Below are 72,089 nucleotides of genomic sequence, written 5' to 3' on the forward strand. Positions count from 1 at the left end.
TATTTGGGTATCCAAAGAGGAGATGAAATGATGTGGATACTATGTCTACTCAATGAGAAACTCTCTGAAAATACAAGCTTTTCCTTTGTGAAAGGACATCCAGAAATCTGGTTTTAGACATATGAATAAATTATAGATAGATAGATAGTAAAAGAAAGAAAGAAAGAAAGAAAGAAAGAAAACCTCCATAGAAAACCAACACACACAAAACAGATAATCACGTCAAAAAATGGGCAGAGGATATGAACAGACACTTCTCCAAAGAAGACATACAAATGGCTAACAGACACATGAAAAAACGTTCATCATCATCAGCCATCAGGGAGATTCAAATCAAAACCACCCTGAGATACCACCTTACATCAGTTAGAATGGCCAAAATTAACAAGACAGTAAACAACAAGTGTTGGAGAGGATATGGAGAAAGGGAACCCTCTTACACTGTTGGTGGGAATGCAGGTTGGTGCAGCCACTTTGGAAAACATTGTGGGGATTCCTTAAGAAATGAAAAATAAAGATTCCTTACAACCCTGCAATTGCACTACTGGGTATTTACCCCAAAGATACAGACATAGTGAAAAAAAGGACCATCTGTATCTCAATATTCAATGGCAGCAATGGCCGTAGTCACCAAATTGTGGGAAGAACCAAGAGGCCCTTCAATGGACGAATAGATAAGGAAAATGTGGTCCATATATACAATGGGGTATTACGCCTCCATCAGAAAGGATGAATAACTGACATTTGTATCAACATAGACAGGACTGGAAGAGAGTATGCTGAGTGAAATAAGTCAAGCAGAGAGAGTCAATTATCATATGGTTTCACTTACTTGTGGAGCATAAGGAATAACATGGAAGACATTAGGAGAAGGAAAGGAAAAGTAAATTGGGGGATATCGGAGGGGGAGACAAACCATGAGAGACTGTGGACTCTGAGAAACAAACTGAAGGTTTTGGAGAGGAGGCTGGTGGGGGGTTGGGTGAGCCTGGTGGTGGATATTGTGGAGGGCAAGTATTATATGGAGCACTGGGTGTGGTGCATAAACAATGAATTTTGGAAATTGAAATTAAATTAAATTAAAAAAAAAAACAAGAAAGATCCCTGTGACTAAACTATACACATTGATACAGATACAGATATAGATAGATCTAAACAATGAGGTTTAAGCAGAGTTTCAGAAACCCAACACAGAAAATTGCTGCAATAAACCATTTAAATGTGAGTATAAGCTTGAAGTCTCTCTCTCTCTCTTTTTCTTCTCCTATGCAAGCTATTACTCCCAGTCATAAATCAGGTCCTGGAACTAAGGTAGATTTCAGCAGAATACTTTTTTGTAGTTAAAAAAAAAAAATCAAAACAAACAAACAAAAAAACCTCTGCAAATTGGAAAGTCAAGCCTCCTGTGTTTAAAAGTACAAAAGGTTTTATTTTTTCATCATTAAAAGAATAAAGTACATATGTGGAAATCTGGGCTTTTGGGAACTTGAACACTGTTTCTCCAACCGAAGACATAGCAATGAATTCCAAGTTGAAGAAATTATTTCAGACAAAAGTAGCCACTATAATAATATTTAATTACTCTCAAGGAAAAAAAAATACTTAAGTTGGCTGTAGAATTTGAACATGAAGTTATAAAATACAGGGAGATGAATCTTCCTGCCTTCTGGGACATTTCTGTCTGCCAGACATGTTAAAATCCTGGATTCAAAATGTATAATCGAAAATGTTTCATCGGAAAGGGTTTTTTTTTAATATATAAAATTAAAAAGTCAAATCAAACAGCAAAACTTTCTGGTTAAAAGATTAAAAAGATTATTGGATGTTCTCTAAGTATGCTTTTGGATGACTTCTGAAATACAGTTATAGGACAGGAAAATACTGAAGCTTGGAAAGAGTAGGTTTGGTTCTTTTCAGGCAGCGTGCATACAGGTGTGGAGAGGGAAAGGTTAACAGGTCTGGTTTTCATCAGGACTCCCTTCCAGTGCTGGGTTGTGGTGGGCAGGGGAGGTGACCCGGGTGTGGTCATTCCAAGCAGAGTATCAGGGAAATCACCACACTAGTTAAAAAATGTATGTATTTGTTACTTTGCTATAGGATTTTCTGATACATTCACTCTCTTTATTTATCACCTTACAATTCAATGAATCCAAGAAATAGTATTCCTAGGCTTTAAAGGAAGAGTTTAAGATGCAGGGTTGTTTTGAGGTGATATCCTTTTTTATAAATGTTCACAGCACCCTGACTGTTTCCTTTATGGTGTTTACCACAGTCATGATTAATACTGTTTGTCTCCATGCCTGGGCTGTGAACTTCCTGAGAACAGAGATCTTTGGCCCCCTTGCTTATCAGGAACTATCGGGCACCCAGCCTAATGCCTGGCACAGGTGTGCTCAAAAAAGATCTGACAACTGAATACATGTATGAGTAACATATTCCCAAATCTCACAGGAAATAATGGACACAACCAAGATTTGAAACTGTCTTTTACTGGAAATTCCTTGTTATTTCCACTTTATCAGTATTAAGTGCAAATATGTGTCTTCCTATCAGCCTTTTAGGGCTCTGAAACTGGAGCTCCCAGTAAGTAAATGAAAGCCAGACAACATGGGAAGATGCAATTAAAGAGGACATTCTTGCACAAAGTCACTAGAAATTTCAGATTATCCTCACAGGGTTTTGGCCCCTGGGTTTGGAGCTCACGATCCTTTGCACAAAAGAGGGCACCTAAACCCTTCATAGCACTTTTTCCCCCTCGCTGGCAGTGTGTGAAAATAAGTATTTGCATTTGTCCCAACTGTGTCCTGAGAATGACCTGATTCGGAAACAAGTTTGCATGTCTTAAATACAAGGTATTCTCAGCCATCCCAGATGGAACCAGTTTAGCGGCAGGGAGCTGAGCTGATGTCCTGGAGAGTGTGATGTCACTGGCCAGGAGGCCCTTTCAGGCAACAGAACCATGCCTGAGGGTTCCAACCCAAATGCATTCTGCGGAGAACTGAACCCAACAGACTGTGCTGCTGCCTTTTTGGCAAAATTAACTCGATTTGGGGGTGGGGGGGGGTAATCGGGTTTAAGTGAATGAACCAGCAGACAGAACGAAGACTGCCTCCTTTTCTCGTGTCTTCAGGGATCTCGGTGCTCCCTCTCTCCGCACGTCCTCATCTCAGTGCCCAGGGGTTCACTGCTAGCCTCTAGAGTCCTTTCCCACTGCCTCTCATCCCTCCCTGCGGTGGCTTCAGCTCACTCTTCAATGACGGTGAAATACTCTGCCTTGTACTTCTTTGTCTTCCTCAGAAAGGGTAGTGAACGTTCTATAGGTAGAAAATAACATCTTGATTATTCCTCAGGTAAGGTAGCCTCATATCTCAAAGCCTTATGGTTTAAAGAGGCATATTTAAGGGCCTCGGCTCGAGATTTACTCTGTGAAAATTCAAATCCCACGCATCCCCCTTAGAGCGCTACCCCTCTACCTGAAGCTTATTGGCTTGTAACATTTGCAAAAGTGATGATCATAATAATATCTAGCTTAGACTGTCGCTAGGAGGATTAAACCAAATACAGCGCAGAGCACAGCACCTGAAATTTAATGAGTTTAATCGATGCGGGCGCCCGGCGTGGCTCAATTGGTTGAGCAACTGCCTTCCGCTCAGGTCATGGTCCTGGAATTCCCCATCCAGTCCCTCATTGGGCTCTGGGGAGTCTGTGGGGAGTCTGCTTCTCCCTCTGACCTTCTCCCCTTTTGTGCTCTCTCTCACTCTCGTTCTCTCTCCAATAAACAAAATCTTAAAAAAAAAAAAAAAGTTTAATTGGTGCTAGATTTTTATTAATGACTCTTGTTAACGTTTTAGAAGTATTAAAAAGAATTTTGAATTGGTATTAAAATATTTAAATCGTGATTATTTAACCTATCATGCTGATTACTTCTCAAGCTCTGTATAGCTTCACGGTGCACAGTGGGGTTCTACAGTCAGGCTGCCGGAGTGGAACGCGGGATCTGCGGTATACCAGCTCCGTGACTGGAGCGGTTTCTGTTATCGTTTTCCTTACATTTGTGTCTGAAAAACGCGGGTTATAAGAGCGCCTCCCTAGCGAAGGTGCGAGACTTAACAATCAGTATACACCATAACACTTAACACAGAGCATTGGCATGCGGAGCAAGATCCACATGTGCGCTAGGACTGCCGCTGGGAGCGCTGGGGCGGCTGGGAGCGCTGGGGCCGCTGGGAGCGCTGGGAGCGCTGGGGCGGCTGGGAGCGCTGGGGGCTGGGGCGGCTGGGAGCGCTGGGGCGGCTGGGAGCGCTGGGAGCGCTGGGGCCGCTGGGAGCGCTGGGAGCGCTGGGGCGGCTGGGAGCGCTGGGGCGGCTGGGAGCGCTGGGAGCGCTGGGGCCGCTGGGAGCGCTGGGAGCGCTGGGGCGGCTGGGAGCGCTGGGGCGGCTGGGAGCGCTGGGAGCGCTGGGGCCGCTGGGAGCGCTGGGGCCGCTGGGAGCGCTGGGGCGGCTGGGAGCGCTGGGGCGGCTGGGAGCGCTGGGGCCGCTTCCGCTCCTTCCACCGCCTCCTCCATTGCTATTACTACTGTTAAAGTGGGGTCTTCCATCTTTTCTCAAAATACTTTGACTCTGTTGGGTCTGGGCCAGACCTACCTCTTCAATGAGAAATATTCTTTTTTTTTTTTAATTTTTAATTTTTTAATTTTTTATAAACATATATTTTTATCCCCAGGGGTACAGGTCTGTGAATCACTAGGTTTACACACTTCACAGCACTCACCAAAGCACATACCCTCCCCCATGTCCATAACCCCACCCCCCTTCTCCCATCCCGCCTCCCCCCAGCAACCCTCAGTTTGTTTTGTGAGATTAAGAGTCACTTTTGGTTTGTCTCCCTCCCAATCCCATCTAGCTAAAGGAGCAATGTTTTTCAAACAACCTTGCAATATTCAGTTTCTGGACACACACTGGTGTGCCAGGCAGGGCTTTCAGACCTATCACGGTTGCTCCCTAAATTCGAAGAACAGCAAGGGCGATGAACAGAGCCAACAGTACCCTCAGAGGAACTGAACACTCTCTAGCTTCTAAAGCATCTCTTAATCCCCTGGAGGGCTACCAGCATGGCCCTGTGGGGAGTTACCTTCTGGCTCTGACTTTTCCTAAGTCTTGGCAGAGAAAGCTGTCCTCGCCAGGTACCCTGACCACAGGCATTTAGCAGCTTCTGTTTTCACTGAATCATGGGACACAAACGGAACCTGGAGAGGCAGCGCCTTCAAAGGGAGGACATGACAGGCACCACCGATCTCAACTAGGAGAATGGCTTCGGTTGGAATCCGGACTCCTCTAATGATCATCTCTTGAATATTAGGTGAGTCCGTTAACTTCTCTTAGAACCAATTTCCTGATCTGTAAAACTATTTAATATGTACCACTCGGAATTGCAAAAATTCGAGAAGTTTAATCACTTCTTCTTCTATCTATTGGGGATGTTGCTTCTAAATGGACTTCTTCTAACCCTGCTCTGCTCATCTGTATTTTCAGCCAAGACCTCTACTCACCCTTATTCTACCCTCACCTCTCACCAGCCCTCTAATTGTTCATTTTTAACTTTGGATAAGAAGCAGGATAAGCTTATTCTATTGCAAACAAACTCTGTTATCTAGGCACCATTGAAATGTAAAAGTAAAGGGTACCATTGTTGCCCACCGCAACTGTGTAAACCTTTTTTATTCTCCTTAATCCCCCATCTCACAATTCTCAGTCTTGGCCCATTACTACATCTCTTAGTCTGCTTTGTGATATATAATTATTTCTGTGTAATTTTCCACAAACACATTTTAGCTGTCCCAAAAGGGAAAAACTCATTTTATCTGACCCATAGAACTATACTTTGAAATCATTATACAGTGCTTCTAACCATGAATTTTTCTGCTGAAAAGCTGGTGGTAAGTAGTTGAAGGCTACAGTTAAGTCTATGAAAACTTAGTCTGCAGATAAAAGATTAAATAGCAAGCAGGTTTGGCATTATTCATGGGCTCATTGGCTAGGATTTAGAATAAGAATGGACTTTCTCCTCATATGAAAGCCATTTACTTTCTTCTTTTACCCACAGAAATAGTGGATTCCTTTAGCTAGGGAAGGAACTCTAGAGAAAAATGAAAAGGGATATTTCAAAGTGTATATAGTTTAATATCATACAATGGCATGTGAGTATCATCATTTAAGACAGAATTTAATGTTGAATACTGTATAAATCCATCTCCTGGAGACTATTATATGATTTTTTTATTTTCCACAAAATTGAAATTATGACTCCTGATAGCCTGAGATACTCCCTTCAGGGCATTACCAATAATGGGGTTTGGTTTGGTAGAAAGCCTTTGTGCATGTCTCATTCTTTTATTTCAGCTTTTCTTATAAAGGAACCTGCCCAGTTCTCTCTTCTTACATGTGGAAAAAAATCTGTGTTGTTCGTTAATACATACAGAAGGTGTGGTGTTTTGGGTCCTGAGCAGACAAGCCTAATGCTTGACATTCACTACCGTAAATGCTGGCATGCTAAGATGATCTTTAGCACTATAAATGTTGGTTATGTCAAGCCTAGTCTCAGCATCTAGCATAACTGGTCTCTTTCTGCTCTGGGATCACTGCAGATATTGCTTCTAGAGCTGTCTTTTAAAATCAAAGATCATGTCACCATGTCACTTAAAATCTTTTATTAGCACCAAAAGTGTAGAGCACATATCCATCAGCATGGCACCCACAAGCCTTCTAAGCACCTGCTGACCCATCTTTACCTTTCCAGCTTCTTCTCTCCCAGGCTCCACTTCAAATGTGCCATCCCAGCTTAACAGGATATTTGTGATTCTCTGAATGCACCATGTCCTTTGGTCTTTTCACCTTGGTCACCATATGTTCCCCCTTGATCACATACCCACCACCATCTACCTCCTTCTGATCAGTACTTCACTGTGGTTCAATTAAGGAACAGCTTTTACCTTGAAGAGAAAGCACCTCTTCTCTGAATCCTTTTTTTGATTCTTCAATCCTGAAGTAGATTATGTGCTTACCTCTCTTCTCTCCTTCATGCTACCCTAGTGCTTTAGAGCTTTGTATCTAGCTCTAGTATAGCACATTACACATTGTACTTTAATTATTTGTCTGCCCTACTTCCTGACTTGTCTCTTACAAATTTGAGTAGAAGTCTGTGCCTAGTCATCACTGTCTTTGAATGAGAGACCAAGCTGCAGTGAGTAGTCATTCAAAAACTACTTGATGAATGAATGGTCTATATTTTCACCAACAAGGCTAAGAAATTAGGGATGTTTGTATAAAACTGGAGCAACCTGACATATAAAGCAGAAAATGAATAAAAACAAATGCTCCAAGGACAATCAACTACTCCACTGAAAGAGGACTGTCAATTAATGATTCATCGTCACTGGGAATTATTTTCAAGCTTTATGAATGTTTGAAAACAATGACAGTTCTTTTATAGATACAAATTAATATTTCTATTTAGTAAAACTTCAAGAACGTTGTATATAAAATATATCTCAATAAAGTTGTTAAAAAAATAAAGACTTCAAGAACAAAAACAGTCTTTTAGAAGCCTACAGCATATCATAAACTACATGGGACTATGCTAGAAACATTAACATGAACAACGACTTGCTCCATTTGTGAAAGCTTGGAACTGGCCTCCAACAAGAAAAACAAACAAACAAATCAGAAACAAACTGCTTAAAGGCAGGTATATCAGTTGCTTATTTGTTATTATTGACTTTAATTAAGCAGAGAGCCAAGTGTTTTCAGCATAGGAGGCACTGCAGTATTATATCTAGGACCTTAGACTCCAGAGTCAACCTACCCAGTTCAAAATGCAGCTCCGCCACCCTGAGATCTTCGATGAGGCAGTCAGCCATCCAATTCAGGTATACAAGCTAATGTAGACCTCATTTTCCACATCAGACTCAACTTCCTCATCAGTAAAATGAGACAGTAATAGTACACACCTCACAGGGTTGATGTGACGATTAAATTGGAAAACCCACCTAAAAAAACTTAGCAAGCAGTGAATTTTCAGTAAATATCAGATGTTGTTATAATTTTCCCAGTTAAAAGAGGAAAGATGATGAGTTTACTTAAACAAAGAAAGATGTAGAATGGCTCAATACACTAAAATGTATTATAGTGCAATAGTGCCAACACATCTGAGACATGGATTCTCAGAACCTGGTTAAAATTTTCATTCTTAAAGAAGGGTGGGGAGGAAAGGAATAGAATTCCTCTAGAACTTCAGGATGACTTAGCTAATTGCCCCCCTATGGTACAGAAGGAACCACAAAGAGAAGCTGTAGAGTGAATGCAGAACTGACCTTGCATTAGCTCCGGCAATAGTTGCTCCTACATGGGTACTTTCTTTCTGTTATCTAGGAAAGGGGGGAGGTTGTGGTGATTGCCAGAGGCAGGGCTAGAAGGGAAAAATGGGTGAAGATGATCAAAAGATCCAACTTCCAGTTATAAAAAAAAAATCCCAAGAATCACATTAGTGGACAGCATGCAGACTAGAGGTAATAAGACTGTATCATATATTTGAAGGTTACAGAGAGAGATCTTAAATTTCTCATCATACCCACAGAAGTATAACTATGTGTGGTAATGGATGTTAATCTAGACTTATGGTAGCGATTTTTACAATATATACAAATACTAACTCAATATACTGTTATATCTGAAAACTAATACAATGTTATATGTTGATTATATTTCAGTTTTTAAAATTTTGGAAGATAAGAACTAGAAAGGAAGTTAGATTTCTAACAACATTAACAGTAACAACCACAAAACCTTTGTCTATTGCAGATATCATATAAGTTGATTCTTCCCAAGTACTGGAAAATTCAGGAGTCTGAGGCATTTACATTTCCCAAGTGGAGATTTGATGTTTGTCTTTTTTTTTTTTTTTAATAATAGGCACTTGACTATACTATTCTTTCTACTTTTGTGTATGTTTGATAATTTGTATATTTTTTAAAATCAGTGTGAAATGTGAATAGCACCACAACTGAATGTTTTTTAATACAAAAGTGTTTCTACTTCTGGACTTTGCTTGAAGTCATATGGAATGGCCTGAGTTGGATTTTCCTTTTATAAAATCTTCCTTTCTGTTTTGAGCTTGGGTGGTAGATCTTTTTATTTTAATTTCACTTTGGCAGCTAGTTCTTGCACTTCGGTTAGGTTTCCTTTGTCTATTTGTTGCTCGTCTCTTGCCAATTTTATTATTGTTGTTGCTGCTGCTTCTGTGAAGTTGGAACCCCCAAGGTCTAAGCACTGCCATCATGGAATTTTAAAACTCTTCTTCATAGACGCTGATTCTGAAAAGACCTCACCTCCCCTGCAGACCACTTCTGGAGGTTTTGAAGCTAAAGGTATGGGCGACTTCATACATGAGGACCTAAAAAACTGTCTCAAGCTCTTTCTCCCATAAGAATAGGAGTTGTTGAAAGGTGAAGCCCTACGAAATGATCAATACTGGATCCAAATTATAAGGCCAAAGAGCAAAGAGCAAACTGAGAATCTATGGCAGGACTCCAGGAGCTTGCACAAAAATCCAGAAAGAGAAGAGTCTTAGCAAAAATAATCAGGGATGAGTGAGTGGAGAGAGGCAAAAGGTATGAAGCACACAATGATTCATGTGTTTTCCTTCATTTTTTTCACAAGTGGGATTGAATTCCTTGATTTCCCTAGCTTGCTGCCATAGTTAGCTCAAAACCCTCTCTGAGGTTTACCTGCAGAGGTAAACCTTAATTCCCTGACACATTCGAATTAAAGTAAGACAAAATTAGAGCAAAAACCAAAACCTGATAAAAAAAATAAGTAAATAATTCGAATTTCCTTGGACAATAGAGTAGAACAGAGAATCATCTCTATTTACACAATTGTCTTTATAGACTTAGAGAAAGAGTAGTATTTGAGTAAAAACTCAGTGGTAGAATAGGCCATAAGTATACCGTGCATAGAGAATGTAGTGAGCAAAGAGAAACAACTTCTTTGCTTCTATAGGTGTGATCGAATCTTCTTTGTGAAACCTAACTCTACCAGGAGATGGGGAGGAGGCAGATTTTAAATGTATCAAATAATGGGATCCCAGTATGTTTCCACTTAGTCTCTTGAATGACTCAGTGCTTTTCAGTTTTGTAGATCTTTCTTTCCTTCTCCTTGCTTATCTTCAAGATGTCATCTGTGTATGGGGGAGTGACAGCTCAGAGCTTGATAGACTTTGTGGGGGCTTCAGATCTGAAGACTGTCAGAAGGTCTCCCTGGCTTCTACCATGAGTTGCCATTTGGATCAAGTTGCTGGACTGTAATCTGCTGAGATACGCCTGGTTTCTGGTGACTGTTAACTTTGAACTCACATCTAAAGTCTGTGTTTGCCACGTCTGGAAGTGAAGTCCCTGTAAAACCTCGTTGCTTCAGCTGGAGCACTTGGCTGGTCCACCAGGCTCTTGGTACTTGTGTCACCTGGGGCACTGAGCCTCGCTGTTCAGCCTCAGTAGTAGAAGTGGCATCAGTCCTGCTTTCCTGAAATCCAGTCATTTCTATTATCATTTTACTTTCTTTTCTCTCCCTCTCTCTTTTCTTCTTTAAATTAGTTACCTCAGAGAGTACCACATCATTGTGATTTTTTTTTGTTTGCTAAATGTATGTACCCTATGTGGGTATGTGTCATGTTTTGGGAAAGGACGGTGTGCTGGAGTATAATGAACTCACCACAGCTGAATTCAGATTCCTGTCCTCACATGTTCCTTTGATGAAATCATTGGCCTCACCAAGCCTCTATTTCCTCATCCTAAAAATGAAGATAACAGTATTTATATGACAAGGTAGTCTTCCTCTCTTTCTTCCTCTCTTCCTTCCTTCCTTCCTTCCTTCCTTCCTTCCTTTCTTTCAGGGGGGCTTGAACTCATGACCCCGACATCAAGAGTCACATGCTTTACCAACTGAGCCAGCCAGGAGCCCCTCCTCTTCCTCCAATCTTTCCATCTCAATAAATGGCAATTCCTTCCTGCAAATATTGAAGGTGAAAACATTTAAATGGTCCTGGTTTTTCTCTTACTTTCTTACTACATCCAAATCCTTGAAAAATCCAGTCACTCTACTAACTGTAGAATGTGACCACTCCTCATCCTCTTCACCTTTAGCACCCAAGGAAAAATAACCCATCACTTCCTAGATTAGGTAATAGTAGTTGCTGCTTCAGAATATCTCAATGGTTTAACATCAGAGAAATTTGCCTTACACTCTTGATCAATAGTCAGCTATTGTCATCTCTTTCAGCAGCGAGCTTGGGAACACCCACTTTCATCCCTGTGGCCCTGCACCTTCCACACTGGCATCAAAGCTGCAAAAGCAAAAGAGCACGGAGGTAGCACATGGGAGATTTGGGAGCCAGGCCGGGAAGTGGTGTACCTCACTTTACTCACATTCCAGAAGTCAGAAAGCAGTTTGGAAGTCAGACCTTACTGCAAAGGAGCTGGGAAAAAGTCTAGCTGTGTGCTTTGGGAAACAGAAAATGGGTTTGGGAAATAGCTAGGCCATCTCTACCACTCTCAACTTAGACATTAATTGCAAGCACTCTCTAATTGGCTTTCCCATTTTTATCTCTGCGCTCTCCCAGTTCTTTTCCTCAACATGTCAACGTAATGATCATCTCCCACTTTTGAGCTAAACACTTTTGGCTTTTCATCTCTTGTGTATATTCCAAAGTCCTTATCCTGACCTCAAGTCTTTATATGATCTGCCTCTCTCCCACTTTCTTGATTCCCTTCTTAGTCTTCTCTGTGCATGCTCACTCTGCCACAGCCGCACTGGCAGCCACAGTCTCCCTCAAATATGCCAAGCACATGGCATTTCCTCTTTCCTCTGCCCAGAACTCTCTTGCCCCTAAATACTCTCAGAGTTTACCGTCATCTTGCCTTCAGATCTATGTTCAAACTCCAGCTTATTGGGCAGCTTTTGTTAGCCAATCCAAAGAGACTCTCTCTCCACTCCCTTTTGTATTCCACTTAAAATATTATATATTTGTTTCTATGCTTACTGTCTCTCTTCCAAGATTAGAGCATCTTCTCTCTTAGGAGGAAGAAATTTCGTTTTATCCCCTGCCCCTTGGTCCTAAGATAGTTCACAGAGCAGGGACTTAACGGATATTCTTTTAAACTATTGAAAAAATGAATGAATTAGTAAATTAATTAATTGTTCAGCACACAGCCTGGCAAGAAGTAATCCATAAATGGTAGCATTGCTGCAATACCAAGTTTTTTTTCCTTAGGTTGAAAGGGATGTTCATTTTTTTTCTGTTTTATTCATAGTCAGGTTTTTATGCTTTTCAAAAAAAAATGTATATATACAAAATTAATTTCTTCCTCAGGTCTTCATCACCCTTAACATGAGTTTCTCTATTCTTTCAACTCCTCATCTGTGCACTTTTGCTCCAGTACACTGATTTGTCCTACGTCTATTGAATGAGGTGGGAGTGAGATCATAAGTAGAGAGGAAAGGAGGGGAATAATTTATAGTTCAACATACTGCTAAAAGTGAAGAACAAACTCAATGACCACATCTTTTTTTTCTTTTTTTCTTTTTTTTAAGATTTTATTTATTTATTTGACAGACAGAGATTACAAGTAGGCAGAGGGGCAGGCAGAGAGGGGAGGAAGCAGGCTCCCTGCTGAGCAGAGAGCCTGATGTGGGGCTCGATCCCAGGACCCTGGGATCATGACCTGAGCTGAAGGCAGAGGCTTTAACCCACTGAACCATCCAGGTGCCCCCCAATGACCACATCTTAAGCTGAAAAGGAATAATGAGATGTGAAAATCATAATCAAATATAACCATTTCTGCTTAATTAGGTGAATTTAAATTGTAGGTATAGTCAACGCCTCAGTTTATTAAACTAAAGCAATGACAATCTCTTTGACTAGAAATAAGATGAGTAAATATAACTCTTCTTTTTCTTTTAAAGTATATAGAAAAAAAAAACAAGCATTTGCAAAATATCTTGGACTTTTTTTTTTTAGCACAGTATTCCACCTGATTTAGTTTGTATGTATATAGGGAAAAAGAAATCACGTGCTGAAAATAGCCTAATCAGGGGTCAAAGGTAGCCTAAACGCTAAAAAAGATTTTAAAATGTGGCTTTCCGTTAGCTTAGAAATGAGCTCTAACACTCTCTATGTCTTCAGAAATAATACCTTTTATTCCTTCAGTAAATAAAAAGTGGGATAGTAAAGGATAATTTAAGGCTACTCAAAAGATTCAGTGTCTGGTTTTGTTAACTTCTCAACTCATTGCTAGTATATAATGAAAAATTACTAGATGCCACTGAATTCTTGACAGGTTAAAAAAAAAAAAAACATTCTGGGGACACCTGGTTGGCTCAGCTGTTTAAGTATCTGCTCTCAGCTCAGGTCATGATCTCAGAGTCCTGGGATCAAGTCCTGCAACTGACTCCTTGCTCATCAGGGAGCCTGCTTCTCCCTCTGTCTGCCACTCCCCCTGCTTGTGCATACGCTCACTCTCTCTGTCTCTGACAAATAAATAAATAAAATTAAAATTAAAAATACATTCTGAAGAAATTGTGATATTAAGACTTAAAATTCATAATTATAAGCATAATTCATGTTATGCTTGCTTTCTTCAGCAAGACCAAAATCCACTCAAGTCAGTGAGGTTTTGTTTGCACGTGTAGAGTGTGTGGGTGGGGGTGAGGGGCAGTTGAGAAAACTTTTGCAAAGTCCACTGTTATACTAATGAACACATATTGTAAGGCAGGATATAAATAACACTGATTTTCAAAACACTTATACCTGCTACTTCTAGTGCAGAGTACTTTCAAAGGGAGAGGCTGTATGTTTAAAAACCACAATTACCTTCTTAGATGACTTGTGGACCAGATATGCTATTGGTCCATCAACTGTCCCCGGACAGTGATAATAGGAACTACTCACCCCACTCAGTGGTCCTCTTCAGTTGCTCCAACTAAATGGTGATCAAGTCAAGCCCCACCTAACAGATGAATCTAGGTCACAGCCGGGTTGAACTTTAAGAGCACCATTTTAGGGGGAGTCAAGTGTAAGATATGCAAGAAATTATAATCACCCAAAAGGAATTTTATTAATAAGTTATTAATAAGAGAGTTATTAATAGGCTAGGAATAAAGGTCAGGCTGCAGTCATAGGGACAAGTTGGAAAGCAAACTTGGGTTTAGGGACTGTTTGACTTGGAGATCCCGGAGTCAGGAAGGATGCAGGGCAGCAAAGGATGAGAAAGATAATGAAAATGAGGAGGGAAAGGAGGAACAATGGGGCGAGTGAACTTGAACATATGGTGAACACAAGAACTTGCTAAACATTGGCCTCCAGGTGTGGCCTTCTGCATCACTGGCATTGGAATCCTGGAGGAGGGGAGGTTTCTGGACATACATTCCCAGGTCCCACCCCAGACCTCCTGAATCACATTGCTGGAAGTGGAGCCTCAGAATTTAGATTTTTAGGGTATCTTGGGCACACTTACATTTGCATGCTAAATTCCTTACCTATCCTGTTCAGTTTACTCCTCCAACAGCTCTGTGAAGCTTGTGTACTATTATTATCCCCTCTTCAAACAGGAAATGGATTCAGAGAAGCTGACCAACTCAAGGCACAAAGTTTATGCCTGGCAAAGCCAGAATGCAAACTCAGACATTCTGATTCTGGATTCTGTCATTGTTAATCATTATAGGCCAGGGGTGCTCAAACCTTTTGTGTAGAATGGCCAGATAATTATAATTTATGGTATTGTCTGCTCTGTGGTCTCTGCCGCAACTACTCAAATCTGCCATAGACAATACATATACAAGTGGACATGGCTGGATGTGCCAATAAAACTTTATAAAAACAGGTGCCCATCTGATGACCCCTGCTCTCACCTCAGAATTGCCTTTCGAGGTATAGTATTCAGAATAGAGTAGTAGCATTTTGGGAGCTTATTAGAAATGCAGAAGCTCATTCTGCCCCAGACTTGCTGAATTAGAATCTGCATTTAACAAGGTCTGCAGGTGATTTTTATGCACTTTAAAGTATGAAACCCCTACTCTAGGGCATTTTCAAAGGACTTCCCCCAAAACTGTCTTTATTGCTTTTTCTCTCCCTCCTTTCAAGTGCATGACCTCAGCTTCTGAGAGTGAGTTCTGATTGCCTTCCCCAAAATAGTTAGAAGTAAATAATAAGAATCTTTAACCAGGGACTAACTCTTTCAACTGAATACCAGTCAGTTACTCTTACTACTTCTGGTACTGTCTTTGTTCTTTGAAACACATAAATACTCAGTGTTCATCTCCAAAAAGTGGGAAGACAGTGAGAATGGGATTGCATTTAACTATTTATTTGGTATAATCTTGGAGAAAAGTTGCAGGGGTAGTATAAAGTACTGTCCTGGGGCATCTGTGGTGCTCAGTTGGTTAAGCAACTCAGGTCATGATCTCAGGGTCCTGGGATCAAGCCTCACTTTAGGCTCCCTGCTTGGCCACGAGTCAGCTTCTCCCTCTCCGTCTGCTGCTCCCCCAGCTTACGCACTCCTGCTCTCTCTCTGTCAGATAAATAAATACAATCTTAAAAAAAATAATAATGATAAAGTACCCTATCCCCAGATTAATCAATTTTTACATTTTGACATCATTATTATATATCTGTCTAGATAGAGGGAAAGATAGATTGATAGATAATTTTTTTTCTTTCTCAAACGATTTGAGAGTAGATTGCAGAAATAATGTCTCTATCTCTGAATACGTCAGTATGGATTTTCTTAAGAATAAGATAGTTCTTTAACGTAACTACAGTCCTTTTATCAAAATCAGAAAATTTAATATTAATACACTCCTGTTATCTAATCCACAGCCTATACTCAGATTCTGTCAACTGTCTTATCCAGAATCATGCATTGTAATTAATTGTCTTGTCTCTCTTTAGTCTCTTTTAGTCTGAAAGTCTTCATGTTTCTTCACCTTGATATTTTTGAAAGGTACACGCCAGTTATTTTGTAGAATGCGCTTCATTTTGACCTGTCTGATGTTCCCTCATAATTACATAGAAGGTATGCATTTTTAGCAGGAATATCACCAAGGTAACATCATGATCCTCTCGGCCTATCACGCCAGGATGCACATGATGTCACTTTCTCCCAACATCTGTGATATTAGTTTTGGTCACTTAGTTAAGGTGGTCCTTGCCAGGGTTATCTACTGTAGAGTTACTATTTTTTGATTTGGAATTAACAAGTTATTTATGGGAAGATTCTTTGAAAGAATATAAATACCCTGTGCTTCATCAAATTTTTACCACTAGCTTTAGCGTTCATGGATGGTTTTCTAATCCTGACATTCCTTCTATATGTAGTAGTTGGCATTCTGTAAGAAAGAGCTGTCTATTTTGCCCATTGTCTTATTTAGCTGTTAAGTTACATCGTTATGAAATCATGGATTCTCTGAGACAATATTTATATCAGTCAAAGCGATATTTGTATCAGTACCCTGAGTCTGAGAAGCACTATTTGGATGAAAAAAGAGATGTCCGGAAGAGGCTAATTAGCTTACCCTAGGTCAGAGAATTATTGAAGGACTAAAGCCTTCTCTCCAAACCTAGTATTTTCTTCATATCAATAACTTCCAAATCTGGAGACTGAATACCTATTGAATCATCTAAAGGGGAATCACCCGGGAAACCCTATAAAACGCTGCAAATGTGATCCCCATTGAATCTGATTTGCTAGGTCTTATAGAAGGCCTGCCAATTTGTACTGAAAGGCAAAATAAAACAAAATAAACAAAAAAATTAGAGTCCTTCCTATCTGTTTATCTCCATGCTTTTTAAGAGAAAAATATATATTATGATATTATGTCTTCAAATCAAAGATAACATGTATTTTAAGAAACTCCATCAGCTTAATAATGGTTTTTAAGGCAAAATAAGAATCAATGCCACATTGAAGATACACGTTAAGTGTATATATTACATACATTTTGGTTTCAGAAAGATGGAAATATGAAAAATATGAATTTTATATTTGTGTAAAAAAGAATATAAGATCTTTGCGGATAACATGACTTTATATGTGTAAAATAATTAGATGACTATTCTGCTTCATAGCACTTACATTAGTTGCAGTTGGTTATTTGCTATGTTAGGCGGTGATGACTCCTCTGATGCTAGATCATCTCTCAGGGACTCTCCATGTTTAGTTTGCACCCACATGAGTTGTCCACAGCCAGTGTTCACCAAATTGCTTGATTACCACAATGTCCATACATCTAAGCAGGATTTCTCAATCACTAGTGGCATTAGGGACCATGTTATTTTTTGTCGCTGGGGACTTTGCTGTGCATTTTAGGATATGGAAGAGCAGCTCTATCCCCTAGATGTCAGTACCATCACCCACCCAAGCAGTGACAAGCAAAAATGTTTCCATGCGGAATTGATGCTGAAGGGCAAAATCACCCTGGATTGAGAGCCATTTGTATTGCATTGAATAGGGACCCCTCAAAAGGCAATTTCACCGGAACTGACCTACCTGTAAATGTGACCTTATTTAGGAAAAGGTTCTTTATGGATGTCATTAAGTCTCTTCAAATGATACAATCCTGGATATATGTGGAACCTGAATCCAATGACCAGTGGCTTTATAAGTGAGAGGCAAAGGAGTTTGGGGAGATAAAGAGACTCAGAGAGGTCCTAAACGCAGCGGCAGAAAATGGAGTCTGCTGCCACAAGCCAAGGACACCTCAGCGCCCAGTAGGAAGAGGCAAGGAAAGATTTTTCTTTAAGAATTTGGAGAATGGGGCGCCTGGATGGCTCCGTTGCTTAAGCATCTTCCTTAGACCCAGGTCATGATCTCAGGGTCCTGGGATGAGCCTGCTTGGGCCTTCTTGCTGAGCAGAGAGCCTGCTTCTCCCTTTCTTTCTGCCTGCCTCTCTGCCTACTTGTGCTCCCTCTCTATCTCCCTGACAAAAAAATAAAATCTTTAAAAGAAAGAATTTGGAGAAAGTATGGCTCTGCCGATGCCTTGATTTTGGACTTCAGGCCACCAGAACTTTGAGAGAATAAATTTCTGGTTTTAAGCCAAAAAGTTTATCGTTATTTATCATTGCAGCCCTAGAAAACGAATGCACCACTGGTCTAAGGGAAAAAGAAGCTTTAATTCATTTTATGTGCATGTTTATTTAGCTGTAATTGTTACTTAATCCAGATTAAAGACATAAAATTTGCACTAGTAACAAAGGGTGTTGATGAGACTGATATCAAGGTATTTGAAATATCAAGTAAGAACTGACCAATCAAGCTTTGCAAAAATTAGGGATTCATTTAAACTTTAGGAAAAAAATTGGAAATAGGTGTTTAGACTTTAACCACTCTTCTTTTTTCCCTTTATTATTCTTTTTGCTTCTCTCCACATAATGGTGTGCTCCCGGTAACAGGACTGAGGCCACTGATAGTCCCCAAGGCTTACACCTGGCAAGTCCCACTGGCAACGAGAGCCTGACTTCTCTGCCCTCAATTCAGTTTTTAAATTCTGGGAAGAGAAAACATTGACCTTACGTTGGTCAGATGCTCATTCTTAGAACAATCAACTTTGGCAGGGACAGGGTGTGCTTGTGTAAAAGCTTTGTATTCCTTAATACAATGCCATGGATGGGATTAGAAGGACAATAGTTTCTAGCCGAAAGAAAAGATTTTGAGCATCTAAACCCACAAATATCAAAGATTGTACATAAATCAACATGATTAGCTTTAAAGTGTAATTTTCACATCAGGTATGTATTTTGGAAAGCATGATGGCAAACAAGTTAATATTTCCTCTACTCTGAACTTAGTCATTTGGCTAACTGTATGGATAGACACAATGGTATGTGTGTATATATATATATATAGAGAGAGAGAGAGAGAGATATAGATATATGAAATGGTATATATATGAAAAATCCCACAACAGAACTTTTTAGGAGTGAATGTCCTAAATTTGGGACCCAAACAACACCTGTTAGGAATCATTCAGATGTTCTCAAAAGAGGCCTATTTCCAAATTGATTAGAATGATCCAGATTGATTAGAATGGTAGAATGTCATCTTATTTTGACTGAGATATAAAATAAGGTAGGGTGAAATTTTAAAATCTCCCATTTCTCTTTTTTTCATTAGTCCATTAGTGCTTAAAGGCCCTGAACTTACTGCCTGATAACTTGTAGTAGTACCTCGAGTTCTTCCCCAGCCTCTGCTGACTATGCAGGTCTTTTGTCTGGTGCCCTTCTGGATTACAGAGATTACTGGATATGTTTCCTCTGATCAGTCTGTCTAGGAATTTAAAATGCACCATTCTATAGTGGAGGTTATGGCCTCCACACATGGAATTTGGCACCTTGTTTGGACAGTAGAAGTGAGACTATACTTGCTAACATCTTACTGTCACTTTCTGCTGCAAGGACTATTTTCCTTGCAGTAGACTGTGGCTGAAGACTTTTCCCCACATCATATAAGTCAGCAAATAAGTCTGAGATTAAGGGAGTAAAAAAGAGTGACATTTTAGAAATATGTTGTGAGGATGTTTAACATGGTTGACTCCTCTATTGCATAAAGAACCCTCTACTCAATATTCAGTTACTACAGTGATGGATTGGAAGACACACTGCTGAATCGGAGTGGAAGACACCTGCTTTGGGACCCAGGGACTTACCCTTCCAGATGCTGGGAACAGTGGATGCTGACTCTCACACTTGAGTGCCTCTTCCAAGACTGCCCTTGGCTGAAGAGTACTGCCTGGCCTGGGGATTATATTCAGTCTGGGAGTACGCTGCAACCCAGGATTCCTCGTAAACACAGGGGCACCTAGGCCCAGCCACCTTGTCTCCGTGGGGTAACTTTGAAGGCCAACCTAGCTCAAGAGCTCTGTCTGTGGGGGAATGCACTGAGGCCTTGGTGACAGCTCCAGCCAGGGCCACACTCTCCCTCTGCCCCCTCCTGCTGCACACTCACCGACACAGGTATCGTTCCCATAAGCCCACCCCCACCCCACCCAATTAACTACTACATCTCTGCCTCTGGACCTTGACCCCAACCAAAGACAGTAGGTCCTGTCAGAAACCTTGAAGCTGGAAGCATTGGATTGGAAACAATGGAGAACATAATTCTGGTAAAGAATGGTTGCTCAAAAGGGATTCTACGCTAATGCTCTAGCTACTTCCTGGTGGTGAATGGGTGAATACTGGAAATCCTGCACCATCTCGGGTTCTCTAAAAGGGAAATAAACTGCAAAGGAAGGATAAAAAGGAGGAAAGTGGGTGAGAAGCAAGGGAAAAGAAAAAAAATGAGCCGAATAAACCGAGTCGGCTTTGTAGTTTCACACTGTTGAGAGTTCTTCTTGAGTATTGGGATAGCTATTTTCAGAGTAGAGGTACCATTCATTGGCTACCTATGATAATCTTGCTGCTTTACACATGCCATCTCCAAGTCTGAAAACAGCACTGCAGGGGAGCTAATATTATCAGAGAGGTTAAGCAATTTACCCAAAGGCACAAAGCTGGTAAAAGAAAACAGGAATTTAAAACAACCCTTGGCCTAAATCCTGCTTTCTTTTCTCTAGGTCAGGTGCTACCTCTCTTCCCAGCGTGGAACACAGACCCTATCCAGGAAAAAAGTTTAACTTTCTTTTGAAGGATAGCTGCTGTATTACTTGGGACTCTTTTCTCAGCAAGGGACAGAGACTCATTTCAAACCAGCTGAAACACAGAGGATAATGTATTATGAATGAGGATACTGAGATGTTTCATGGAAACTAAGAAAACATTACTTGAACTCAGAAAAAAATTGGAACCAAGGACAACAAAAGTGTTAGGATTCACTTTCTCTTTGCCACATGTGGAAAACATTACAGCCAACATCTCTTGAATTTTATAGCTCTGAATAGTAAGATCAGCCTATTTTGGGGGAGACCAAAAAAAAAAATCCCACTTCATTAGCCAATCCTGAACCAATCACCCCTGACCTAGGATCAGAGTTATAATACAATACGTTTGTTTTTACTATACCCTATGGATGGGAGCATCAAGAAGAGAGTGAAGATTTTAGAAGGAGGAAGAGGGGCAGGGATGTCACTAAATATCACTATAGATTTAGCATGTATACTTGCAATTTACAACTTGATGAATGTGTACACTGAGCAGTTTTCAATTTTCTTTAGATATCTCTCAAACACATTACTACAAAATTTGGCAGTTCAGTGAAAGAGGGCAGGCAGGGTTAGCTGGGAAAGCAGCCTCCACGTTGTACCTGTATTATTACAGAATTGTGTTATTGGCATTGGGAGCTCCAAAAGAAAGGGGATTGAAAAGACAGAGCAGGAAGTAAAGTCTGGTCCATTTTGGAAGCTAAAACTTTCCTCACCGAAGCAGGAAATTAATTTCTTCCTGATGATGATGGCTGCGGAGATTGATCAGAAAGAATAGGCAATGAAAAGGTTTTAAGGTACATTTTTCTGACGGCATTGTTTGGGCAGTCCTTTGAGAAACAGAGTATAGAGTGTGTGCCTTCTGTGGAAGTGAGTTAATAATCAGATATATACTTATTAACATATGCCTCAAAATGTTTCCCCTCCACACTGGTCAGAGAGGGGGCCCCCTGATAGAGCCAGGGTTTCTCTCCAGGCCCTTCTTAAAGACCTAGTGGCAGACCCACCTTCAAAGTACACAAAAGGACAAAAGGGCCTTTCATTCTACTCTCCCTGGAAGAACTTGAGTTTGAAAATGGCTATTTGTTCCCTCTGAGACATATATGTCTGATAATATGCACGGGCATGCATAATTGACTGCCTGCATTATGTATGAATTAGACCCCACTCTTGTTTGGCAACAGCTGGAGGGGGTTTCTTCCTCCTCCAGATGCCAGCTGCAATAGGGCCCCTCCCCCTCTTCAGCATGTGCCTGTGCCACACACACCATCCCTCCCGCCCCCGGCCCCCGCACACCCTCCCCTGCCGACACACACAAACATGGGCACCAGGAACAATTATCCTAATTTACCAGAACCCAAGGACCAGAACCCAAAAACACCAGCCAGAGCAATGTGTTTTTGTTTGAGTTGATTTTCTTTTATTAAAATTTGTTTTTCTTCCACATTGCACTGCTGCCCTGCTACGAATGGAACAAAGACTCTAGCCAAACAAGCGCCCTAGTCATCACCTTGGTTCATGCTCACAGCCAAAGGCTTCTAAAAGCCTGTGTTTTCAAGCTGTTGGCTGGATGGTCTCCCTGGGGAAATGCTTGCCACTTTTAAAGATGTGTTGAGCCAAGAGAAACTAGGATAAAGGGACCATTGGGTAGTTTTTCTTGTTGTTGTTTCTTTGTTTGTAATCCATTATCACCAAGTTCCTGATCTCTTTTGCTGAGAACAAGGCATTGCAGGGGGGATTTAAAAAAAAAAAGTTATAAATATGATACAACTTATCATAGTTGAAGTTGAAGTACCATCTAAATAGCATTGTTTTTAGGACGAAAGCTGCAAAACCCAGATAAGTATCTGGTCATTTGCAAAATATTTTAATGAAATGAATATTAAAACATTGGGGGATTGGAGGGTCTGAGTCATTGCCTAAATTTTGCAATTCCCCCTGGATGTTCGCCATCCTACAACATAGCTTGTATGTCAAAGAAAGAAACATTATATGTTAGAAAATGTTATGGGGAGTGATGTAAGTTTGCTTCACTCTATTTAACAGAAGGGAATGTGTTTGTAGGCCCATAAACAACTTAATCTATGGGCTGAAAATATCCTGCCAAAAGTGACCCCTGCTACCTTCGCTCCCCCAAGAAAGCCTCCTAGAATAAGTTCCTCTTGAAATGTTTCCCAAAGAGAGGAGCCTTTGTGTGGTGGCCTCCTGAAGACTCAGATGAAAACATAATAATCTGTGATCAACGTGGCTGCCTAGTGGAGAAAGCAGTATGAAAGGTCTAATGACCATTTTCTTGCTGAAATGTCCTCTATAGCAGAGGTCAATCATCCAGTCACTTTCTCCATCAAACAGCTCGAAAGAATAAGGACATACAGGTAATCACCAAATTTCTGAGGTCAAAGCATTTATGCAGTGAGGTCTTTCAGTACCATTAACCGTGAAAATATCCAATATCAAAATAATTCTGAATTTCAAAACCAATTTGAGTTTTAATCTGAGTATTCAGGGTATTCACCCTTGATATTGATGCATCCAACCACCAGTTCCCCTCAAATTGGCCAAATTGATGGGGTCAGTGACGTTAAATAAAAGACCACAATGTACTGTCACTATTATTTGTATGACTGTTTTTTGCTTTTCTCATTATTCCCTCAGTACAGAGCTTTGAGACAGGGCCTTGGGATCTATCACAAAATGTGGAAGCTTCTAGCTCTTATTGCCCACTGCTCTCCTCCCTCACAATAGGAGAGGGTGAGGATGTTGGAGAGATACAAGAGGAAAGAGGAGTATCTTGCATAAAGTGGAACATGAGATGGCTCTCATCAACATGGTGTTGAGCCAGACCATCCTTGGAATTAAAACAACACGTGTTTTAATTTTTAGCTTCACTAACTTTTATCTTTTAACAGTTTTCTCTTTGAGCCTCATTCCTAGCACAGATAATAGCATCTTCCTTTCAGAGTATTAAATGTGATGCTAGAAGAGGGAGTGCCTAGCTTGGTGTTCCATAAATCTAGGTTACTCATTTCTGCTATTCAATTCTCTGCTGACACTGTCCTGAACCCTAGCTTATTTATCTAAGACCCTATACCTAGCTCTAGGGTCTACACTAAGTTTTTATACTTCTAGATGGATCAATCCCTCAGAACCATGCAGCCATTTTAAGAATCAACCCCGGGGTTGGGGGCGGGGCGTGGCCTGCGTGGCTCAGTTGTTTAAGCATCGGAATCTTGATTTCAGCTCAGGTCATGATCTCAGGTTCCTGGGATGGAGTGCCACATCAGGCTCAGGATTCAGTGGGAAGTCAGCTTCTCTCCCTCTCCCTCTACCCCTCCCCACACTCAAGCACATGCTCTCTCTCTCTCTCTCTCTCTCAGATAAATAAATCTTAAAAAAAAAAACCAGAAAACACTATCGGTTGCCGCCACCCCACCCCATAGCCACATCCTCCTTCCTTCTTGCCAGTACAACTCCAATTTGTTCAGATATCTGATAATGAAGTAGTCAAGAAAAAGAGTCTTCCCCAAAGTTCCAGGGATTGGTTCAACTGGACTACGGTTAATCCATTCCCCTTTGCTAGTGAATGGCTGAAGGATGGCCCTGAGACCCAGTTCTGACCAATCAGATGTAAGAGGAAATCTGGTAAGTAGTACGGGAAATATTTTTCTTCCCCTGCAGAGAGAGAAATATTTTTCTTCTCCAGAGAGAGAGAAATAAATGAGGGCAACAGAACTGCCTTTTCTCCTCCTCTCCCCCGATTTTCTGCTCCGCCCTTAGATTTTGCCATGTGAGGATTTAGTGTTTGGATCTGAGCACCACAATATATTGCCACCCACTGTGAGGGTAATACCGATGGAAGACACAAAGAAGCAGCCCCATAACCCTTGACGTGATTGAGCTATTAAATTAAACAACCTTGCAACTACCAGACTCAAGAATTCTCATTTTGTGGGATGATAAATCTCATTTAATTAGGTTTTCCATTTCTTACAGCTGGAAGCATCATAACTGACACACATCCTGCATTCTGTGCTCTTCTTGTGTTGGTTGCTGACCAACAAGGCCTCCCTAGACCGAATGGTGCTGTGGCATTCCAGTCTATATCTAACCCAGCTGTACTTTGTTCACTCTTTCAAGATGCCTGGGAAACTGCTTTGGTCGCCTTATAAACTTGAATCACACAGTCACTCAAACAACTCCTGGTTAGGTTTATGATTAACTCCTTTTCATTCTTCAAAATACTTGATATTCTCTTTTAGGAATCTGTTGTGTTTTAGAGGACTTGGAGAAATTATTCTTAATTCTCTTTTCAGTAAATCCTCCATAGTCTGGTCTATTTGTCCAGTTGTGTAGGTGACATATCAAGACTAAGGGATACTTTAAATTTGGCAAAATATGTAGCATAAAGCAATAAAATTTATCTCCAGTTAAAGAAGAAATTAGGGGAGGGACTCATCAAAAATATTGGCATCCAACTTAATGAATACTCTTGGGTTTCTATGAATTCCGGTATCACGTTATCTGTGATTAATTAAACATGGTGGTAAAATTTTTGGCAGTTACTTATTTTGATCACCAGAATGTGAGGAAAGTAATTCTGTAACTTCCAAGACCGGCCCGTGGAGATCTAGGGCTTTTACCTTCACACTTGAAATGTTCTAATTTGGAAACTCAGCTTTAATATTGTAAGAAACACAAGTCATATGAGGGACAATACGAAGGAGAACCTAAGTGCTTCTATAGATAGTCCCAGATGAGAACCCAGTCAGTAGTACATACCAACTGCTAATCATGAGACTAAGTTATCTTGGATATTCCTGTTCAGTGAAGCCTCTGGATGAGTACAGTCCTAGCTGATACCACATTGGAGCAGAGAACCACCCTGCTGAGACCAGTCACTGCACAGAATATAACAAATGGTAGCTGTTATATGAAGCTGCTAAATTTTGGAGTGGTTTTGTTCCATAGTGATAGATTGCTGGACCTCTATCCAAGCCTACTGAACGAGTTTCCAGTGATGTCCCCCATCAACTAACTGTCACAAGAGAGAGAGAGGGGAGGGAGTAAACCCTGATTGTAGAACTAGCCCATTTCCATGGTGTCAATACCCCCCACCCCACCACCCCCGCCATTGGCTGATTTCAAGTTCCACCGTCATGTCAGCTGGCTGACGTAATTCCTGAAACTTTAACAGTCAGCTCTCCCAAGCCAGGACAAATCAGCACAAGCCAGTTCGACTCTGTCACTGACATCATCCTGAAATAAATACTTGTTTTATCATTTTGATGACCCAGACCTTCTCTGCCACGTAATTCAAAAAACGTGATGTATCCCATTTGCATAGTGCTTTATGTTTTATAAACCATCTATCTTACATATCGTCTATTTTAATTCTCACAAGAACCAAGAGAGATTGTTATTATATCACTTTAACAAAATAGGGATGCTGAAGCTTAAAGAATAATTACCAAACGGGCACTCAGATCTTTTCTCTCCAGAGTCAGGATTCTTTGGAACTGCACAAATTTGACAGGATAGATCTCCCCAATTCTACTCACCATTATAACCCTTTCCCTCCACATTTGTAATACTGAATGTATAATGCCTTTGAATACAAAGGGATAAAAAGCTACAATTCATTGCGTATATTGTATGAAGGTCTTTCTGGATAACCATCCAAGGACCAGTTAAATTCATTTATTAGTCTTCTTGGAGCCAGCTTCTTATCCATTTTCAAGCTCAAAACATATTGTATTCTGAGCCTATGCTTTGAAGAAATCTAGTAATAAAGAGAGTTGTCTGTGGGAGGTCTATTCCTTGTTGTTTCCAAATAATCATTAAGTGGACATATGGTGAATTGAATCCATACCAACATTTCTGAACCTATTCAATTTTTTTTTAGAACAGTGAACTAGAGGGTAACCAATTTGTAAGCATTTTCAGAACTTTCCCACTGAAGTTAGGTTTTAATTATCCCAATTCTCATCATATGAATTAAGAGTTGAGTATAAAAGAAAATAGATCTTCACAAAAAGATAGCCAAATCCAACATGTCAGGTACAGGGTTTGTGATGATATATGCTGCTCTGAATTTAAATGCTTTCAACGGTGGTCTAGCATTGAAAATCACAGTTTTCAGGGCACCGGGGTGGCTCAGTTGGTTAAGCCCCCCACCTTTGATTAAGGCTCAGGTCATGATCTCAGGGTCATGGGATTGAGCCCTGTGTCTGACTCGCACTCAGCAGGGAGTCGATTTGGGATTTCTCTTCCTCCCACAGTTTTCCTGTGGCTTTGCCAGCATTTGCAAATCACAAACATGACTTATGGAAAACAATTTATTTCAGTGGCAGGGCTCTCCCCTGCCTATAATTCAATGATATATTTAGAACATCTTTTTGTAGCAGAAGGTATGTGAGGAGAGAGGGGGATTGGTAGGAAAGAAGGCGGGGACTAGAGTCTAACTTTCCTGAGGAACCAAGTCACAAAGGTGAGTTGTGCCTGTTTACATTGACTTCCTCAGCATTTCAAAGCCTATGTATCAAGGGGGGAATTTTCACCATCTTGATAACATTAGTTTCAGTAAATACTATTCCCTGTGTGCCCCAGAGGAAAAGATCAAATTACCCCAACAAACTTAGACAGTTGAAAGATTTTAGTAATTTTCCCATCTTATTTTCTCTCTATTTCTGTCTCTGTCTGTCTCTGTCTGTTTCACATACAGTATAAATTGTTCTTAAGGACAGTTATAATGTGATAAAATTAGGTTATACTTCAATAGTAAATGATTATTCAAATCTTTTGGAGACATACTATTCTAGTGTATACAATACTAGAATCTTCTTCTTTGTGTTTCTGGAGAAGGGAAAAGGGCTTCTAAAAAAGCCATGAGTTCCAGCCTTTAATGGACTTTAAAAAATACCAGGCTTTAGGGTAGTAAGTTGATGCCATTAGGAAAATTCAATAATATTCTTATTTTCCTATTATCATAGAGGCATCTGCTGGGGAGAAATAACAAGATGAAGTTTTCTTTCCTACATATCAGCACCATTCTGAGAGCTTTTGGAAAACGATTTCTGCCTTAAAGAACAAGTATAAAGCTACGGGTCAAGGGCAGATTGGGTCCCGTGTAACCAGACATACCGACTTTTGCCTGCCTAATCTTGAAGAGGAAAGTTGGCACTTGCTTCTCCCATACGAGTTCTGACCTGACAAGGCAATATAATCTTCTCAAATAAGGTCACAATGGCTAGAAAACATTAGCTCTTTGCTACTGAGCTAATTTTCAGAGCCAAAGGGCCTGTTTACTTTCTTTCGACAAACTTCCTCAACCTTCCCTTCATTCTTGGAAAATTAAAAAATAAACAAATGACCTTGGAGAGGCTCTGAAACTTTTCCAAATTAAGAACATCTTTCTGATTTTGTTTTCTGATTTGCAGAGCCCACCGTAAGTTATGAATGCCTATCTTTTAAGAATATTATCCCAACCTCAACAGAATTCCCTGTTTTTATCTCTTTTCCTGGGGATCAGGTTTTAGAAAACAGAATAAATTAATGGCAGATACCAATAAAAGTTCTGTGTTCCTTCGGGATCCCAGTTTCCATAAAGTCCTCTTGGTGGAGGAATTAAACCCACCTCCAAATCAACTGTGGTGGGAGGGACCTATCAGTCCAAAAAAAAAAAAAAAAAAAAAAAAAAATCCCTGCTAAGGGCATTTCTTTAACATGTTTGGAATTGTAAGAGGGAGAGGATTTTCTCTTCAAACTCCAGCCTGGCATCTCTTGGAGCTGATGAATTCTGCACGTCCCTGGGATTTGCAGGAGTTTACAGAACAAGATTATACACACTAGTGATGTATTTACTGCAAGGACGAGCCGGGTGTAGCTATTGCTTCAAACCAGAAATGTGTAGAAGGACTCTAACCATGAAATACTTAAGGTCATTAATTCAACGCAGCATCCTTGTGTACTTGGGAAATGAAGCCAATCAATTTTGCTTTTCTTTTTTGTTGTTGTTGGCTTAATGTAATTTAGTCAAAGAGAATGAAAACTGGTACCTGACTTTATTACTTTCTCGTGTAAAGTCGGGGCAAAGAAAAAACCAGTGCCCAGAGAGAGGGATTTTACGCAGTTAACTGATCTGCAAAGAATGACATGAAGGCAAAGCTCTCGGGTTGTGTAAAAATGGAAGGCTGGGGTTTTCCTGTCCTTTTAGGATTAAGCTGCAAATGTCATTTAACATCGAATGGCTCTAGAAATGATATCACATTGACTTTCTCAAGTGACTTCCCCAGATTTTTTTTTTTTCCCTCCCAGTTCCTAAATAATTATGCTGAGGGCCCCGTGGATGGAATAGTTAGCAAAGCAGACAGCGCCCTTGTGGAGTCCATAACCTTGTTAGGAAAAGGACATTAAAAGAAGAAGTGGAAGGACAGGCATAATAAGAGAGTTACAAGCCTTCCTAATGCTAGCGCAAAGTCCTCCAAGAGAGCACACTTACCTGCCTCATGTTTACGTATTTACTTGTCTGCTTTCTCTATCAATCAGCCTGTGAGATTTGTGATTGAAGCAGAGTGTTATTTAAACTATTTTTTTCAAAAACCTCTGTTTTATCATTAGGTTCCCAGGGCCTTGCACAGTGCATGGCCCAAGGAAGACACTTAAGGATCTTTGCTAGTCGTGTTGGTTGAGTAAAAGGACAGCTGCCGGCAATACTCATGTAACCCTTACAGAAATCACATGAGCTAAATCTGGAGGGTATTCATGCCCTCTTTTTAGTGATAGGAAAACAGGAAAAATTAAATGGTTTGTTCAGACTCTCTCAGTTAGTCAGAAAGGACTAAAACAAGTTTTTGGACTCTGAAACCGATGGTCTCTCACCAAACAACACTGCCTCTGGGAAAACACAAGTAATGTGAAGGCTGAGAATCGTCCTGATGAAACGAAAGGTCTATATGTGCTTGTTTGTCTGTCCATAAAGGGGGGAAGAAAACAAGGAGGAAAACTTCAGTTATGCCTAAATTAAAATGCATCCAATTCACCCTGAAATGAAAATGCTACGGGATAAAAGCCAAAAACTTTCTTAGCTTCTTGTATCTCCAGCGACCTATATTTAAGCAGATGTATTTCTTTTTAAAGAACTCTCCTATTCAAGCTTTTGAAAAGGAAGATTTGCCTTTTAATGGGAGATCTTCATTCCATCATGAAGATAAAATACAACTTCACAAGTTTGGTTGTTTATCCTCAATTTTAGCAGAATTTTTCCCTAACCTGCTACTTCTAGCAATAAAAAATAAATTCGAGGCCACACATACTGGAAGTGGGGGTGACTTAGCTTGGGCTTGCCATGACGAAGTACCACAGACTAGGTGGCTTAAACAGCAGAAATTTCATTTCTCACAGTTCTGGAGATGGGGAAGTCCAAGATCAAGGTGTTGGCTGGTTGAGCGTTTTCTTCCTGGTTTGCAAATAGCTTCTTTCTTGCTGGGCCTTCACTTGGCAGAGGAAAAAACTGTCTCTCTCTTTTCCCTCTTCTTGTAAAGCCACTAATCCCATCAGGAGGGTCTTATCCTCCTGACCCCACTCTGATCTTAGTCACCTCCCAAAGGCCCTGTTGCCAAATATTATCACGGTGAGGGATATGGCTTTAACAGATAAATTCTGGGACACATAAGCATTCTGTTCATAACAGAAAGTGTAACTAGAAGCTACTTTTAAGAAATGAAACTAATTCCATCACACACACACACACACACACATACACACATATTAAGCCACACTTTGAACCTTTGACAGGAGGACCAGGCATAAGTTATGTCCAATCTTGAGGCACTGTATCTAAATAATAAAAGTCAAAGTGAAAATCCACAACAGAAGAACAAATAAACTATTTAGGAATGGTTCATGCATTTGCCATTATTGCTAAAGAAATCAGAGATAGTGAGAGAGAAATATTATCAGCAAGAAAGTCCAGCAGTGCCGTAACTGGTCCAGAAAAGCCTTTTGATTTTAACTTGAGATCTTAGAGCTGTAAGAGCTGAAACATCCTTGTTTGAAAAGGGCATGATGTTCATGGAATCCATTTATTTGAAATCTAAAAGTAGTCTATTGACAATGGCTTCAGATTTATTACCACAGTGGAAGAAAATGAGCATATTTTTTATTTTGCTATGTTCTATCTAATGAGCAGAAACAAAACAGAAAGGATGAATTGTAAGGCCGTTATATTTCAGTCCTTGTGAAAGAAATGTTGATGACCAATATAACCACCAGCTACTCAAAAAGTTGTCTTGATTCATTGTAATACTAAGAATAAAAATTTGCACATAGTGTGTATTTAGTTTGATTTGTGTCCTGCCTACTTGCAGATAGAATGTGTGGTGGTAAAAAATCAATCACTATATTTCTTAACCCATGTTGGATTGCAAGGTCCAGAAAACCCCGCTACAATGGTTTAGGCACAAAAGGGAATTTATCGGCCCCGGTAGTGGGAGTCCTGAGGTAGAACACACATCTAACACAACTGGTTCCAAAGATTTCAAGAAGTCTTCGGTTTCCCTGTCTTCACATCTCAGGTCTGCTTTGCTTTGGGTTGGTTCCTTTGCCAGGCACTGTTTCCTGTGGAGCAAAATGGCAGCCAGAAGCCCTAGTTTTTCATCCCATATTCTTGGGCGTTCTAGTGGAAGATTAGCACCCGCTTCACAGTCATGTTAGTGAAAGCATTTAAATGTGCTTTGATAGGCCAGACTTATGTTATATCATTAATTGTGGTTGGAGCAACAGAGTACAGTGGCCTGGCCTGTGTTATGGTCCCACCCTTGGCTCTAAAAGACCGGGATTAATCCCCTCTAACCCACATGGACTGAGAATGGGGAAAAGGAAGGAACCAAGAAATAGTGACATTCTATTACCACAAAAGGGGGTAAATAGACTTCAGGCTGTTGAACACTACAGATGTATACCACATCCACAGTACAATAAAACTGAATCACTGACAAATACTGAAAAGTAAAAGTCTCATATAAAGGTCATAGTATTCTCTCAGGGTATGGAGGGAAGGAAGCAGGGATGGTATGTCACAGAAAACTAGACTGAGAACACTACAGTGATCAAGTGTAATACTTTGTTCTGAGTTTTCTGGAAGTTGGGGCAAGGAGAGACACTCAGTGATCATGTGACTCTCCTAATCTAATGAGAAGAAGCTCCCAGCTTGTTGGTTGATACAGATTCTTTCCTGGCTCTGAATTCTGAGGATAATTTGTTTCCAGAGCCTTCAAATAAGAAATACTCAACAACATAATGAGGTACCATGTTTTCATGGTAAGCAAGATGTCAAATAGAGCAAGATTCCGTTTTGCTCAAGGAAAGCAAGGACAGAATTACACTAGAGCTGTCAAGTCAATTATTCAAGAGGCTAGTGTGACAACAGGGTCCAACTATGTAACTTGATGAAGGACTCAGAGGTAGAAAACCTGCAGTGAAATGTTGGCTCTACCACTTAGGAGCTCAGCCCCCTTAGCTAAGTCCCTCTCATCCTCTAAGCCTGCATTTTAATAATAAAGAAGGGGTAATAATATCTATATTTTTTACTATATATGATAATTAAATTAAGTAACATAGGAAAGTCCTTTTAACTCTTAAACTTATATTTCTAGATATATAAAGTATTTTTATCAGGCCAACAATACTCTAGAATCTTCTTGATAAAGTCAGGTGACATTATATATATTTTATAATTGATTACATAAAATGTTCAGTACTAAAAGGCTATTTTCAGTTTTCATGGAAGCTCTAATAAAAGCCTTTTTTACTGACCCTCTTTCATTATTTTGCTCTGAAACTTCCTATGTTTCAAATAAGTGAGGTGTCACCAACAAAAGAAACAGTTTTTGTGAAGTATTTTGAGGTAGTGACCATAACCCTGAATAAATCTTTGTAGACATTATTATTGCCAATACATTCGTTCCTCCCACCTTACCTCTACCAATCGCTACAATTTATTGAGCATTTAGTATTGGCCAGACACGAAATGAGACATTTTTGCATACATTGAAAACAAAATCCCTGGAGTATGAATGAGGAGAAGGGTTTTTTTTTTTTCAAACACCCCTCACAAGTGATAAAATATTAGCCTAACCACTCCTCTCTGACTCTGTGTCTCTAGGCGGAGAAGGATATGACTACACATCGTAAAGGCTTCCTTCCAGACTTCAGCTCTTACTTTGCCAGGTTTTGTTTAACGGTGAAAAGGTTGCTTCTCATATTTGTGGTATACTACTATAAGCACTGTTACCCTGGTTCTGAATTGGTACTTCTTTTTTTTTTTAAGATTTTATTTATTTGAGAGAGAGCACAAGCAGTAGGAGCAGCAGAGGGAAACGAGAAAGCCAGTTCCCCTCACTGAGCAGGGAGCCCAACATGGGGCTCGATCCCAGCACCCTGAGACCTTGAGATCATGACCTGAGTGGAAGGCAGACACTTAACTGATCGAGACAACCAGGCATCTAGTACTTTTTTCAATAGTGTTCTCTTTGGCAGTTTAATAGATGCATTGCCATTTTTTCCTCCAACGAAACTTCCAGAAGAGAGAGCATGTCTTCAACAATTAATGGAAATTTGTGGGATATGTTTTCCTTGTGCATAATAGTAAAGGCCCAATAAGTTTGTGTTACTGTCTTAAACTAGTTACTGTCTTAAACTAGTGTCCTTGCTTTCCTTAAAATATCATTCCAAGGGAAAATTCATTTCTTTTATTTCTTTTCTAATTTTAATTAATTATTTTAATTATTTTTAATTAACTATATTCAATTAGTTTAATAAAATTAAAATTTTATTTAATATATCGAGGTATAATGAATACAACATTATTTCTTAAGTTCCCTAATAGTTCATCAGTTTTCAACAGTTAAGATCATAGTTAATATACTAAAATGGCATCTAGCAGTAGCTTTCAGCTTTGAATACATGTTATAAACACTGGGGGGCTTTAAAAAATATCATTGCCTGAGGGGCGCCTGGGTGGCTCAGTTGATTAAGCAACTGCCTTTGGCTCAGGTCACTATCCCAATGTCCTGGGATCAAGACCTGTGTCAGGCTCCTCGCTCAGCAGGGACCCTGCTTCTCCCTTTCCTTCTTCCTCTCCCTCTCCCTCTGTCTACTACTACGCTTGCTTGTGCTCTCCCTGTGTCAAATAAAGAAATAAAATCTTAAAAAAAAAAAAAAAATCAATGTCTGAATCCCACCACTACAGATTCTGGAAAAATTGGCCCAGGGAGCAGCCTGGAAACTGGGATTTTTTTTTTTTTCCTAAAGCTCTCCCAGATAATTCTAACACGTAGTCAAAATTGAGATTTACTGGCCGATCTGGTATTATCAGTGAGGCAGGGTATCACACACTTGAAGATAAGATGTTTCAATCAGTATGAGGTGGTGGATGAATTATTGGAAAAAGTCAGTAAGCTTGACCAGTCAGGCCCCAACCAACATTTACAAGATATGGGAAACCAGTAGTATACAAAATGGCTGGTTGTAAGAAGGATTTTTGACTTATGTATGTTATTTGGGGGACTTATCAACTGAGGAAAAATAGAAATGTGTGTTGTCTTCAATGGAAAAAGCTACGTGAGTCTTTCTTTTCTTCTCCAACCATCCCTCCCCCCACCACCTCACTGCCCCGTTTTTTTAAATTGTCAAAATCAAGAGCAGACACCTGGGAAAGCTGATCTGTATTTGCGCCCCCCCCCCCTTTGTGGGGCACTAAATTTTCTTTTCTAATTTGGAGGATTTCTGGTCATGGTTTATAATATCATTATATCCTGCAGGGTCTATTTTAATTGATAGAACCAATAGATACAAGAAATCTTTACCAAAATGAGAAACCAACTCTGAGGTAATCCTTTGGGAATTTCTTTGCTTTCTTAGATAAACTCCATAACACATGGTCCTGTCCTGGCATGCTTGGGAAATTATGCCCAGTATGTCTCTTTGTTGGCTTTTTAAACCAGCTTTTTTGATTTATTGCAAATTTTTCTCTGTAAAGCTATATTGATTCTGCATGGCAAAGATAAACTCGAGTCCAGAAAATGAAAAGAAAATGTTTGTGTGGTTGAGGTGCATACTTCAGCATTCCTGACTGGGGGGCGAGACCCAGAGGTACAGCGGTTCAACTTCTGTGAGTTGAGAGGTTTTCATCTCCACCATGAAGCTTGTAAGGCCTGGTCTACAGAGGGCTGACTTTAAGGGTCTTTCTTCTATCTGCTCCTGACTTCTTGGATCAAATTTTGAGGTTAAGTGTACAAATAATATGGAAGGAAGCAATGCTTAGGGGTAATGTTTGCAGGAAAAACCAGGGAGGGGACTTTTTGCTAAAGGTTTTTTTGAAAAGCTACTCTACTTCTACAGATTGATATAGCAACCAAGATAAGGGGTTTTCACTAATTTTTTTTTTCAATTTTATAGTGACCACAAAAATGTATTTCACACTCTGAAGAAGAGAAAACATATTCAAACTAGTCATAGTGTTAGACTATTTTGTTTGTTTCCCTTTCTATTTCACAGTAGGATGAACGAAAATGAAGATGTTTGGAAAATTAAAAACGTAGTGAAATTAATTTGCTCCATGCTAGCATTTAGGGATTAAAAAAAAATAGGAAAGAGCACTAATCATAATATAGTCACTGATTATCTAAAGATTTCAGAGATTTTTATTTTCTGGTATTGATTTTCCTATTGGTAAGAGTCCTTAATATTTTGTTTTCTCACATTTCAACCTTTATCATCACTGTTAAATAATCTGTTGGGGGTGTGTATGGGGATGTGTGTGTGTTTGTGTGTGTGTGTGTGTGTGTGTGTGTGTGTGTAAAAGCAATTTAGAAATGCAGTAATAAGTGTTCTCATAATACAATTACCCTTTGATTCAAAAGGGAAATCTGATTAAACTACAGCATACAGGGAAGAAATTTTGGCTGTCAATAATAGAAACCAATTTTGGCCAGTTTCAGCAAAACCCAAGCCTCATTGCACGGATATTGGGGCTATTTCACAGCTCCAACTGGCTGAGACATGTCACTGTATCAGGCTGCTTTTAAAATGACCCTCAATCACCCCTGACTCCTGATATTTATTCCATGTCTTATCCCATCCCCAGGAGTGTAGACTGAATCTAGTGACTTCTAACAAACAGAACTCAGCCAAAGTGATGGGATGTCTCTTCCAAGACTAAGTTTAAAAAGACTGTGTCTTCCATCTTGTTCTTTCTCTTTCCACTCTGATGAAGGCAGATGCCACATTGTGCACTGTCCTATGATCAGCTTACCTGACAAGGAGTTGAGGGCAGCAGCCTCTGGCCCGCAGCTCAAGAGGAGCCAAGGTTCTTGATTTAACTCTTGGCAAGAACAGAATCCTGCTGACGGCCATGAGAGCCTGGAAAACACCCTTCCCTAGGTGAGATGTCAGATGAGACCGTAGCTTTGGTCAGTGCCTGCATTGTAATTTTGTGAGAGACCTGGGGACACAGGATCTCGTTAAGTCGTATCCAGACTCCTGACTCATAGAAATTGTGGGAAAACAAATGTTCTTCATTAATTTAGTTCTGAGTTAAATTTGTTACACAGAGATAGATAACTGAGATTGTCTTCAAGAAACTGACAGAGCACTGGGGGAATCCGTCAAAGGCGCTTCTCTGCACCTTGATTCCCTTTTACTTTGATTCCCTCTTTACTTTGTCTGTCTCATTCATCTCTCTTGTTACCAAGCCACTGTTTCTGCTCCTCAATACCACGGACATCAATGGCTCCTATATACCAGCTCTCAGTTTCTGTCATACAGAGGGAAATTAATGTATTTTTAGGTATATTTCCAAACCTCCAATGCCAGGAAGTGAGTTGGCTGACCTTCCCAGAGGCCCACATTTGAGTCAATTGTCAATGCCCAGGGGGGAAGCATAAAAGGAAGAGACTGTGACTGATTGGCTGCTTCAAGTACACTGACATAGCAGTATTCGGGGTAATTATGAAGACTGGGGATGGTAGTTAGATTTGCAATTTGTTTCAATAGTTTGTTCACTTTAGTCTATGGTTTATACAATTTGAATGACTAATATATATTAGTAGTGCATTTGAATTATTAAACTAATATATGCCATCACTCTAAAAAGTATAGGTAGAAAAGTAAAAGGTCTCTAGAAAGACTTTCCACCTAGAAAATGCATCATATGAAACTTGAGATTTGTGCAAGGTACATGCTGAGAAGTAGAAAGTAATAGATACTGACATTCTTGATTATTCAGGAAGGATACGGTTTGACATTTAAGGCCAACTGAAGCTTCTTACCCCGATTGTATCACAAGCTCCTTTGGGCCTCCACTCTCTGTTTATTATCCTACATGTGTGGAAAAACATGTGTAGATACAATTCTGGCAAAGGAAGGGGGTGTAAATCCCACTAACATCAGTTGGTTGTACCAGGGCAAAGAGTGTTTATTAAGCTACAGGACTTACTGAGCTGCCTTGTGTAACCGTGACAACTGACAAGGTCCCTCCAGAACGGCCCATGCGTCAACATTGACTGTAATCAAACAACGAAGACAAAACAGGGTGGCTTTGCCGCTGTCTCACTGGGATCCAAACAGAACAAATGGTGGAAGGTTGTGTTATAGTTTGGCCATCAGACTTGCTTTGGATTTCAAAAGCGTTTTGTAAAAATTAGTGTACTAGGAGTATCCGTGATAGAGTGAAGAAAGCATCCTGGGAAATGGCCAAGGTGCTAAAATCATGCACTCAGAAGGCTGATGGGCGGTTAGCATGTACACGGGTTGTACCATGGAATCAGAGACAGGAATGGCCAAAGGTGGGGGCACATGCTATCCATGTACCATAGAGCACTGGACTTTTGAATCACACTACTTGGATTCAAATCCTGCTTTTGCCAAGCACAAGAGATACTGAACACATAATGTATTTATACTCCATGCCTTTGTTTCTTCATCTTTGAAACAGGGGAAAATTAAGAGCACCTACCTTTCTTGTCTTGTTGTAAGCACGAGATAAGATAATTCATATAAAGAGTCTGGCACATTGCCTAGCACATAGCAAGCACCCAAATGGTTATGATTATTATGTACCTTTTTTTTAAGTTTACTGAATTATTTTTAAGTAACTCTACACCCCAACATGGGGCTCAAACGCAGGACCCCGAGATCATAAGGCACGTGCTTCTCTGATTGCGCCAGCCAGGTGCCCCTATTACAAATTTTTTGACACTAGTTATTTACTCTTTCAACCTCAGAGTCCTCATTTGTCAAATAGGGAAATGATTTTAGCAGTGACACATATAAAGTTCTGTGTGTGACCCAGCACATGGCATTTCACATTCACCCAATCTAATACTTTTTTTTGTAACTTTCTGGGAATGAGAAGGGCAAGTGAGTTGGTAGGCCCTTTGTCATCATCTAGGATCACAGTTGTAAACACATTTGGGTTTATTAGTTTCCGAGGGCTGCCGAATAAGATTGCCACAAACTTGATGGCTTAAAACAACAGAAATTTGTTCTCTCCCAGATTTTGAGACCAGAAATCCAAAGTCACATGATCCCTCTATGGGCTCTCAGGGAGCCTTTTTCCTTGGCTGTCTCAGCTTCTGGTGGTTCCTGGTGCCCTGTGATGTGTGGCAGCAGGGCCTCAATCTCTGCTTCTGTCTTGACATGACCTTTCTTCTTCCCCAGTGCATGGCTGGCTCCCAATCTCTCCTTACTTTCCTTTAGGAGGACTAAGTTCAGCCTATATCCAGGATGATTTTTTCTGGAGATCACAAACTAACTACATCTGTAAAGACCCTGGGATTTTTTGTTTTGTTTTGTTTTTGTTTTTTTGTTTTTTGGGGGGTTTTTTTTTTGAAATTTTTTATTTTTTATAAACATATATTTTTATCCCCAGGGGTACAGGTCTGTGAATCGCCAGGTTTACACACTTCACAGCAATCACAAAAGCAGTGTCCCCAGTGTCCATAACCCCACCCCCCTTCTCCCAACCCCCCTCCCCCCAGCAACCCTCAGTTTGTTTTTGTTTTTTTAAGATTTTGTTTATTTACTTGACAGAGATCACAAGTAGGCAGAGAAGCAGGCAGAGAGAGAGGGGGAAGCAGACTCCCCGCTGAGCAGAGACCCCCCCCCCATGCGGGGCTCTATTCCAGGACCCCTGAATCATGACCTGAGCCAAAGGAGGATTTAACCCACTGAGCCACCCAGACACCCCTGTAAAGATCCTATTTTCAAATAAAGTCACATTCTGAGGTTCTAGGTGTGTGGAGGCCACTATTCAACCCACTAAAGGGGTGGTGTTTCCAAATACCTTCAACTCCTTCATACCACTTACCTGATTCTTCAACCGATTCACTCAACTGTCATTGGGGAGTATGTAATAAGTATCATCAGATCCTGGGATGCAATGTTGGTTCCTTGAAAAAGCTCACAATATTTTGAGGACACACACAGGACAGGTTCTCAGGGACTATAGTAACAGAGAGAGAAAAATGGTCTTTTATCTGATTGGAGTAGACTCCCTAAAGGAAGAAAAACCTGCAGTTCTTTACTCATCTACTCAAAGCACAGGTGCCAAATCAAGGTACACAGCAAGAAAGGAGAAATGGGTGAGGCGAGACAGATGGTTCTTGCCCTCTGGATTGAAAGAGAACTAGGCAACTTCCCTGAGTGCCGAACCAACTTGCTTCAAATAGGATTGCATCCAACGTTCAAGGCAAATGAATATCAGGGTCTAACAAATTAGAACCCTGGATTACAACATTTAATTTAAAATAAAGCACTTACTTTCAGTCTTCTATCTATAAGAAATACAGTTTATTTTAAAGTGGAGAAAGTGTACTACAAAATGTATATATTTATGATCATTAATTCACTGGAACAAAATATCACTGATTTCTAAATTATTTCATTGGTTACAGATTGTCATATGCGGTGATGTTCAAGCTCCTTTTATCGTTATGTTTCTTTTAAGGGGATGTTTTTATAAATCTAATTTCATACGTATAATAGTTTAAAATACTTCCCTGCAGCTAAGTGGTAACTGAAAGCTAGATGTTAACTTGTCATTGCACCTTGTTTTGTGAGAATAACTCCGGAGGTGCAAGAACACTTATTTTCAGCACTTGGAATGTGACAAATGTGTTATCTCTAGACTTCGTGAAATTCACCTCCACCTCCTTCCATCCCACCTAAATTCTTGGTGAGTGTAGGTGTTATGTTTTCTATGATAGAGGCTTTGTCTTCAGACAGTAAATCACACGTGTAAGGTATGTCACAAGGTTTCAATTCTATTTCTACAACAACTTCCGCTGGCAGGTGCTGGCTTAAGCTCCATCACCCCGGAATCAGACTCTGAAGCAATACCGAAGATGCCTTCACTTTTAGAAAGCCCTGGTATCTACTAGTGAATAATTATTCATCTGAGGTGCTTAAACAGAGGGGACTCACTTGAATGAACCTGTGAAGTAGGTAAATATGTTCATTATCTTCTTACTTTTCTTTGCTAGATACTTGGTGTCTGAATAGACAAATAGAACACAAAGATTTTTGAGGTGGTTTATAAATATTTGATATATTTAAGACTTGATATATTTAAAACTTGAGTTAACATTTTACGGCTTGAAGGATTAGAAAGGGGTATGGAACCAATATGGCTGCCACGAAAAGAAATGCAATGATGACGTCTCACATCTCACTGCTTCCAAAAGCAAGCAGAGTTTACCACACCTGTTCCTCAAAGCCCAACTTTACCTATCCAACTTTAGGTCATCACCATCTTTAAGAATGGGATCTTGAAGATGTGATCAAAGACATGGAAGACATCAGAAGAATGCAGAATACAATTTACAAATATTTTCAGCGGATTTTTATAGAGTCACATCTCCCTTCCCTAGGAACCAAGCTCATTCTCCTGCTGTCCCTTGGCTCAGACTCACCCTTTTTTGTGTTGGAGTGGGGTAGCAGCTGGACTGGCCATTCTACTTCTCCCCTGCCATACTAGGCTAGCTCTTCAATGTCTTCTTCCATGCTGTCACTCTGCAGACAGACCCACTGATTCTTCTTAAGTTGTGGGACTTGTCTGTCAATCACTATGAGAAAACATTATGTGGAAACAATAGCAGGGGCTTACAGAAATAACAATAGGGCCTTTACAAAGCTTAACTCTTAAGGCCCTCATGCCTTCGCAGAGAGGGTTATAGGGACCCTGTCTTTCAATGGCTGGTTGCCTGTTTTATTTTGTTTCTCTTTCAAGTTGGATCTCTTCTGATTAACTTGTTGGTTGAATTCTTTCTCCTTTCTAGGAAAATCTCAGAGTGTTTTGAAAGTTATCCTGGGAGTAGATTTATCTCAAGCAGGTAATTTGCATCCTTGAGCGCCTGTGGACCGTGACAGCCCCGACCTGGGTACTTTCTCACTACACAGATTCCCTAATCTCTTCCCTAAGAAACAGGTAAGTGTCATGAATTTCTTATGAAAGGAAGTCAGTGATTTTTAAGAACCTTGTGAGGGCATTAGTAAAGGGAGTATCATTAAGGAGAGGGTTCGTTCATTCAAAAAACACTTAAGGCTAGCCTACTATGAGTGAGAGAATGCCAACTGAGAATAGACAGATGATGAAAAAGGAAACGGCCCTTTAGGAATTCACAACCGGGATTTTCATTGTTTTCCTATCTTTTTGGGTCTTACATTCTTTTCTCACCTGACTTCACTGTGTTGCAGTCCAAATATTCCTTCAGCTTTATGGGATTATTTTGAGTTTTAAAAGAAGTTGCTTGTCACTCTGCATTTCAGAGCTTTTCTCCTCACTGCTTACACTCTTTTTCCTCCATAACGCACCTATCCAGGGCGGGCAGCTTTAGCAATAAAAAAAGTTAGGTCTGAATTTCAGATAAACAGCAAATGATTTTTAAATTTCTTAATGTTCCTGATGTTACTATAAAAAAATATTGTTGTTTATCTAATGCTAAGTTAACTAGACATCCTGTTTTTTCAACTTGAACCTTACCCTTACTCCAGCCCATCTCTCTAAACTGTTAGCCCTCAAACTTAGTGATAGCCACAGATTTAGAGAGCATCTTCTTTATTCTGTAATTCTGGTCATGGAGATAAATGCTAAAGGCTCCATAGGAAGCCACTCCCTGCCAGGCAGCACCTACTTGCTCTCCTCTGACATTGGCCCTTTCAGCGGAATGGGACACTTCAGGCACTGTGAGCCTCATACAATATGTGTCTCGTCAGGAGAATGTTTGCTTTGTCCCCTATCTCTTACCTATTTGAATTTTTTATTTCTTTCTCTTTTTTTCTTTTTTTTTTTCCTCCCTTCAAGAAAACAAGTCCTGTGGGCTTCATTTGTCTATCGCCTGTCCTGGCTTGGGGTTCGTCCTTTGCTTCTGAGATGAAACCAAACCTAAATTTTAACCTCCTCTAAAAAGCAAAGAAGAAAACCAGAAATGAACAACTGAGCTAGACGTCACCTCCATTGTTTCACCTGCTCGTAGTCTGGTAGGATTTAGAAGGGGTGCAGCCTGGAGAAATGGATTTCAGATTAGCTCCTGTCTGAGAGCTGGCTGCTCTGAGCTCAACAGATACCACAGTTACGGGGCACCTGGGTGGCTCAGTCTGTTAAGTGTCTACCTTCTGCTCGGGTCATGATCCCTGGGTCCTGGGATTGAGACCCACATTGGGGGTCACTGCTCCGTTGGGGGGGCCTGTTTCTCCCTCTCCCACTCCCCCTGCTGTGTCCCCTCTCTCATTGTTCTCTCTCTCTATCAAATAAATACATAATATCTTGAAAAAAAAAAAAAACAGAGACCACAGTTATCATCAGACTGGTAAACACCAAATGTGTAATTTATTTAATTCAAGACTTTTATAGGTATACAATTGTGCCAGTGGATACCGTTTTTTGACCTCAACTTAACTGAATTGAAATACCTGATACCTGAAATCAGCAATTTCTAAAGTGGTTTAATGTGCAGCTGCTTTAAAATGTGCTTAGCAAAATGTCAGAACCTACTTTGAAGAGAGCTATCTGCTAGGACACCATTTATTCTCACTCGTAACTTTTATACGATCACCTCTCACCGAAGCAAACTGGTTTTCTGTAACATTTTAAAGAGATGTTATCCACAGAAAAAGCTGTACTATTTCCAGTCAGCATGACCACCTCTGAGACAGGTAACAGACACTGAAACTTCCATGACACCCACCTCCAGTGTCCGTTGCTAAATTAATGAATCAAGGAGGCCATTAGACTGAGATGGTTCTAATAGCTTAGCAGCCTCTGCAGCAAACCAAAACCTAAGCCTACAAATGCTTCAAGGTTAAGAAGTTGAAATCTAAGGACAACTAATCAGAGCCAACTAGGATTTTCCCAAATAAACACAATGGTTTAAGCTATAACTAATTTAATAATTTCTTTGTTTTGCTTCCGCCTCTTTTCTGTGTTATCTTTTTAAAGATTTTATTTATTTAAGAGAGCATTAGTAAGAGAGAGAGAGAGAGAGGAGGGGCAGAAAGAGAGGGAGAAAGAACCTGAAGCCCACTGCACGCTGAGGCGGAGCCCAACGCCAGGGCTCGATCCCATGACCGGGAGATGTGGACCTGAGCCAAAACCAAGAGTTGGATACCACCAAATGAGCCACGCAAGCACCCTCACCTCTTCCCTTAAAAGTTTAGCTCCTAGATTCTGGTGGTAGAGTACTCCTAACCACTTCAGGTCTGGTACTGCCCTGTTTGAATTGATTTTTGTCCAAATGAACTCTTAAAATTTTCAATATACTTGAGTTTAATGTTTTAACATTATAAAGAAGCCATTCATAGATCTGGAATTTGTATGCACACAGATTTGGACGTAGACCAGATTATTATTCCCCAAGAGCCGAATCTAAAATTGGATGTCCATTTGTACCACTGGTATGTAAAGCCCACTTTTCACAGAAACACACAAGTGTTTCTGAAATCTGCATGTACCTCCTTAGGGGTCAAGGGAGAGTGCCGGGGACTTGCAAACAGCATAGGAGCCTGTTGAGGCCCATCAGTAAATCAGAGGCTAGGGAACACTTTCGGGCCTGAGACCCGAGGCCTCAGCAGGAGGCCATTAGACTTAATAATCCTGGTTAAGAAACGTCCCTGTGTGCCTGTCCTCTGCCTGCATGTCATCCCGGTTACTCAGGACCAGTCGCACTGACTTCTGAGTTATTCCTGATTTAGGCCTGGCTGGGGTGGTTCTGTCCTGTTTTGATTATATCAGCTGGTTCTGGTGCTCTCATTACTTTGTTAATTAAATTTTTAGCTTATTTTAATCTCCTTTTAATAGTTCACATCTAACGGTTGGGGAAGAGGAAGTAGCACCTCAGAGACTAGCGTCTGCCCCAAAGGTGGCTCCAGAGCCTTCCTTCCTGTGCTGCAAATTATATCCTCTTGCCAGGCCTGCTGGAGAACCCGAAAGACGTGAGCTAAAAATAAGCATCCAGGTAGTTTAGGAAGACCTCCTCTGAAATTACCCCTCTGGGGAGAAATGCAAATAGCCCTAGGGCCTCTGGGAATTGCCAGAAAAAGAAGAGCCCCTGAGGCCGCTCGCTGTCCGAAGGTGAGAACTCACCCCTCTTTTGTCCTGTGTGTGTGTCAAAGTGTACTTTCCACATTAATTATCATTTGGGATATAATAACTCCTTCTGTGGTCTCTTTGGGCACAGGACAGACCCTGTAAGGAATCTTTCCAGATGTTATTATCTGTGTGGTCACCTATTCTTGCTCCTTTGTACGATGTTAATGTGGCTATGTTCCCCGAACACTGGCCCTTTTAGGTAAATGGAAAACTCAGAAAAAGCCAGCTCTTTGTTTATTCAATCTGGCCCAGTCCCTTAAGGAACTCAGTTCTGTTAAACTTCTACAAATATTTTTGCCTTGTTGTCATTAGTGTTTTGTTTTTTTATTTTTTTTTTCTTCCTCTTGGGTTTTGGCTAGAGGGTTTAAATGTTCATGCCCTCAAATCTATGTTCCTTATTAGGATATATTTCCACAGCAGAGTTTCTGGCACTTTTGCTTGAAAACAATCCACTATGAATACAAATTTTAAAATATACAACCAAGATTTCAAACAGTGTAAATAGCTGTACTGGTCCAGACCAGCAGAGCATCTCACGTCCTTCAGCAGTACGACAACAGCTGACAGAATCAGGGACACGCTTCTTTGATCTCTACCATACGCACACACCATGCTCCGTGGGAGACCCTAAGCATCCTTCTTTTTCTTTCTCCCTCTTTCCTGAAAAAGTCAGTCCTAAAGAAGTGAAGCAGAATTGAGCAGTGAGTTTCTGGGCAGGGTTGTGGGGACGCGGGAGGTTGTGGGGACGGGGGAATGCAGAGCTCAAGTGAAGAGACAAGAACATATATCTACCTTCACTATATACTTATAATTCTTGCTCATGGTCCACGGGTGTGGCAGAATATTTTGTATTCTTAACAAAAAGTTAATTATTGAATGAAAAATCTTTGTTATTTAGGATGCTATTGGTTATAAGGGATAATAACAAGTTAAACTGCTTAAGCAGAAAAAAAAAAAGGAACTCACTGGAAGGCTTTTGGGGTCTCTCACATAATCTAACGAAAAGGTGAATGACCAAGTCACAAGAAGGGCTAGAAGGCAGCAGAGCCTAGAACAACCCAGTTCAGGAACTTAAATGTTCCTGGGTGTTGTCCATGCCTTTCACTTCTGTTTCTCTTTGTGTTTTCTCTTTCTCTAGAATGGTCTTCTTCACAGGGTAGGAGAAAATTGCCACGATTTCAAGATTTTACTTGCAACACATACGACTGCAGGAGAGAAGCCACCTTGATTTCCAGTGTTTCCAAGTCCAGAAATGCCATTGAATAGATTCACTGGCCAGGCTTAGGCACTGAGTCATGGCTACTCCTGGATGGAAGTGAGAGAATAAGGACATGAGGGAGTATTCGAGGGATTTCCCAGAATAGAGATGCTGTGTTATAACCCCTGAGTATCTAGAAGGTAGACCTTCCTACTTCTCTCCATCTCTTAGGGGTATAGGTTGTCGGTTCTGCTTTAAACTTATCCTGACTTAGAATCGTTCTCTGTAATAACTCTACCCTCAACTCCAATGGTGAACTCAAGAAAATGACATTTATCAGAAGTGAGAATGCCTCAGTGTGTTGCCTTCTGTGTTACATGAACTCAGTAAGAGATTGTCAAAAGTGGGATGTCCAAGTATAAGCATATTTTTAATGAATAAATTTGACCAGTTATTTTCCAAAAAGATCATAGCTAATTGTACTTCCATGAACAAAGTGTCAGAAAATGCCATTTCTCTATACACTTATGGGCACTGGACATCATTAATCTTTTTAATATTCATCAGTCTGATAGGTCATAAATGGCATATTGTTTTGTTTGCATTTTCCTGACTACTAATAAGACTGTACATCTTTTATAATTGTGATCCACCTTCCTTTGTTCTCAAATAAATTGCCTGTTCCTATGTTTTTCCTTTTCTTCTCTTGTTTGCACCTTGCAGGATATTAATTTGTGTGAAGATATTAATTTAACTCATTACATTTTAATTTTTATTTACTATACTTATTATGAATCTCTTATTGGTCACATGTCACTATTTTTTTTTTTTACCCATCATTCATGGCAGCTTTGTTTAAGAAACTTCTCACAAAAACAACATACACATATGGTCATATGTATTAATCTTTTCCTTTATGGATGCTTATTTTCCTAACTTATTTAAGAAAGTTTTTCTACCCATTTTAACTCTTACAGTTCTACACACTTCCTAACTCTTCTTCGGCTGATTTTTATTTTTATAATGTAGTCCACATGGATTTGATTTTGTACATGATGTAGCAGTCTAACTTTTAGCTGGAAAGCCAGTATTCAGGGTATATAAAATAAGTAAATCCCCACCTTTCCAAACATAACCTCAGAGGAGTACACAGTTGATGTTAACCTTGGACTTTTCCCTAAGCACATAGAATTCTTTGAGGTGTGTGTGTGTTTAAATATACACACACACATATGCATACACAAATAAACACTATATATAGAGCAAGGTCAGTTTTTATTTTATTCTCCTTCAGTTTGCTTTCTTTGCTTAAAATTCTGGGAAGGAACTCCAGACTACTGGTATATGGGGCTCTAGCTCATTCCTTCGGAAGACACGATAGCGATCTATATTAAGAATTGACAAACCTGGTGCATTAAGGCATGACCAATGAATGAATGAACTGCTCCCAGCTGAAGTCCCCAGGGTAAAATCTTCAGCTGCCCCAGCCCTCCAAGCCCTGCATAGTCAAATCTCCACAAAGTATCCACCTCTATCTTCAAGAAGGGTTACCTTCTTGTGTGCCTCCTTCAATCAGTTCCCTCCACAGAAGCTCCACATTCTGAGCCAGCTTTCTTAATGAGTTGCGGGTCTGGTTTCTCCATTCACTATTTTGCACAGAAAAGGGGTGTGGAAAGCACCACTGTCCTCCTGCTGACCCTTTTGATCCTTTTTACTCTATGGGGGTTTTGACGTTAGATATAGTTAAAAATAACTGAAGACTCCTGCAATATTTCTTGATCTCTCATCAATCTTTGATTCCATAGGCGGGTACCATTTAGCCAAGACATAAGATTTTGATATTGATTCAAGGTTTATCCTTCAGAGCTTTTACTGCCACAGAATCTCAACTGGGGTTCATTTACTCTTCAAATATTGTACTGAACTATACTTTACTAAACATGGTTACCAAACGTGGTAAGTGCTGTGGATATACTGATGAGCCAAAAGAGTCACCAAGCTGGGTAGTTATGGACTTCTTTGAGTCACTTAGGCTACATCACCAAAGGGGCTTAATTCCTAACCTAGTCTTAATCTGTCAATCAGGAATTTTATAAACTGCTCCAAGGAGGTCACACTGGCCCTCTCTGTCCCTCCCCTCCACCAAAGGAAGATGAGGTAATCCGCCCAGTAAGACAGCCTGCCTTACCCCTAAGGGAAAGTGACTTGCTGGAAATAATCTTTTCTTTTCTTTTGCTAATAACGTCTTGTCCCACCCTCCTTCTATAAAAAGCTTCCACTTTTGCTCAACTCCTAAGAGCCTCTCCCTACTTGCTTCTGGTTAATGAGTCTCTTAATAAAGCCAATTAGATCTACTAGGTTGAATTTTGTTGTTGTTGTTGTTGTTGTTGTTTTTAACAATACTAGGAATAAAAAGTTACCCGATAGTCATATGATTTTGAAGAGTTTTACTGCTGAAAAGTTATTAACTGATCATTCATTCTGTAACTGAGCATTACATTTCTGAGCATAGTATCCTATAGACAAAACCTGAGGATCCAAGGACTCAGCTAGGGGGTTAAAAAAACAAAAACAAAAACAAACAAAACTGAACAGAACAGACATAACTCCCTGCCTCTAAGAAGCTTATATACTTCACAATCTACATGGATGATCATATCGTTCACAAGGTAAATTCTTTCATGGACTTTGGGTGGCTCAGGTCATGATCCCAAGATCCTGGGATCCGGTCTCATCAGGCTCCTTGCTCAGCAGGGAGCCTGCTCCTTCTTCCTGCCTCTCCTGCTGCTTGTGCTCGCTTGCTCTCTCTCTCTCTCTGACAAATAAATAAATACGATCTTTAAATAAATAAGTAAAGGTAAATTCTTTCAGCTCACAGAAGGTGCATTTTGTTCCCGATATGTAAGTCTATCACAACACAGTGCTCATAATCAAAGCCCAAAAAAAGTACAGTTATCCCATTAAAGGTTTGTTTGCTTAGATGGTTACCATATCCTCCAGAATCTCTGTCAAGATTACCTCTTTAATGTTTCTTGATCTGGGTCAGAGATAGGCAAAATATGGCCAAGTACATTACCTCCTGCTTTGTAAATAAAGTTTTATTGGAACATAGGCCCATATTGTCTATGGCTGCTTCTGTGCACAGATAAGGAATTGGAAAAAAAAAATATCTTTTTGCTCACACAGCCAAAAGTATATACTATCAAGCTCTTTACAAAAAAAAAAAAAAAAAAAAAAAAAAAGTTTGCCTATTTGCCAATCACTGATCTAGATTTCTGGGGCTTCAAGTACAGTATTATTGAACATTTGACCAGATGTAAAGAAGCTTCTTGAGAGATGTGGCCTCAGTTACAGATATTCTTATAGCTCTCCTAGAAAGGAAATAAGGGATAGAACTTCATAAAAATGGATCTTCACTTTCTAATTCTCATCTTAATACCAGAACACCCATTTCCCCAGTGCTTAGCAGGTGTAACTCTTAACGTGGACATCTGTCTGTCACTGCTTTGCTTAAAAGTCTTGGGTGACATCTCCCTTATTCTTTGGATAGCATTAATGTTTTTAAATGTAATCTACAAGGTATCTCAGGCTCTGACCTCACCTGCTGTCCAAGCTTTATCTTTGGTCTCTACCCTTATTCTCCCCAATAGGAGCACAGGTTCTGCTTTAGGCTCACGTCTTCATCCTTTGTAAATTCACCTCCTTAGTCTACAGAGCAATTGTAATGCTGCCCGGGCCCCACCCAGCTTAACTGCTACGCATCCTCAGACTCCTGACTAAAGACAGTGATATGGGAAAGATTTCTTTGATTGTCCCGTTAACTAGGACTGACTTTCATAGGCCCTGTATTTTTCTTTCACAGTGATTTTCAGAGTGGGAGGTAGGTTCTTCACTTTTACTGCTTACTTAAAGTCAGTCTCCCTCCAGATTCCGTAAAGTGTGGGACAGGTCTTTTCCTGTTTGTGGATTTATCTACAATGCTTAGCCATTACCTTACTAGTCAAGCCAAATTTGGAATCAATTTATGAATACCATAGAACACATACGTCAGACATTTAGCAGTGAACCTGTTCCCAGCTCTCACTGGAAGACTCAAATCAAAAACACACACTATGTGTTAGGGCACCTGGGTGGCTTAGTAGGTTAAGGCTCTGACTCTTGGTTTTGGCTCAGGTCGTGATCTCAGGGTTGAGATGGAGCCCCAAGTCCAGCTCCCCTAAGCTTGGGATTCTCTCCCTTTTTCCCCCTCTGCCCCTCTCCGTGCTCTCTCTTGCTCTTGCTTTCTCTCTCAAACAAACAAAATCTTTAGAAAACATGCACTACCCGAAGTGTGTTTCCTGAATGTTTTACCAAATTTTACAAAATTATGTTCTGTACTGTAAATTGATGAATTTATGGGAGTTTAACATTAATAAATTTTGTTTTCTTTTGATGACATCCTTTTTTTTTCTTTTAAGTTAGCAAAAGCAATATACTTTGTTGTGTTTCTTTTTCCCGGATGTCAAGAAGTTCAAGAGTAAATGCATTGCTTATTTACCACTGTGCTCTCCAAACCCAAATTCTTGGTTAAAAAGTTCTTCCTACTTTCTTTACATGGCTTATTAGGACTTTCATTTATTTTTTTAAAATCTGTTCAATATTTGCTTCATGTCAAAATGCCTTGACTTTGCATAATTAGATCTTGCTCCTATATAAGACTCCTAACTTTTCCCATTGGAATAGATGTAGAGAACTATATAAACAGCGCCTCTTTGACCGTATCGGGACAAGTGGTCAGAGGGGAAGCTACAATCCGACTCAGGAAGTCTGAGCATCCTGATTTTAAAATTATATGACTGCCTGGGTTTGGAGAACAGGGGACAAGGAAGAGGGATTCTTAAAGTCAATTTAAAAAAAAGAAAAAGCAGCAGAATAAATTAGAGTAGGTCATCCACTGCTCATGGGATTCACACAGCATATGAATACACTGCGTCAGCACCGGGGCAAAACGCAGCTTCCTGTGCCATCAGTTAGGGACGCAGCCTAACATGTAAGCCGTTTGAGAACGAGGACCTCCTGGGTCACTTCCTGCTTCTCTGGCAGGCTGGTTTTCAGGCCACTTATCCTGCCTTCCCAAGCATGGGAGCAAGGGGGTGGTGGGAGACAGGGGCAGGAGGTGACTTAAAACAGCTCATCTGTTTAGGAGTTGGGGATGGGGGGAACTTAATCATAAGCTTGCACTTTCTTCAGATGATTAAACAATGAGTGTTTATGAAATCAAGAAAAATGTGTTTTCACCCCCAGAAGTTTCCTTTTCAAAGACGTCTCTGTGCATTCTGGCTAATTTAAAAAGGGCCCCATAGGGTGCTTATTTTTTTTTTTTTTACACATATATTGCCAAAGTAGTTCCTGTTTTGGTTTTAATGTGTTCCTTCTTTTTAGTGAGATGAAAGAGGACTTTCTTTACAAAAGACCTGTCTGCTGATCATGTTTGTTCGAATGAGCCTAAATAAAGCTTCTGTTAAGAGTTTAACTGTTTGGCTAAATCCTCTGGGCTAAATTATCTGGCGAATTTTTGTCCTTAGTTGGACTATGTAAGTGGAGTGCTCTTATTACCCTCTTTCTAACTTGAAATTCCTGCCTCCCCCAGGACTTCTCTGAAGTGAATGTCTTGAGGAAGGAGCTCTTTCTCTCAGTCCAGTTGACGTACTTTTTTTGCATAAAGATACAAGTGCTCTTGACTCATGGTCCCTACCAGGTCCAGGTTGCAAGGAAGCTTTGTTTCTGCAAGGTAGAAAGCCATGAAAAGAACCATTCCTTGAGGGCTCTAAGGGTGTATCTCTGACTAGTTTTACAGTTTGAAATTGACTCATGCAATAACCAGTGCGGCCAGACATTAACAGCATGGAGACCAACCTTTGCGTCGGAAGGTCAACAGCACAGTCAAAACTCAAAATTGGTTTCCAGAAGACGGAAATGTTTTCCTACAGCACACTGGATGAAAAGATTTAAAGAAAAGGCCTATACTACAAAATATGCAAATATGGAACGCCTTTAACACAAGCACTAATGCCAATAAAGGAGCCTTGGCTTTCATATTCAATTAATTCAACCAAATCAAACTGCAAATATCATCTAAGCGGTAGATTGCTTCCTCTTCATTTAGGGAAAAACAAGTATTTACTAAACAAATGGATAAGAACACAAGATAATGAGAAGCCTCTTGGGTTATCTCCTTCAGAAAATAAATGCAATTTGACATGCAAATCTTAAACTTTTTTTTTTTTTTTTAATCCCCCCAGAGGACTTTCTCTTCTTGGCTAGAATATTCTTTTTAGGAATTTGGATCAGTCTAACTTGCTATGCCCCATAGATGAATACATTCTAAGTTCCTTTTTCCAAGGGGAAGTGCAGGCTGAAGTACATCCAAACCCATGATAGTTTTCACCACCGTGCTGGGCATCTCGATGTAGGACCTCTATATTTATTTGTTTATTACACTTCCTTTTGCCGTTTGAATATTCCTTGGTTTTAGTTGACTATCTTGTGTCAAATGACTTCTGTGACATCACTTCGTACACATGAATGCTAATCTACTTTGAGATTTTAAATTCAAGGTCAAGTTACTGCTTTTCTTAGAAGTGAAAATAAAACCATGAACTATGCCAACTTTTGGTTAGATGATTATTTTACCAAGCTTCCGGAGTATTATCTTCTCTCTTGAGAGTAACATGTGGACATCATTATCTGTTCTGGCTTGCCTAATGTCTCAGAATCTGGGAAGAATGCATTTTACCCAGACTATAGAACTTCAGGGAAGCAAGCAACGATTCACTTAAAACTTAGTTGATACTTAAAGGCCACTTTTACCTATTAGCTGGGTATCTTGACGTTTTTTTCTTCTAAGACACAAGTTTTCTAACTTGAGATAGTATATGCCTGGATAAAAATTTCATTGGTTGTAAGTTATAGAATTTTGCCACGACTTTTTAAGTTTTTTTTTTTTTTTTTTAAGATTTTATCTATTTATTTGACAGAGAGAAAGAGATCACAAGTAGGCAGGGAGAGAAGGGGAAGCAGGCTCCCTGCTGAGCAGAGAGCCCATTGCGGGCCTCAATGCCAGGATACTGAGATCATGACCTGAGCCGGAGGCAGAGGCTTAACCTACTGAGTCACCCAGGTGCCCCAAGTTTATTTCTTTAAGTAATCTCTACACCCAAAGTGGGGCTCGACCTCACGACCCCGAGATTGTCACTACTTTTTATAAAAGCCGAGATTGTCACTACTTTTTAAAAGCAGTCTTTCTGAAACATTAGGATCTAGATAGCTGGGCCCTACCCCTGGAGTTTTTGATTTAGTGGGCCTGGAGCCAAAAGTTTACATTTCTGTCAATTTCCTGGGGCGATGCTGGGTTGATAATGGGGTGGGAACCATGAGACATCCCAAACCCCTGTCCTGTTAGTTCAAGGGGAAGGAGAGCCCTGTGTTCCATATTCAGAAGGTTAAAAAATACTATAGGCCGGGATGCAAACTTGTTAAGAAATTTGTAACGATTCTTTAAAATTCACAATTTTCTGAACTTGATTCTTATCATCTGTCTCTTTCCCTGTGACCACTGTTCAGCCTTAACACTGAAAAAGGTCTTTGGCAGCTGGGAAGATTCAGACAAACATCTAAGAAGACTGAACCCTGGTGGAGACAGAGTATATGGTGGTAACTTTACAAAGAGCAAAGTAAATGGAATCAGAGGGTTCTGTAAAAAGGAAGGAAACAAGGTCATGGAGGGAGGCCTGGCTTTGAGAAGTGGCCCTGGCACTTAACAATAGAAAGTTCAAGGAGAATTCCTGGAAGGCCAGTGATCAAGTTCCAGTGCCCCGCTGAGACGGACACAAAACCCGCCCTTCTAGCCGCCCTGCTGCTCCTTCCACCTGATGCCTAGCGGGCTCCCCTCCGTTGCTGGGGAAGAGGGAGAGTGGGGCTGACTCCTCCCTGGTTCCTCCTGCCGGTTTAGGCCAAAGGAGAAGTGAGGTGCTTTGATAGTCTGACATAGAAGGCATTCTTGCTGCTTTCTCTTAACGGCCCCTGGGGATGACTTTCATTCCAGTGAAATTATTTTATTTGGCAGATGAATGTTTTAATATGTCCTTTGGTTCACTTTTTCAGGGAACCTTTTAATGAATGTCGTTCTATTTTCCTGGTGTGTCAGCCATGAGAGGTCTCCTCAGCGGCCTCGAGTTTTGTTTGTTTTTTCTTCCTACTGTCCCTACTCATCTCAAAATGGTCTTGTAAACTTCATAGGGTTTTCTTTCTCACAGTCCCATTCCGAAAAGATAGTATTGGGAGGATGCCTCCCAGTCCTGGAGTCTGTGACTTCAGAGTTCAAATCTGGTTGCAAGACTCTGGGTAAATTACTTATTTTCTTGAGGACTGGAATCTCACATGGTTCACTCCCAATGATACCTCCCTGGTGGCGTTTCTTGGAGAATGACAGAGGAATGTGTCTGCCGCACTTGGCCTGGTGCGTGCTGCCCAATGATATATGACAATTGCTCGTGCTGCTGACGGGCAACATTTTAATCCCCATTCCTCCAACCTGAATTGCTTTAACAAGAAACAGGTTAGCCCCAAATCTGCATGTGTCACCTTCTGATTTCTAGGCCTGTTGTGTTTTCTAAACCCCAGTAGATCTCAATCCAGTACAAATGTCTTCGTTTGTACACCTGAATTCATATCTAAGCAAAGCAAGGCAGGGGGCCCCGTGGGGAGGCTGCTGAGAGTGATCTCCCTCCTGTGGGCAACCAGAAAAAGAATAAATGAAAGATAGAGGTCTCTGTTGAAGAGATAAGACCACGTGTAAGCTAAATTATTTAAAGATTTAAGTAAGAGCTAGAGACAAAAATAGAAGTCACTTCCACATTACCTCTTTCCAATCCATCATCCTCAGGGCTTTCCAAAAAATAAATCTGATCCTATCACTTCCCTGTCAAAAATGTTTCCCCTCTGAACATCTTCTGCTCCCAATACCACCAAGTTTTTTTTTTTTTCAAAAATACTTATATTGGCTTATATTGGCTTAAGAATTTAAAATACTCCAAGTTCAGACCCCTCCTTTTCTTCTTTTTAAAGAGAACTAACTGTGGGCCAATTTCACTGATTTAGCAGAGAGCATTTGCTTTTGGGGCTTCCTTGTCTCCTTCTGTACCCAAACACACACACAAATAAATGCCTTGTCTCTATTTGTTGTTGACACTGTCGAGAACTCTCCCACTCCCCACTGTGCTTTTTGGCTAAGCTGTTAGTTTTTGAAAGCAAGCACCGGGGACACGTAATGCTCTATCTGGAAGTAAGTTCAGGACAAATACAATTAGAGCGAATGCAACTCACTGCCTGGCCACAGTGAAGCCAACTCCAGCTCAGCCTGGAAGTCTATGGGTCTAAAGATGCCTTCAGGAGAGGGAGGGTCCAGATGGGGAACAAGACCTTGGCTAGGTGGGATTACTGTATACAGGGGTAAGGTGGGCAAAGGCCTTGCAGACAGACTTGTGAACTGCAATACAGCCATTAAAAAAATTCTGGGACTTTCCCAGCAGTCATCCAGGAATCCTGGATCTCATGATTAAATTGAGAGACTAGAGCATTGGAAGAAACCTTCCTGAACAACTTCTGGATAGAAGCATGAGAGAGTGGTACATACGCAAATGACACCATGGCTGACCAGACAGAAAAATACTAAAACGTGCCTATGCAGCATAAGGGGAAACAGCAAAAAACCCTGAAATGCTGGCAGTGTGGGTATTACCACAATATTCCTGAGCAACATATTTAAATTACTTCGGCCTCCATTTCATTTTCTCTGGAAATGCGGTCTATCCCAAAACAATGTTTACTTACAAAAGCAATCTCCGCAATAATCTAGCACAGCAGCCAGGGTAAAAAGTGCCACGGAGTGAAGTTACTTATCTTGTCCTCTCAAATACTGACTGTCCGATATTAAGCCACAGAAACTCTATTATTTTCTGTCTGGTAAATTGAAAATCATGGTTTTAATTTGACTCATTTGTAGTTTGATATGTCTATTTAACATCATTCAAGAGCATTTGCTATGTGTTGGGCATTAGGCATTGGGGGTACAATAGTGAATTACATAAGATGCCTGCCCTCAAAGAATTTACAGACTAGGGGCACCTGGGTGGCTCTGTCCTTAAGCGGCTGCCTTCAGCTCAGGTCATGATCCCAGGGTTCTAGCTAGGATCGAGCCCCGCATGGGGCTTTTTGCAGGGCTGGAAGCCTGCTTCTCCGTCTTCCAATCCCTCTGCGGGTGCTCCCTCTCCCCTTGCCTCTCTCTCTGTCAAAGAAATCAATAAAATCTTAAAAAAGAAAAAAAAAATACAAACTAGAAAGAGAGACTTGTAAACATAGTAAATCTAGTGTGTTTGCTGAGTCCCAGAGCCAGGGGAAGGGAAAGCAGAAGGCCATAGACATTTACTCAAGTTAGAGTCACAAAATTTTCTTGGAGGGTGAGCAAAAATTAGCTAGGGAAAGGGGAGAGGGAGAAGGTATCTCAGACAGAAGGACCAGCACATAAAATGAATAGCATAATAGCTTACTTTAGTGGTATCATCTTTATGGATTAATAGTTTAGATGAGTTCCCAGATGCAGTCCACGATGATATTCAAAAAGTGTCATTTGGTGACTTGAAATTTATTCAATTAGAAAGACCACATTTTGTTCTAATACGGCTACCTTTCCTACTTTGGGGATGTTAAAATGTTATCCTTTTCCCAAAATGATAGTGATAGCAGATGGTAATGTGATTTAAAATTAAAAAAAAAAAAAAAATCTTTGGCAAAATGGAACATTTCAACCCTGTGTTCATCCTTAAATTTTACCAGTCTATGAAATAAAGAAAGAAGTCCATTCCCCTACCCTATGTAAATGATTTTCCCCCTCTCTCTCTTTCTCTTTTTGGTTAAAAACAATAACAACAACAACAGAATAAAGTGTACAGATTTGTTAGTCCAGAGCAATTTATTCTGGTAACAGTTGCATTGAGGGATGGGACTAGAAATCCCCAGCCCTTTGAAATTCGAGTTAGTCGTCCAATAGTTACCCCTATAGAAAGTACTTTCTAAACATCTAAGCACTCTTTTCAAGGACCAGGCATTTGTGCTTTTACTTGCAAACTTATTTTGAAACCCAGCTCCATTTTCTGGATTTGCTTTGATAGAAATTTGTTTGTCTGTTTGTTTTGAGTGCTTTGATTTTTAATTTTTCTTGGTTTGGGAAATAAATTTGATATCATCAAACTGCCTGATGATGATATAAGCCAGCTAATATATACATTTGGCTGCTTCCTTAGTGCCAAAGAGAGTGCTAAGTAGTCTCTATGGTTATTCCACTCAGTCCTCACCACAACCTTTAAGTTTCTGAAGAAAATAGAATGCAGAGGCGCAAGGAACTTGCCTCGTGCATACAGCCAAGAGTGTTGGGTTTGTCAAGACAGCTGACCCTTCAAAATCATAGTTTCGAACTGTGTGGGTCTATTTTTACGAGGACTTTTTGATATGCTATACTATGTTATAAATGTATTTTCTCTTACGATTTTAATAACATTTACTTTTCTCAGCATTACTTTATTGTAAGAATATAGCGCATAATACGTATAACATACAAAATACGTGTGAATTGACTTTATGTTATTGGTAAGGCTTCTGGTCCGCAGAAGGGGATGAGGAGTTAAGTGTTACGGGGAGCCCCAAGTAATACATGGATTTGACTGCTTGTGGTTCCTTGCCCCTAATCCCTGCATTTTTCAAGGGTCAACTGTATTTGAGACTGCCCTACAGTTTAACCTAACAGCAAAATGAGAAAGTGCTTTTATAATTCAAAAGCTGTGGAGAAGCACTAGCTTGCTTTTCAGATGGGAAGAGCCTGACTAAACCTCTGGAAAAATACTACTGAACATATGTATGTCCAGAACTGAAAACTGTTAGTAATTAACATTGTGCCCTATCTAAAGCTTTCATTTAGGACCAATGTTTATTTCCAGCTCTCTCCCTGAGTTCTCCCTAGATACCCTACAAAGAAGAGTAAGTTCTTAAATCCATTAGTCACTTAAAATAATGATTTAAGGAGGGAAACATACATATACGATAAAAAAAACTGTGTGCATGTGAGTTTAACTTTCTGGTAACCCTATTCAACTGATTTTAAAAAGCTTTCAGAAGGGGTCCAGCCCCTGCCTGGGAAGGCAGTTAAAAGTGGAGAGAACACACCCTTGGGAGACAAGTCTGAGTTCAAATGCTAGAATTTTGTTAACTTCATAAATTGTTTTGCAGAGGAGTCAAATAGAGCTCAGGATTATTAGGAGCCCAAGTTGGAGACCAGGCTTGGAGCAGAAAAACCTTCATTTGATTTATCATCTAATGCTCAAATGACTGATAAGGTGAAAGAAAAGAGAAGAGCCAGAGATTAAGGGTGGGTGGAGTTAGGGATATCAGAAGATCTTGTGCTAGGGCTCCGGCGATTTTCAGAATTTACTTCTGTTTCCCTGTCTCCCTTTTGAGTAGTAAAAGAGGTTTGAAGTCCTCAGTGAATTACCATGACGTTTATTTTAAGCACGGCTCTTTCTGAAAAGTCCTAAGAGGAAACAAATGTGCCTTATTTACAATTATTTTTGAGGTACTCAACCAAAAAAATTAAGATGTTCACAAAACTCAATGCTTTTAACAATACCATCTTAAAAGTATTTAACTTAGTTCACATGTAACTAGTTACTGTGTATGAATGAAAAAAAATCTGCAAGCTCTTTCAAACCCAGTTTTGCATATTTCATTTAAACAATAAAACGTTTTCTTCCTCTGCTTTATAACATCCTGCTTTTGCTTCATTTCTATACTTTTTTGGTGCAGTATTTTTTAAACACACACACACACACCTCAAAGTGGTGTGTTTTGCAATACTGATGAAACTAAACTCAGGGTATTTATTTCCATCTGGTAGAGTTCAACTTCTGCCTCTTGTTTGCTTTCTCCATCTGCCCGACTCACTATCTTTTTTTTTTTTCCCCTCCTCCTTAATGGAGTTAGGGTTAACCCACTCTTGGGCTTAATCGTTTTAGCAGTCTCAAGCCATAATACGATTGTGTTTTGTTTTGTTTTGTTTTCTAGTTTTGCAAGTAAGGTTTCCAGTAAACTCAAATGTCTACGACTAATACTTTCACAAGCTCCAACTCTAATCTTTATTTTCTTGTTTTTATAATGAGCAGCAGAACTCTAAGGGCCCGACAGTTACCGGACTATAAAAAAAGAATCTCTGGTTAGGGTTTAAACGGTGTAAAATGCATTAAACAACTTTCCCCCTCTAATAAAGCTTAAACTTCACGGAATCCGCGTGACTACATTTATCTTCAATAGCAGGCTTTCCTATCAGCACTAAGTTGGATTCTCTAAGTTCTCCACTCCTCTCGTTTGCCTCCAGAAGCTACTAAACAGCAACCACAAAAGGCTTACTAGCCTTTTCTTTATTTTGCAGTTAAACTTTCACAAAGACATCCCCCACTCCTTCCCGAAGGTGGAGCAGGAAGGGCTCCGTGGAGTTGGCAGCGCCTCTGCTAGGAGACCTCGGCTCCCTGGGCTCTGCAGAAAGACCCGCAAAGGTCCCCTTACTCCACTTCCTCCGCACCTTCCGCACGGGGACCCGAACCGCCCTGTTCCGCACATGCCTCCAGCTTGGGGATCCATCCTCTCAGACCGGAGCGGGAACGGGATACAAGGGATACAAACACCCAGCGCGCGAGTGGACCGGCGGCGCGGACCTGCAGCCGAATCCGCGCGCGCGGACAGCCTGAGCAGGGCGGCTTTTATCTGCCCAGCACCGAGCCTCCCCGCCCGCGAGCCCAGGCAGCGCACTTTCGCAGAGGATGCCCTGGCGCTGGGCCCGGAGTTGCTGAAGCGGGAAGGAGGGGCTAGAGCTGGGGGCGGGGCTTTCACACGCGCACCCCCGCTCGGCTCGATCCCCTGGCCACAGCCCGCCGGTCTCCGGCCGCCGCTCTGGAGTTTATTTGTTTACAAGCGGATTACGTCAGCTCCTCCCTCTCCTCCCTGTCTCCGCATCCGCCCCCTGCTCTCTTTTCCCGCCCCCTCCGGCTCCGAACCTGGTGCGTCACAATGGTGCGATCTGCGGATTGGCTGGAGTCGGCCGTCATACTCCAGCTACGCCACTTCCTTTCCGCGGCGCTATAAAAGCTACTGCACGGCGCCAGCATCTCTTCGCCCCTCCGAGCTGGAAATGCAACTGTTGGGAGCTTCGGAGGCTGGGGAGCTGGACGCGGAGGCGGCTGGGGAAGTCCGAGCGATGTGACCAGGCCGCCGTCGCTCGTCTCTTCCTCTCGCCTGCCGCCTCCTGTCGTGAAAATAACTTTTTTACTATAAAGGAGAAAAAAAGTAGCTGTCCGCCCCTCCCGCCCTCTTTTCCTCTCAGCCCTCTCACCTGCGAGGGAGCCCGGGGTGGCCGCTCCGCCGTCGGGGCCGCGCCGCCGAGCCCCGGCCGCCCCGGGCCGCCCCCGCCCGCCGCCCCCATGCATCCCTTCTACACCCGGGCCGCCACCATGATAGGCGAGATCGCCGCAGCCGTGTCCTTCATCTCCAAGTTCCTCCGCACCAAGGGGCTCACGAGCGAACGACAGCTGCAGACCTTCAGCCAGAGCCTCCAGGAGCTGCTGGCAGGTGAGCCGGCCGCGGCGGGAGGGCGAGGGGCGCCGGGCGGACACGGACCGTACACCCCGGGCGGGAGGCGGGCCGAGCCGTCGGGCCACGGGAGCCGCGTCTCTGCCCCGGGCGGGCAGCGCTCGGGTCCCGCCGCGGGACCGGGGCTGGCGCGCCAGGCGGCCGCTAACGGCGGGTCCTGGCGAGGGTTTGGGGGCTGGGCCGAGGGCGCCCCCTCCCCCCACGGCTGGCCCACGGAGGGGAGAAGGAAACAGGCGCACAACAAAGAAACTACGGCCACTGAGGCGGGAGCTGCGGTCCTCGGACCGTCCGCGGTTTTGGGGACAAAGGAGCTGTGGGGCCGGGGTTGGTTCGACGCCCCCTCCCCCAACCCCCTCCAGCCGTTGTGGGCTCGGCGGCCGGGCCCGGGGGTGGGAAACCGCGCCGCTGCCCCGGGGCCAGCCCGGGACGGACGTGCCGTCTCCCCGCGCCTCCTACCTCTGACCATTAATCATCGGATTTGTCACCGGTTCAGTTACAGCCCAGCCCAGAGCGTGGTTTAGGGTTGCTTGTTTTTCTTCCCTTTGGGGATAACAGTCCGGTGGCGCTTCTCCTGCAGAGCCATAAACCCCATTGTGTGCGGCTGGGCTGGGGTGGGGTGGAGAAAAGTAAACAGGTTCCCGCCTGGCCGCCGGTGCCATCCGGCTGCCCGGCCTGCCGAGGCCGCGCGCCGGATTCTGTTCTGGCGGCTTGACCGGTTGGTTCCTGGAGATTGTTTTGTCCCATGCTACTGTGTTATTTCTAAAGCCCTGCCCGCTCTCTCCGCAGCCCCGCACACGCACAGCAGCGAGAGCAATGCTGGGCATTTTTTAAAAGTTGATAGTTTAAATTTCTCACTTCTCAGAAGAGCCAGCGGAAGAAAGAAGCTACAGCGGGCTCTAACAGTAACGATCTAAAGCGTTGTTTCTCTGTTCTGTTCTTTTCTTTCTTCCCTATAGAACATTATAAACATCACTGGTTCCCAGAAAAGCCGTGCAAGGGATCAGGTTACCGTTGTATTCGCATCAACCATAAAATGGATCCTCTGATTGGACAGGCAGCACAGCGGATTGGACTGAGCAGTCAGGAGCTGTTCAGGCTTCTCCCAAGTGAACTCACACTCTGGGTTGACCCCTACGAAGTGTCCTACAGAATTGGAGAGGATGGCTCCATCTGCGTGCTGTACGAAGCCTCACCAGCAGGAGGTAGCACTCAAAACAGCAGCAACGTGCAAATGGTAGACAGCAGAATCAGCTGTAAGGAGGAACTTCTCTTGGGCAGAACAAGCCCTTCCAAAAACTACAATATGATGACTGTATCAGGTTAAGATATAGTCTATGGATGGATCATCTTATAATGGATGGATAAATTTGATTTTTGCTTTGGGTGGGCTCCTCTTGGGGATGGATTATGGAATTTAAACCATGTCACAGCTGTGAAGATCTGGCACAAGATAGAGTGGTAAAAAAAAAAAAATTTTTTTAAAGTGACAGTGCCATAGTTTGGACAGTACCTTTCAATGATTTAATAGCCTGTGAGTCCAAGTAAACGATCGCTTTATTTGCTAGGGAGTGAAGTCCTAGGGTGGTTTCAGTTTCTCCCAGATGTTACACCTAAATTTTTTCCATCAACCCCTTTAAGGCAAATCTGTATTTCAAAGAACCTTTCTCTGCAGTAGATCTTGCAGAGGAAATTTGCACTATAACACTTGAAAATTGTTAACTTTTTTGGCAGCTCAATAGGAAAGCTCAACATTTTAAATGTGGTAGTACTGGAAATTTTGACAAGACTTTTACCTAGCACTTAAATATGTATAAATGTACATAAGACAAACCTAGTAAGCATGACCTGGGGAAATGGTCAGACCTTGTATTGTGTTTTTGGCCTTGAGAGTAGCAAGTGACCAGAATCTGCCATGGCAACAGGCTTTAAAAAAGACCCTTAAAAAGACACTGTCTCAACTGTGGTGATAGCACCAGCCAGCTCTCTGTACATTTGCTAGCTTGTAGTTTTCTAAGACTGAGTAAACTTCTTATTTTTAGAAAGTGGAGGTCTGGTTTGTAACTTTCCTTGTACTTAATTGGGTAAAAGTCTTTTCCACAAACCACCATCTATTTTGTGAACTTTGTTAGTCATCTTTTATTTGGTAAATTATGAACTGGTGTAAATTTGTACAGTTCATGTATATTGATTGTGGCAAAGTTGTACAGATTTCTATATTTTGGATGAGAAATTTTTCTTCTCTCTATAATAAATTGTTTCTTATCTTGGCATTTTAATCAATCTCTTGTCATGATTATAGAGGTTCAGCTATAAAAGATACGTTTCTCAGAAGACTTAGGTCAAATAAGCTATATGAATGTCAGTTGCACATTGGTCATGCTGAAAAACATTTGATAGGAGTGAAGATGATCTGTGTATACATATTTAGGTGTTAGAGGAAACACAGGGTAACTTTTTTTTTTTATCTATAAAGTCAAAACATGGACACATTGCCAGGCTTATCTCGTGAAATGAGGATGAGAGACAAAGGTAGCCTCTACCAGACAAAGTGATACTCAAAAGGATTGCGTGTCATTGCTTCCCTGTTGAAGTGAAGATCTAAATGTTCCATTCTGCCCATCTTTGAGAAACCATTATTTTGCCCCATGGAATCCTTGTTCCATTAGAAAGTCCTGGGGTAGATGACCCATAGTCTTAAAGAACAGGCTAATCACTGCAGAGATTGGTTGCTTTTTGCTTTTCATCAGCTGCAAGATTACATAAAAATCACTTAAGCTGGAATTCAACGAAAGGTACGTTTGAATTTTTATTCTCAAAAGTTGAAATGTGAGTTTTTGATTCCTCCTCTTTGGACTTCTTTCAGATAAATTCTAAGAACCTAAAATAGAGTGCGGGAGTATAGATTACCCCACTACCCCGTATGATAAAAACTTGTTGGTAATTCTTTGGTCGTAGAGGATAACATGGTTCTTCCGTGGAAACTGAAAATGGGGAATTTTGAGTTCTCCTTTACACAGTTAAGTAACTTAGCATATAGTGGCTTTTTAGGGAGGTATTTATGTAAACATGCTCACAGTGGAAATATTTAGCAATTTAGGTTACTTGAAAGCAGTAGAGCCAGATTTGGGGATTGATGAATGATTGATTCTGTAGACTACATAGGAATACACAGCTGAATGTGCAGGTGTTTAGAATACAAACTGTGCGTGTACCTCACAGGTCATTCTTGGGTATTTGCTTTATAACTACAGCCCATCGAACCCCCTTGCCCATTACGGTTTTATTTTTCAGTGTGTTCTTCGAGAAAGCCTCCCAGTTTTTCAGATTTGAATGTGCAATGAAATAACTGGTAGTACAGTCTACCCAGTCTTCACCCCAGTTCTGACCACTATTTGCCAACCGCATCTCCTCTGAAGCCCCGTGGTGCTTAAAGTTCTGCATACTAAATCATTGGACCTGAAGGCCAAGGATCCAGAGAGTTGAGGAATAAATTCTAGTACCTAAAACTTGTGTCCTAGAACCTGTCCTCAGATGGAAAATAATTTTTGAAGATTTTGACATCAGACTTTTCAGTGCTTAAAAAGAAATGCAGTAGGAAGAGAACTTAATAAACATTTTAGAGTTCAGGTGATGTCTGGTATGTAAAGAGCTGTTAAGTTGTGCTTTAAAAATCTTGCAAGCATCACCGAGACCTAGCTTCCGGCTGTTAGCTGTGACTTTAATTTAACCTCATATTCCCCAGACAATTGTCTATGGTACAGTAGCTGGGGTTTCTCGTTCATTGCTTCCGGTCAGTGTTCTGCCTAGCTATTTGGATGGAAACATTTGAGTGTCTGCTGTATGCACACGCAGGTGTGTCCCAGACCTGCCTATGTGTAAAAGCACATTTCTGTGTGCTTTTAAGAAATGTAATAGTGATCACTGAAAAGACTTTTTACACTGCCTGAGATAGTTTCTAAGAAATCCTTTCAAAAGCATTCATTGCCATTCGCACCAAGGGTTCATAATTACTGGCAATACGTTGAGGAATGATACTTTCTGAATTTTAATGAGTAGTTTTAAAATTATTTCCTTAACCCCAGATGTAAGTACTGTCTTGCTCAATAATGCTGAAGCAAGGCTTACCCTAGTTCAAGCAGGATAATGGGGCTGTCGTCCCCTTCAGTCTGGAATGGGAGTCACTTGTCTGTCTGTACCCTTAATTGGCAAGATTTCTATATTATTAGACTGGAAAGGCCACTAGAAAATCGCTTCCTGGTCCTGTTGCACAGATGATTTCCTCAAGTCACGGTTACCAGTTGGAAGTAGTTTTGTTTTGTATTTATGTTACAGATCTTGGAATTGGCCTTCATGTTAAAAGGAAGCAGTATTCCTGACTATTCTGGTGTTTAGTAACTAAAGGTTAAAGTGCTGTACTATATATTAAAGTTTAAAGATCATTCCTCTCCCCTTTGCACCCCTGTTTCAGCTAATGTGGTAAGATGTTATTGATAAGCCAGGGGGAGAATTTATCAACAGTTTATTTCAGCTTGTTTGAAGCAATAGATTTCTTCTCTATCTGAAGGTGTAGGGACTGCATGCACAGTGTTTAGTCCCCCACTCAGTCTGTACCTGAACTTTTGTACTTGGCAGCTGCTAAAATACAACAATACTTTATTTTTTATGTTTGAAATGTAACAGTATGAAAAACTTTGGTAGTGAAATAGTTTGTATTCCTAACCGAACTAAGCTGCTTACTGGAGTCCTGAAGTCATTTCTATTGCTACAGATAAGTCAGAGGAATTTATATATGATGATTTATAGTTTCTGGCTATGGCTGTAAGTCTTCAACATATATACATACATAAACATATTTATATTTATATTTATATACATATATAAAAATTGTATTTTTTCAGAGAAAAACATAAAATGAAGAAACATTAAGGAAGATCTTATATTTAGTAGTTTTAAGATACTCCTAAGCAGGTAAGCCACAGAGTGTATCAATAGTGAGGTTTGACACCATTTCCTCAACAGTTAATTTCTGGCAGTTTGTTGACTGCAGTTTTACATAAGCTAACCGATTTCTTTTGGTATTGTTCAGTGTTTCAAATGGATAGAAAAATGATAAGGCTTCCAATTTAATTTCCAGTTAAGGATTTTCAATTTTTGTAAGTGTTTTCCTGTCATTTCACAGTTGAATAATCTCACAAGGAACATTCTGGAGTTCAGTTTCTGACTTTTATAGGAGGCTTTTTGTGATATTTATCATTTTAATGTTGATGAATATCGAGATTTGTGCAGCAGAGACGTTTGGCAGAGAGTTTGGGAGCTACTACTGTAGGGATTCTGTAATTCATGAATCTGGGACAAAGTCTGCACTCAGTATGTGAACATGCAGGTCAAAGTGGTAGTAAGGTTTATGGCCCATACTAGGTGGAAACTGGGCTTGGGGGAGGATTGGATGGGAAGCATAAATAAAGCATGCTCCTGAAGGCATTTTTAAAGAAATTCAAGTATAATGCTTAATGTCTTTGTCTATGCATTTTATAAAGAAAGAATATTTTCTAAGCTGTTTTTAACTACTTGATTGTTAGCCTCTTTCCTTGTACCTTTAAAGTTGTGAAGGCCATTTGTGACCCCACTCCTGAAGATGGAAGGGTGATTAAGTGTAGCAGACACCTAACATCACAATAGAGACCACCAGGCAGGAAACAGCAGTGGAGTTAAGTGCATTTCTGTATTTGGAGACCATCACATCAAATGCTAATTATTGTTTCAAATCACAACAGAAGACATGGTCACCTCTGGGTACATTTAGTTTTAATAATTCTCTAGATAGGTGATCTCCAGAGTACCTTTTTGAACGTGTGTGTATAAAAGCATGGTGTATTTTATAAACAAATACACATACAGTGGGGGTGTATTCTGTTGATAGGGGTGCGTTGATCAAAACTGTTTAGAGACACTTTCTACGTCATCACTAAGGTAGATGAGTACTGTCTTAATAACTTGTGATTATTACCTTAAGTGATCAGTCTTCAAATGAGAAGCCCTTGTAACATTTCAAAGAGGGTTATCTTGTCTAGTTTTAGCTTACCTGCTTAGGTCCTTATTTGTACAATGAAGATCTCTGTTACAGCAACGGAAACCCCAAATTAAGTGTTCTAGCAATTCAAGGTCTGTGTGCTCCTACATATTAACCTAGGTACTACTGTGTGTCAAAATCTACATTTTATGTTTTCAGAAATTTTGTTTTTAAATGTTAGGGCTCTTGTAACATTTCCTTTACTTGCGCGCATGGTTATAAAAGAACCCTGTTAAGAAAGCTGCCCATCGGTGATTATATTAGCTTTAGTGATTACAGGTTAGCCACAAGTCTCTCTGGTTCTGAGAAATGTCTAAATTTGTAGGAAGGTGAGATGACTGCAAATTGGACTTTATTTGAAAAGATTCTGTAAGTGGACCTAAACCCAAGATGACAAGATTCGACAGTTGCACCACGAACAGGATTGGATACATCTTCCAGTCTTGATTTATGGCCGTGTTGTCCCCTCGGGTCAGTAGACTAGATGGAATTGTATTTCCTATAAATTACACTTGTGAGCCCTCAAGTTACCAACGTACATTTCTTATTTGACCTCCCACCAACTGGGTGAGCTTGGCAGGTAGGTAGGTGGGCATTTTTTAATCTGCATGTTGTAGATGGAAAGCTGAGGCTTAGGGAGTTTAAGTCTTCTGCCCCAGACTCAGACGGCTAGTAAATAGCTCGTTCATAAATTGAACTTGGTCTTTGGACCCCAGAACCCGAGCTCTTAACTATCTTCCGGTATATTGAGGAGTATAATTTATTCATGGTGTTTCAGTGTTGGAACATGCAGGTTTTGATTTCTTTTTGCTAGCATTGGTCATTTTCTGCCATCAAGCCCTTTCGCTCTCCAGTCTCACAAGGCATAGAACTGTTTTAAAAGGAGGCTTCTTTCTTCAGGAGGCATTTGGGAATTAGTATAAAGAACACTAGTCTTGGACTCAGAAAAATGAGCTGGAATGCAGGCCTGTACCAGCTACCAGCTTGGGACTTTGGACAATTTGCCTAGCCTCTCTGTGCCCACCACCCCATATGTAAAATGGGATACAAATAAGCCTGTTAAACATGAAAATAACTAGCAAAGAATGGTTGGATTCTTGGAAGTTGAATACACCATCTCATGGAGGCGAATTGAGCAGATTGTTTTCTCAGTTTCTTAAAAATCTGATGTCACTGTGATTGTTCAGAGTTTCTTGAAAGTCAGCTTTAGCCAAGAGCTATAAGAAATGTACTTGTGTTTTTTGAAATACTATGGGAAGGAAAAATGGACTCCTTTCTTAAAAGTGGAACTATGGGCAACCCAGGTGTTGCCTATTCGCAGACTTTCCTGAGCTGCGTCCTTAACGTAGTGCTTTTCAGAGCTATTTTCTCAGTAAAGGACACAAAAGGATTCCCTTTGCATCTTCCGTCTATCTCTAGCTCCTTCCATTGAGAGATGGGACGAGCAAGCTTGTGTGGCCCGGCAGCCCCGTGCAGGGCAAGTTTGTGAGCTTTATCTTGTCTAAACCTTGTGTCTCTCTGCTGTATGAAGTAAGTTGACTTTTCCCAGGGTTTGCGGTCCTTTCAGCCCTTGGTACTTGGCCATACTTTTGTTTCAAACAGTGGTTTTCAAACAGAACTCGGTGGTTCTTGATCTCAAGTTCTTAATCTAGAGTGGTGTGAGTACTTCCTTCACCGCAACGAAAAGCAGTCTTTTCTTAAGTTACCAGTCTGGCTTTGAGTTTCTTGGGCTGTAAGCTGATGCAACGTTTGCTTGAATCGCTAATAATGTGAACTGACTTCTTCTAGTTAGTCATAAATGAATCAGTAACCATGCGTTCTTTTTAATTTAAACTCTAGTCCCTTTTTCTGTGTGAATGTACCAGTCATCTGTACTGGGTCCCCAGCTCAGTGCTGGATTGTAAAGTGTTACTGCAGACCTCAGTGAAGCAGGTACTCAGCCGGAAGAGCTTCTTGCTAATTTATTTTGCAATAGTATGGAAAACAAAGGGCCCCATTCTTAAAAGAACCTCAAGATACTTAGAGGCAAAATTTCCCTGACCTTTTCAGAAGTCTTGCATCTCCAAGTTCTCTGCTTGGAGTCATGGGTAGCCTTGTAAATTAGTGTGTTCCTATAATGTTTAAGGTTGTGATGGAGAGTCTGGAACTAATTAAAACAAGGTTAAGGTGGCCAGTCTTTGTTGTCAGACTGTAGTTACGGTTATGGAGTTAGAGATGCAGCCTTATGTAATACAGAAGCCTTAGACACAAGCTCGCTTCTCCTGACTCCCAGATTCTTGCATTTTCCCCGTTACTCTATCCTTTATGTCCCCTGGGATGCTTGCTTTTCTTTCTTTTTATTTTTTTAAAGATTTATTTATTTGAGAGCAAGAGTGTGTGCGGGGTTGGGGAGGAGCAGAGGGAGAGGGAGAGAAAGTCTCAAGCAGACTCCACGCTGAGTGTGGAACCCAGTATGGGGCTCGACCTCACAACCCGGAGATCACGACCTGAGCCAAAATTAGCAATTGCATGCTTAACTGACTGTGCCACTCAGCCGCTGCCTCCTGCAATCCTTTCTAATGGTTGGAATACAATTGGAGTTGTGTCCTGCCTGGACCACATTCATTAAGTACTTATTAAGTCCCCCTCTGTGCCACATGCTGTGCCAAGCTCAGGGTTCACAAAGTGTCACCATCTCTGCCCTCAAGGGGCTTCGAGCCTGGTGGTAGAGAGAAGTTACCAAACATGTAGAAAAACTGGGCCTGATGTGCATTAAGGGAAGGGGTGTCCTGAGAGCTGTCATGGACGTGGGGACTAACTTACGGAGACTTCCTAGAGGAAGGGACACAAGCCACGTCTGGAGGATGAGTGGGGGTTGGCATGAAGAAGGCAGAATGGAGAACAGTATGCAAAGTCTGGCTGGAGAATCCATGGTGCTTGGGAGGGATGGAGTGGAGTGGAGGGGACTCAGGAACGGAGGCCACCCCATGTGAGGCTTTGTAGGTAGAGAACTTATTTGATCAATAAATTTATCAGCTGAACTGTGACTCGAGAGAGTAAAACAGGGTGCTGCTAATCATTAAACCCAGGCTATAAGCGGATAGAACAGTCTCCTTGCTTTTATAGCCCATGTTAAAGTATTACCTCTTTGAATAAGGGCCCAGTCACCAGCAACTATCTGCTTCCTAGTCAAGGAGTTAGATCACCTTTTCCCGTCCGAAAGGAACCCAGACAGAACTCAAGAATGTTTTTCAGAACAGCTAGGTTGTTAGTGATTTGTTTTGGTACAGACAATAATGACTTCCGAGTGCTAAAAGTTGAGCATGGGAAGTTGATGTTTAGTGTGAGCTACTAGATTGGAAGCACTTTCATGGCATGTGAAATGGCACAATTCAAATTCAAACACATCTTGGATAATTTCCCACAGTTTCTTGTTGTTATAGCTCTTGCCATTTTTGCAGTGTTTATTAAACAGAATTAAAAACAAAACCAGTTTAATTCTAGGTTTATATTTCTACCTCCTAGGCATAACTTTCAGGGTGTGGGCTACCAAAATTTTTTTTCCTTTAAGTTGACGTGAAAATTCAGTATAGTTAAATGTAGAGAGTTTGGTAGATTTTGTGCACCTATGTGATCCACACCCCAACGAAGAGAACATTTCTAGAACCCCAGAAAACTCCTTTTTGGGGCACTTAAAATTTGATTAAGAAATATGGTTGTGGAGCCAGGCCTCAAATTAGAAATGAGTTGTTTTCCCTCTGCTCTTCTTACTACTTTATTTTTGCTTCCTAAACATGCGGTAATGGTTACTTTAAACATGAAGCAAATTGTCGCCAGAAGAAACGTTGCCTTTCAACTAGTTATGATTTAGTGGTTACTAATATTGTACATCCCTGCCCAATTTGTTATGGCTTTTAGTCTTTTAGAGTAAGTAGTAAAATTTGAGTCATATCACTGACTCACAAGCTTACTAAGAATTGCCTGGTGTTTGTTATTAGGCTAGAACTTCAGAATCTTGATCAATTGAAAAAGATTGTGGTAGTGCCAAACTTATATAATGCCACCCTTTTCACTTAGCTTGATTATGCCACTACAGTAGGTTTTGCAGATAAGAAGAAGAGGTGAGTGTTAAACCTGTATATATAGCTGCGTCCTAGCCTTGAGCACTTTCTCCCATCCTGAAATTCTCAACTCCCAGTTGCCAAAGAGCAATGAGACTATTCACCCAAGTTCTAGCGCAATCAGTTATGAAACTGAACTCGAGAGCTGTGTGTCACTGTCTTTAAAGATTCTTGAATGCAGGGATGAGAAGATTTGTCCTAAAGAGGCTGTTAATAGTTTGGGATCTACTGAGGGAGAGGGAAAGGAAAAAAAAAAAAAATTCACTAGTGATTGGAAAGGGGATTTACTGCTTGTTTTCCCTGGAGACTTAGTGTTCTGATCTGGAATGAGATCTGGAATTAACTCTTTTTCTGGGAAGGGAAATATGTTCTGCTTAGCAAAACCTCTGTTGCCAAAGCAATGGTGGGTTGTAACAGGGATGATGGTGAACACCCATAAGACTTAAAATTTCAATACCAAGTTGGACTTTTACCCCGGCACTTCAATTCAGAGAGGATGGCAACTCAGTGGAGATACAAGAAAGTTTGAAGCTGGATTGGGTTACTGGAGACTCGTCAATAATCCATTTCCAATGAGAGAAACCCCTACCCCAAATATGCATCTCATTTTTTAAAGAAGTTTCAAAATGGACAAAAAGGAAAGAAAAGAAGGAAAAAAAAAGTTTCATGCATTAAGTACAGGAAATTTCCATATGGCACTTCACTGTATGCGAGGTGAAGAGGATTTTCATTTATTTCAGGTTCTGTCCTCTTACTGACAAGCTTCCCCAGTAGCACCGGACAGCCTCAGACTCCCTGCTCTGCTGATCTGGTGCTCTCTTCTGTAAAGTTCTGAGCCGATGCTACAGGCACTTCTTGTAGATTTTGAGTCTCAGCACTTGTGGGCATCCCTTCCCTGGTTCCTCATCATAGACCCGTAAGAGTTGACATTTGCTTGTCTAGTCATCTCTGAGTCAAAGAGATGTGGTCTGGGGAAGTTCCAGAGCTTGCCCCAGGTCATAGCCATGGGGACTGTTCAAGGCTAGAATCCAGATTTGTCCTCGGTCAAGCACCAGCACCCGACCTGGAACATCCCAGCACACTGCTTTCTGAGCCCATCCTATTGTAGCTGTTCGCCTTCAGGTCGGATTTTTCCATTAAATACAAAGCCCTTGAAGTTGGGAACTCTTTGACCAGAGCTTTGGAAGATGCTAAAATTAGTTCATCCGTTTGTCCATAAGTATTTGCTGAGTATCTGTGATATGGCCAGCATTGTTCTGGGCTCTTGAAGAATAGCCCTGAACCAGACAAAAATACCTACCCTCGGAGGGAAGGGAAGCAAGCCAATAGAAGACATACGTCAGATGGTGAGGGTGCTAAGGGGCAGGGCTGCCATGTTGGTGCTGTGAACATTGGACCAGTTAGGAAAGAGGGAGAGGGAGTTCTGTTGTGAGGGGTGGATATAGGTTGCTATTTTACATAACATAGGGAAGGCTTCACTTCAACTGATAGTTGAGCAGAAACTTGAAGGAGACCAGAGACACAGTCTAGGAGATATCTTGGAAAAGAACATTCCATTCAAATAATTGAGTGAATTCCAAAATCTTTCCAGGCTCATTTCTCCTAGAAATAAT

At 41.0% G+C, this 72,089-nt stretch overlaps 1 protein-coding gene and 1 long non-coding RNA gene across 2 annotated transcripts; one reads left to right on the forward strand and one right to left on the reverse strand.

The window, feature by feature from the left end:
• Positions 1–20,469: 20,469 nt before the first annotated feature.
• LOC116593026 lies at positions 20,470–38,633 on the reverse strand. Its single transcript, XR_004286712.1, has 3 exons — positions 38,501–38,633; positions 37,007–37,009; positions 20,470–20,481 (listed from the first exon to the last, which is right to left on the reverse strand). It is a non-coding gene; the product is annotated as an uncharacterized LOC116593026 (long non-coding RNA).
• Positions 38,634–59,817: 21,184 nt separating this feature from the next.
• BTG1 (BTG anti-proliferation factor 1) lies at positions 59,818–62,582 on the forward strand. The gene is made up of 2 exons (XM_032346784.1): positions 59,818–60,285; positions 61,263–62,582. Exons 1-2 carry the CDS (start codon positions 60,138–60,140, stop codon positions 61,628–61,630), a joined length of 516 nt encoding a protein of 171 aa, XP_032202675.1. The 5' UTR covers positions 59,818–60,137; the 3' UTR covers positions 61,631–62,582.
• Positions 62,583–72,089: the final 9,507 nt, after the last annotated feature.

Source organism: Mustela erminea, chromosome 6, assembly GCF_009829155.1.
Source record: "Mustela erminea isolate mMusErm1 chromosome 6, mMusErm1.Pri, whole genome shotgun sequence".
Taxonomy (NCBI): domain Eukaryota; kingdom Metazoa; phylum Chordata; class Mammalia; order Carnivora; family Mustelidae; genus Mustela; species Mustela erminea.

Excerpts from the sequence above, each read along its gene's own strand:
- BTG1 (XM_032346784.1), top strand. The coding sequence starts at position 60,138 with ATGCATCCCTTCTACACCCGGGCCGCCACCATGATAGGCGAGATCGCC. Across the intron at positions 60,286-61,262 it reads CCTCCAGGAGCTGCTGGCAG|AACATTATAAACATCACTGG; the intron begins GTGAGCCGGCCG and ends TCTTCCCTATAG.